General features: G+C 39.0%; 7 protein-coding genes across 7 annotated transcripts; all 7 read right to left on the bottom strand.

Annotated features, from left to right (window-relative positions):
* Window positions 1-7893: 7893 nt before the first annotated feature.
* LOC138907229 (uncharacterized) lies at window positions 7894-8637 on the bottom strand. The gene has a single exon (XM_070197679.1). The coding sequence runs from the start codon at window positions 8635-8637 to the stop codon at window positions 7894-7896; it is 744 nt and encodes a 247-aa protein (XP_070053780.1).
* A 132-nt stretch (window positions 8638-8769) lies between these two features.
* On the bottom strand, window positions 8770-9357 carry LOC138907228 (uncharacterized). The gene has a single exon (XM_070197673.1). It carries the CDS (start codon window positions 9355-9357, stop codon window positions 8770-8772), a length of 588 nt encoding a protein of 195 aa, XP_070053774.1.
* Window positions 9358-19961: 10604 nt separating this feature from the next.
* Window positions 19962-20812, bottom strand: LOC138907227 (uncharacterized). The gene is made up of 2 exons (XM_070197669.1): window positions 20762-20812; window positions 19962-20474 (listed from the first exon to the last, which is right to left on the bottom strand). Exons 1-2 carry the CDS (start codon window positions 20810-20812, stop codon window positions 19962-19964), a joined length of 564 nt encoding a protein of 187 aa, XP_070053770.1.
* A 22709-nt stretch (window positions 20813-43521) lies between these two features.
* On the bottom strand, window positions 43522-44364 carry LOC138907224 (uncharacterized). Its single transcript, XM_070197664.1, has one exon. The coding sequence runs from the start codon at window positions 44362-44364 to the stop codon at window positions 43522-43524; it is 843 nt and encodes a 280-aa protein (XP_070053765.1).
* A 786-nt stretch (window positions 44365-45150) lies between these two features.
* Window positions 45151-45576, bottom strand: LOC138907223 (uncharacterized). Its single transcript, XM_070197661.1, has one exon. It carries the CDS (start codon window positions 45574-45576, stop codon window positions 45151-45153), a length of 426 nt encoding a protein of 141 aa, XP_070053762.1.
* A 4901-nt stretch (window positions 45577-50477) lies between these two features.
* On the bottom strand, window positions 50478-51715 carry LOC104095315 (uncharacterized). Its single transcript, XM_009601415.4, has one exon. The coding sequence runs from the start codon at window positions 51690-51692 to the stop codon at window positions 50868-50870; it is 825 nt and encodes a 274-aa protein (XP_009599710.2). The 5' UTR covers window positions 51693-51715; the 3' UTR covers window positions 50478-50867.
* An 11635-nt stretch (window positions 51716-63350) lies between these two features.
* On the bottom strand, window positions 63351-64747 carry LOC104095314 (uncharacterized). Its single transcript, XM_009601413.3, has 2 exons — window positions 64511-64747; window positions 63351-64094 (listed from the first exon to the last, which is right to left on the bottom strand). Exons 1-2 carry the CDS (start codon window positions 64730-64732, stop codon window positions 63513-63515), a joined length of 804 nt encoding a protein of 267 aa, XP_009599708.1. The 5' UTR covers window positions 64733-64747; the 3' UTR covers window positions 63351-63512.
* Between the last annotated feature and the right edge of the window lie 7342 nt (window positions 64748-72089).

Raw genomic sequence — 72089 nt, 5'->3', positions numbered from 1 at the left:
ATAATCCTCCGAAAGTCAACAATGACTGAATCATAACACATACCATCATCTGGCTAGCTTCGGCCATGACTTCACAGTCCACAACCATGAAACAATCTGCTCCTGAGAACTCCCAGTCTCCAGATCCATACAACACATGAATCACCATATCTGATCCCAACTCCATTGCCGAATGTCTAACACATCTCTAATACACGATCATCCTACGAGGAATACTTCTAAAATCCTCCCTTGCCATATAGCAAAATTTAGATATCAACAGTCGATCAACCAGGGGAGTGCCGCAATATCAATGAAGTATCCATGAATTAAAACACGTTGCCCCTTATGAAATGTATACTCTCATTAGGCCACACCGATTAGTAATATCATTTACCTAGTCATCTAAAATCGTCCATGCTGCCTACGAATTTATGTCCTTCCCTTCAAAACTGAACTGTGACCTTGCACATGCAAATCTCAATCCCACACAATAAACCGCGTCTACTATGCCATCCTGTGAAGACTACAAGAATCTCATATTCACTCCGAGTCACAAGCAGAATACATACCCGATCAATCATAAACCTTCCATTTGATCTCCTCCCGGAGAAAATCCCAATACATAACATATTCCTCATGCCGGCAGAAAATATACTCCTCGAACCGTGGTAAAAAAAACCATTAAGAACTCTTCGAAACCCATTTGCACACCACCAAGCTATTAGAACCGAATCTCTATAACTCAACCCAGCCACACAGGTCGCCAAATCCAAGAGTATTGCCACAAAGCACCTGTAGAAAACCCCCACATCATAAGCACACAAAAGAACCAATCATGTTTATTACCCTAATGATCCAACTTACTACTAAGCTGTCCTATTTCTCCGAGTTCCTTCCGAATTTCTCTTCAGATTGATACTTCTCCTTGCTAAGTCGCCACGATCTTTAGCCACAACTCATTCCACAAACCTTAGCATAGAATCACAATGCCCTACCTCCCCTTAAGCAACTATATTCTTCTTAAACACATCCATAAATACCACAACTGTAACACTCACTCTGAAAATACCTTATGTGAATTCAAAATTGTTCTTCTTACCTTCCTTATGCAACATGTAGAATCCATAGTCATACAGAATTTCCGTAAATCTAGGCACCATCAAATGCAAATCTCAGATTTTATCCATACAGAAGTCCAGAGAAATTATCAATTGCTATATATAAATCTTGAACCCATTAGAATCTTCTAGAGAGTCCTCCACTCTGCTCAAATCTAAATTGCACCACCCGAACGAGCCGAAGACACGCGCTCCCTTAGCTTGACCACACTTAAATAAGTAACCATGCCTTAATGTCACCAATCAAATTCATAATTCGTGCGTACTACATCCAACAATAACAACTCGATCCTCCCATGACTGTCATATACTTATAAAGTGAAATATAACCTATATTCATAAATTTCTTTATTCTAGTCATCCTCGATCTCAACCTCTGCAAGTCATAACTAATCCACAAGTATGCCTCGTACCAAGACTAAAATTCAGCACATAACCATGAAATCAAATTGTCAATAGCAAGTTCCCCCACTTAGCTTTAAGCTGCAATTATATAAAATTAGAACCCGCGAGGATTTCTCCTTCTCAATTACCAAGATCTCGTAGCGTTATCCCGCCAGACTTCTCGAAGTCTTTTGTTAAGCTTTTCATGAACATTCCGAATCACCAGTCACAGTGACACACTCGATCTCTAACCGGGTAGCAAGTAACATTCCTCGCAAAAGCTTCATCAACATCACGCCACCGCTAACTGCTCACAGGAGATAAACCACCTGTGGAATTCCTTACCGACATCTTCCAACGACGCTGCACTGGGTGCAACGACTACGTAATAAGTAAATTTTCCTGAGCTCATGCTCGCTCACCATTTGTATAAGTCTGCGCTTTGCCCATTGACATCAACTGAAAGTTCAACAATACCTTCCGAACTCAAGTCATATTGCGCCTGAAACGATAACCAGATCTTCACATCCCTCTTTATTTCAAACAAACTCCTTTCTGCCATATTCAATCTTTCTTTTTACAGTAACCATCACTCCAAATAAAGTCTGCAGGTCAACTCACATTCTATCACGATTCCAAACCATTCTACACTTTCTCAAGGTGCACGACCACCCTACCATTGAATTCGTATGCCAATCTACCACTCTTACTTTAGTTAAATCATCTCCTTTAAGAAACTTCTCAACCTCTACTTCTTCTACTTGACCTGCTAGTACTTCAACCACCGTGAAACACTTCTCGTCATGTCTTCCCTCATACTTTGCTGCCCAACTATTGCATCAAATCAAAATGCATATCTGTCGCACCTGAACCAATAAAATATTACTGACTATAAGTCTCTTCGAAGATCATCTTTCTCGAGCCATCAACATCAGAAATACCCATTCGCAACCACAATTACTATACAATCACTTACTCTTCTTGAGTCCAAACTCATTGACAAGACATGAGAATTTAATTTGTCCTAAAATTTAACAACGTGAAAGATCCTTCAAAACGTTCACACTCGAGACCGTACGTCACATCAAAATGAAAATCAAGCGCCCAATGGCCTTCCTTTATATTTCAAGAAAACACTTCTCGTCACATTCAAATCGTCTTAACACATCCCGCAATTATATCATACTCATCACAAAGCCATTCCACCGCTCATCGAGCCACAAATTCCACTCGTACGGACATTACCGGACATTTGAGTCCAAATGTACAGGTTACAACTGAAGCTACCGAGCCAAAGATGCAGTCTAAACCTGGCCTCAAGTCCTCCAGAGTGACCCATCACCAAACATATAATACACATCTCGAACCTCGTTCATAAAATCACAAGCCGGCGATGCATAACTGATACCGAGCGCTCATATGTGCATATGAAATGCGTGGAAGGAATTCAAAGAGTTATGTTTCAAGCTGATTCAATTCCACACGATAGAATACAAGAAAATAAAATTTTCCTAAGCATTTTACAACCTCTCAAAGATAAGTACAGACGTCTCCGTACTGATCCGCAAGACTCTACTAACCCGCTCATGACTCGTGAGACCTATGTAACCTAGGCTCTGATACTAGCTTGTCACGACCCTAAACTCAAACCCGTCGTGATGGCGCCTATCGATGGTACTAGACCAGCTGACTCCCACAATACTAGGACAATTCATTCAAAGATATGCCAAAAGACGTCTTGTATAGCAGAAATTCATAAAAGAAACAAAGGTTGAACTCAACAATAGAAATGCGGAATAAAAGCCCCAAACATCGGGGTGTCACTAAGTCATGAGCAACTACTAAACACTGGTCCAACAACAACAAGACTAACATAGTCTGGAAAAAAAATCCAAAATACAACTAAGGGGAAGATAAAAGAGAAGAAAATAGGGCTACGATCGCTGGGTAGCTACCTTGCTAACTCAAATGATCAGCTACAGAAATATCAGCAGCTGCTACCGTGACCAAAATGCCTGGATCTGCACACAAGGTGCAGGGAGTAACGTGAGTACACCAATTCAGTAAGTAATAGAAGTAAATAAAGGCTGAGAAGTAGTGACGAACTAAATGCAATCGTTCATATCACAAAAATTTAGTAAAGTGCGGCATGCTCTGCAACCAGAGTTAAAGTCAAATGAGCTTGTTTAAATCAAGTTCAAGTAAGTCAATTAGAAATATCTTTCAATAGTTCTCAAACAAGGACTCAAAGCAACTATGAGCATGGATGATGAAATCATATACTGCCCCTCGAGCTAACATCACTCAGTCCTCCCAATCACTCCAACCTCATAATCACTCATGCCTCACAATCACTCATGCCTCACATTCACTCAGCACTCGGCACTCGGCACTCGCACTCAGTAGGTACCTGCGCTCACTAGGGGTGTTCATACTCCGGAGGGGCTCCTACAACCCAAGCGCTATAATTTGAACGGACAACTCATGTGTTGCACGGACAACTCACGTTCTATAATACTATATCAGAATCCGCACGGACAACTCACGTGCTGAGGTACAATACCTCAAAAACAGGCCCTTAGCTTCACTCAGTCATAAACCTCTCCAGTCTCTCGAGCTCTCAGAAATCAGCCCAAACAACATTAACATGATGCAACAAATAGAATAACAGAGACTGAGCTATGATGTAAGAATGCATGAACATGACTGAGTACGGGATATCAACTAAAGCAGTGAGCGGACAACAAGAAACGAACTCTAAGGGTCCAAACAATACTGGTATAAAGCCTAGACATGGTATTTAGCATGATTTATAGTAAATCTTCAAAAGCACATAAAGAGCATATAGCTACAATAGGTTGTTCAACTTTACAGTTGCTACGGGACGGACCAAGTCATAATCGCCTAATGATGCACGCCCACACACCCGTCACCTAGCATGTGCGTCACCTTCAAATAGTCACATAACACAAAAATTACCATTAATATATGCTAAAGGAATCAATTCCACAAGAAAACTACTAAATTAGACTCAAAACCCGAAATCGACTCAAACCCGACCCCGGGTCCACGTCTCAAAATCTGAAAAAAGTCACTCACGAGTCTAACCATATAAATTCATCAAAATCCGACATCATTTGGTCCTTCAAATCCTCAAATTACACTCTCCAAAATCCCATGCCCTAACCCCTTATTTCACTTCAAAAATTCTACTAATTAGGTGAGAAATCAACGAGAAAACACCATAGCTAATGATAATAGAGCTCAAGGAACTTACCTCAGTGAATATCCTTGAATACCCTTCAAATATCCCCTCAAAAGCTCCAAAGTCCGAGTTAAACAATGGTGGAAATGAGAAAAAATCACGAAGTCCTCAATTTGTACATTCTGCCCAGCGAAGCCGCACCTGCGGTCCCTTCACCGCATTTGCGGACCAAGCTCTGCTTCTGCGGAAATCACTTAAAACCCCTGGGACCGCTTCTGCACCTCTACACCGCATCTGCGGTCATCGCAGGTACGGAAATGCCAACGCACCTGCGCCTATCGCACCTGTGCCTTCTACCCAGCTCCTCTAATCTCGCATCTGCGACCTCCCGCTCGCTTCTACGGGCTCACACCTACGATGAGATATTCGCAAGTGCGATTATGACAGCTGAGTTCAACTTCAGCAATTCCTCCAATTTCCAAACTTGATCCGTTAATCACCCGAAATTAACCCGAGGCCCTCGGAACCTCAATCAAACATACCAACATATCCCACAATATCATACGAACTTAGACAAATCATCAAATCACTCAAAACAATACCAAAACACCAAATTACCCTCGGATTCAAGCCTAAGAACTTCTAAACTTCCCGAATTCCGCAAACGATGCCGAAACCTACCAAATCACGTCCGAATAACCTCAAATATTACACACACGTCAAAAATGACACCACGAACCTACTCCAACTTCCGAAAATCCATTCCGACCACGATATCAAATTTTCCACTGCCGACTGAAATCGTCGAATTTCCTACCTCCGCCAATTCAAGCCTAATTCCATTACGGACCTCCAAATCATATTCTGGATGCACTCCTAAGTCCAAAATTACCTAACGGATCTAACAAAACCATCAAAATCCAAATCCGAGATCGCTTACACATAAGTTAACATCCGGTTGACTTTTCTAATTTAAGCTTCTACTTTAGAGACTAAGTGTCTCAATTCACTCCGAAACCACTCCTGACCCGAACCAATTACCCCGGCAAGTCACACAACAACTGTAAAGCACAAATTGAGCAGTAAATGGGAAAACGAGATTATAATACTCAAAACGACCGACCGAGTCATTACACTTAGTCTGCAAGAGCGTCGGCCTTGCTGTTCTGTTCTCGAGGTACATGTTGCAAGGTCCATTCCTTAAATCGATGTAGAGTCACCTGTAGTATATCCAAGTACCTCTGCATTCGGTCTTCTCGGACTTCAAAAGTCTCGTTGACTTGGTTTACCATGAGGAGGGAATCACACTTAGCCTCTATGACCTGCGCTCCCAAGCTTCTAGCTAGTTCGAGACCTGCAATCATGGCCTTATACTCGGCCTCATTGTTAGTCAATTTTGTAGTTATGATAGACTGTCTAACTACATTACCTGTGGGCGATTTTAGTACGATGCCTAGTCCGGACCCCTTCGCGTTCGAAGCACCGTCCGTAAAGAGGGTCCAGACTCCCGAAGATGTACCCGATTTTATTAGTAGTTCTTTTTCAACCTGGGTACGAGGGCCGGTGTAAAGTCAATCACGAAGTCCACCATGATTTGAGATTTGATGGGCAGTTCGGGGTTGATACTCAATATCGTACCCACTGATTTCTACGGTCCATTTGGCTAATAGACCCGAAAGCTCGGGTTTGTGCAAAATATTTCGAAGATGATAAGTTGTTACAACACATATTGGATGACCTTGGAAATACGGTTTTAGTTTCCTAGAGGCGCTTATTAAAGCAAGTGCTAATTTTTCTAAGTATGGATATCTAGTTTCGGCCTCACCTAAGGTCCGACTAACATAATAGACAGGGAATTGCGTATCTTGTTCTTCTCGGACCAGGACTCCACTTACCGCTATCTCCGAGACTGCCAAGTACAGGTAATGATGTTCGTCCACTTTCGGGGTGTGAAGCAGCGACGGGCTCGATAAATACTGCTTTAGTTCTTCTAAGGCCTGCTGACATTCCAGAGTCCATGCAAAATTGCTCTTCTTCTTAAGCAACGAGAAGAATCGGTGGCTCCTATCTGAGGATCTCGAAATGAATCATCCTAAGGCGGCTATCCGCCCTGTCAGCATCTGCACGGCCTTTACATTATCCACTACCGATATCCTCGATAGCTTTGATTTTATCGGGGTTGATCTTGATTCCCCGGTTGGACATCATAAAACCAAGAAACTTGCCCGAGCCAACCCCGAATGCACACTTTTCAGGGTTTAGCTTCATATTGTACTTCCTCAGCATGTCGAAAGTCTCCTGCAAATGCTTTAAATGGTCTTCTGCTCACAGGGACTTAATTAAAATGTCATTAATATAAACTCCCATTGATTTTCCTATTTGTTCTTCGAACATTTGGTTTACTAGGCGTTGATAAGTTGCACCAGTATTTTTTAGACCGAATGGCATTACATTATAACAGTAGGTGTCGTACTTAGTGATAAACGAGGTCTTTTACTGATCTTCCGAGTTCATCTGTATCTGGTTGTACCCGGAGTAGGCATCGAGAAAACTGAGAGTCTCGTGGCCGGCCGTTGCATCGATCATACGATCGATATTAGGCAAAGGAAAAGAATCCTTGGGGCATGCTTTATTCAGGTCTTTATAATCTATACACATTCTAAGTTTGTTTCCCTTCTTAGGGACTACCACTACGTTTGCTAACCATTCGGGATACTTTACTTCCTTAATGGATCCTATTTTGAGAAGTTTGGTTACCTCGTCCTTGATGAAGGCATGTTTGACCTCGGACTAGGCCTTCTTTTTAGCTTCACCGGGCGGAATTTAGGGTCCAGTCTTAGTTTGTGAGTGGTAATTTCTGGTGGGATCCCTGTCATATCGGGGTGGGACCAAGCAAAGCAATCCGTGTTAGCTTTAAGGAAATGAATAAGTTTTTTCCTGAGCTCGGAGGTTGGCCCCATGCCCAGGTATACCTTTCGTTCGGGCTGATGCTTGGCCAGTATGACTTGTTCTAGCTCTTCGATCGTTGACTTGGTGGCATCAGAGTCATCGGGAATTATGAAGGATCAAGGGATCCAGTAGTCGTCATCCTCGTCGATCCCTTGCTCCTGCAATTTGGTCGAGGCCAGTATCGATGGTTGCTATTTGGCCTCCTGCTTTCCCTTCGATCCCTTCATTGATGAGAGTGCCGATACCGATATCACTTCATCGACTGAAAATATTTCCTTGGCGGCGGGTTGCTCCCCGTACACTGTTTTGACTCCCTCCGATGTCGGGAATTTCAGAACTTGGTGAGGTTGAGGGTACTGCCCTCATGTTATGGATCCAAGGCCTTCCGAGCAGGGCGTTGTACCTCATGTCACCATCGATCACATGGAACTTTGTTTCTTGGATGGTCCTGGCCACGTTCGCTGGCAAAGTAATTTCACCTTTAGTGGTTTCACTTGCCATGTTGAAGCCGTTAAGTACTCGGGCTATGAGCACAATTTGATCTTGTAGGCCAAGCTGTTCTACGACCCTCGATCTAATAATGTTGGCCGAGCTACCTGGATCAATCAAAACACGTTTAACTTGAATTTTATTCATAAGGACAGATATTACCAGTGCGTCATTGTGGGGTTTTAAGATCCCCTCTACATCCTCATCATTGAAAGACAAGGTCCCTTCCGGTACGTAGTCTCGAGTCCGCTTTTCCCTCATGATCAACACCTTGGTGCGTTTGAATACGAGCCCCTGAGGAATATCGACACCTCTAACAATCATGTGGATCACGTGCTGCGACTCTTCTTGCTCATTCTGTCTGTTTGAATCTCTGTTCTTGAAATAGTTTTTAGCCCGATCGCTTAAGAATTCTCGAAGATGCCCTTCGTTGAACAAACATGCTACCTCATCCCTCAGCTGTCTGCAATCTTCTGTTCTATGACCATGGGTGCCATGATATTTGCACATTTGATTAGGATTTCTCTAGGCAGGATCAGTCTGTAGAGGTCAGGGCCACCTGGTGTCTTTAATGTGCCCAATGGCCGATACAATAACTGATGCATCAATGTTTAAGTTGTATTTTGATAGTCGTAGTGCTTCTTACCCGGCATTTCTGTCGAAACCACTCTTACTCATGAGTCCTCGAGAGCTCTGTCCTCGATCATTTCTTTTATCAATTCGAACGGGGTTGCGTCCAGGCCCGTTATTTCTCCGATCTCCACCGTATGGCTGATATCGATCTCTGTTTGACCGTGGTTCTCGGTCAATATTCCTTTTAACTCTGTCCATAGTCCTGTTTGGATAAACGGACCCGTAAGGAGTCCCCAACTGGTCATCCTCGACCCTAATCGTTGACTGGTACCGATTATACATATCGGCCCAGGTTACAGCTGGATATTCGATAAAGTTCTGCTTCAACTGTTGTGAGGCTACCGAACTTCGTATGTTTAGGCCTTCAGTGAAAGCCTGAATGGCCCAATCGTCAGCGACCGAGGGCAGATCCATACGCTCCATTTGGAACCGAGATACAAACTCTCTGAGCATCTCGTTGTCTTTCTGTTTTACTTTGAAGAGGTCCGACTTTCTAGTCTCAACCTTTATCGCTCCGGCATGCGCTATGATGAAGGAATCCGCGAGCATGGCAAAAGAATCAATGGAGTTAGGTGGTAAATTATGGTACCATATCATCGCCCCCTTTGATAAAGTTTCTCCGAATTTCTTTAGCAGTACGGACTCAATCTCATCGTCCTCTAGATCATTTCCCTTTATTGCGCATGTGTAATAAGTGACATGCTCATTGGGGTCGGTAGTTCCATTATACTTGGGAATTTCTGGCATGCAGAATTTCTTCGGAATGGGCTTAGGAGTCGCGCTCGGGGGGAAGGGCTTTTGTACGAACTTCTTTGAATCCAAACCCTTCAAAATCGGTGGTGCTCCTAGAATTTGATCAACTCGGGAGTTATAGGTTTCTATTTTTTTGTCATTCGCTTCAATCTTCTTCTCCCCCAATTCAATTCGCTTTGTCAGCTCCTCGAACATTTTCAAGATAGCGAGGTCGGTCCCTGACTCATTCACATTTGACCTCCCCGACACTGGTTCGGCCCTGTGCATAATTTTTTGTGATGGCTCGGGTTCGACCCTACTCGGTGCGTGGTTCTGATTTTGAAGTTGTGCTATTACAGCTTGTTGAGCCTGCAACATTTTGAATATTATTCGAAGGCTGATTCCTCCTTCTTCGTCGCCCTGTGCATTCTGACCGGCTGATCGAACGTCTCTGCGGACGCTATTTTCGGGGTCGATGCCCAGATTTGCATTCAGGGCAACATGGGAACTGACGTCGATGGGGTCTGCAACTGGTAGTCCCTCGAGGTCAACTGGAAGCACTTCGTTTCCTGGGGCGGCTATGTTGTCGTTTTCGCCATGAAAACCAAGGTCGTTGTCGATGTGTGTGGGTACTGCTTGAGAGTTCGACATGCTGATCTTGGAATCAAAAACGCTTACAAGAATAAGTGTAAAGCAGTGTGTGTTATGAAAATTAGCACCAGACAATCACTATTATCCTTAGCCCCACGGTGGGCGCCAAACTGTTTACCCTAAAAACGGATAACAATTGAATTTATATGTGGTTTTAAGGACACGTGATTTTACTTGGCACAAACTGAGAAAATATGCAAATTGATATTGAAATTGACTGTAAAGAAAAATAAAAGCAAATCAAATGAGATGTACAGCTTTGGCCCTCGAGTTAAGTTACCCTCGAACCAAATGAAATAGCAAATGAGATATGAGCAGAGTAACAGAGTATTGAGAACCTAAAGAAAAGAATAGTATATTGCTTTGTATTGCGTGAATATCCTCCCTTTACAAATTATTAGACCCCCTTTATATAGTAGGAGAGTTTTACTTATGGTACAATTCTAAATACAGTAAGAAATCCATGATTGGCTAACTAATCTCTCCTTGATTTGTATCGTGATTTCCGCCGAGATTCTCCCCCTAATTGCGGCTATAACGACTTTTTTGTTTCTTGGCTTGATCTTGATCCTGGCCAATCTCGATCTTAGCCGATCTCGAACTCGATCGGTCTCTGAGTCTTCGAGCTCGATCTTGGCCGACCTCGATCTTGATCGGTCTCTGGGTCTCGAGCTCGACATCATATACTTCGCACCATGGCTCGATATTACAATGATGAACCTCGAACCATCATGTTCCAATCTCGATTAATCATACGAAGGGCAAAACTCGATTATGACCGTATACACATTTCTCATTTAAACTGTTTTAACAAGTAATTTTCATATTTTTTATATTTGTTATCTTACTTATTGTGAACGATCAAATTTTAGTATTGGTGATCTTTCCGACAATCAATTAGTGAGAAGTTACGTACACTATCATTCTATAAAAGTTAAATTCTTTCTTTCTTACATATTAGAAAAGTAAGGAGGCCCAATTGAATTTTACGTGGTCAAAAGTCATAAAAACTCAAATTCTCAACATTACCGATTTAGTTATGACGGTGATTTACAATCTTAACATTACCGATTAAATTATGACGGTGATTTACAAACTGAATGCCCCGAGAGCGCCGTGCCCGCTGGAATTTTCAGTGAAATTAAAGCTTCTACGTACCTGCTGCTTTACTTGTAAAAAATGCAAATCCCAGTGCAAGCCACCCATACAAACTGCGTACCTTTCCATATATTAAATATTGGGACGGGCTTTGTTATGTCACACAAATATTGGTAGCGTAGAAGATAAAACACTAGGATTCTAGGAATAGTACGCGATCATCAATATACATGCACAGGCAGATGTAAATACATCATCATATTTATTTGAACTCAGTACTTTTGACACATATAAATTTGTGCGTATAATTTCACTAAAATTATAACATCTAAACTCATATTTTTTTGTAAAAAAAATACAATAATCTAAAACCCTTAAAAGTTGAGTCGATAGAATTTAAACTGTGAATCCGCTTTTACGTGCACTAGCCCATCAGATCCCCACATGCCACACTCATTGCCTTCATATATCCCCATTTCTCCACCAACTTATTGTATTTCTACATTTTGATACACTGAAGTTTAAGTGCCTTCTCAAAATGGGGGCTCCTCCAAATTCTCAATTCATTTTGTGTAGCTTCAATTTGCTTCTCCTCCTTTCACTCAATGTCCAAATTGTTCAAGCTATGTCAACAATCACAGCAATGGCCAAAGACCAAATAGCTTGCAATATGTGCGCCGAATGTGAAAACCCATGTCAGCCTATTTTGTCTCCACCACCACCGTCACCTCCACTTCCATGCCCTCCTCCACCGTCACCCCCGCCTCCAGAACTACCTCCGCCACCTCCACCATCTCCTCCCCCACCCTCACCAGTCAATAATTGTCCACCGCCTCCCTTACCACCCCGTTCTTGCCCGGGAGACTGCTCTCTGCAGCCTCTAACACCACCTTATAATAATCCTTCCATATACCCGTATTTCACACCACCTTCAGCTAACTCTAGTAAATCCGTTCAATTCAAGAATCACCCCGTCGTTACTTGTCTCATTCTTGCCATTGCGTGCCTTTTCCTTTTTCCCCACATAGACCTTTAAACTATCAGGCTAATTTAGCCTAAAGCAGTATTCAATACTATTATTCGTTTTAGCGAAATCGGCACAATGTTTCCTTAAAATGTTTTCACATCGTTAGGAAAATCCTTATGTTATATGTAACGTGTTTTTCTTATTGAAGTTTGAGTGGGACTTTGTTCGTACCCAAATTTTAGAATTAACTGTTGTGTAACATCTGTGTTTGTTTACTTCATTGTTTTATCCAAATAAAAAATATATACGTTTCAGGTTTAGACAATGTGCAGGCTGCACGAAGAAATTAAGGCAAATTATTAGAGATAGAGAGGAGCAACAAGAAGCGGTGGACAAATAATTAAGATGTTGTGTCAAATTGCCATACACAAAGAATGTGGATTCGGAGGACATCTCATATGCTTCTAAAAGGACAGTAGGAATAGTCTTCTTTTGCATTTTAGGTAGTGGAATAAAGTGGCTCAAGTACCATTGAAGAATCACATGCTTAGTTCTAGCTACATTATTGCTGATGTTACTAAATTTTTCTTATTAAATACATGTACGCATCCTATTCTATAGTGAAACCTCGAATTAGTTTCTGTGCACCAATTTTATTGCTTAGAGATTATTGATCATTCACGATGTTCCTGTTTTGAAAGGTTTAATTATCAATATATCGGTTCTTTACAACATTTTTTTGCACAATGAGAAAGGTTGCAGATTGTGCTTCCAATAGTGTCCACACATGTTTGCTTTTCGGGTCATCTCGGAACAAAGATCATTTTTGAAAGTGCAACGACATTTTAGGGCTAGCAGAATAAGAAAAAACTGACAAATGAATATATGATAATAAGAGAGGGTTGCTCAAGTAGCAAGCACCCTTCACCACCTACAAACTTGAAGGTCAGAGGCGGATCCATGTGTATGGGTGAGGGGTCACCGGACCCCGTAAACTTTGGCCGAAATCCTGTATATATATACGTATATACCTTGAAAATGGTTAATTTAAAACAGTTGGCACCCTGAACATTAAAAGCATTTAGGGGGCACTGGTTGAGCAGAATAATGTGCTTCCGTCCCGTAAAAATTCTGGGTCCGCCTCTGTTGAAGGTTACAGGTTCGAGTCACCAAGAAAGCAAAGTGGGGGAACTCGTAGGGAGGAGTATAAGAAATAAATAAAAGATAATATGATATAAATGATGTTACCACATTTTTTTTGTTTTTCACTTTTTCTTCTTCTCTTAATTCCCCTTTTCAATTAAATAAACTTAATTGGACGTTGTTTTTACTAGAATAAAAATTCGAATAGATTATCGAATTTGATAATAATAATTATTAAAATTTGAAAAGATAAAATTGTTAGTAATTGATACGAGTAGAAGCAAACTTGAAATAACATGGGATACTATTAATTTTTGATTATTTTGAAATGTTGGAGAAAGAAAATGTCAACTGAAAAGATCTTAATCACTTGAGTAAAATTATGAGGAAAACTAAGAGATCTTAATCACTACACAGACCACATGAGTGCAGGACAAAAGAATTCCATTTACAATTATTGATTAAACCTTCACCCTTTCATTGAAGGTATGAAGAAATATTGTTTAGTTTTATTAAATGGGAAAAAGAGGAGTATATTTCTTTTTGCAAAAGAGAAAGAAAAACGACGGAAACCATATTCCAGTTGTCTCTTTATTCTTATTCGCTATTCGTGGCAGTCAGCCTGAGAATCTTGATAAAAAGGTGAAACAACTTACTTTTTATGAATTAGTGCACACAATTTTTTTTTCTTTCTCATAAACAGATCGCCAGTAATGCTATTGTCTTTCTTAATCCATTCTTATACATTTCTCTTTATGATCCGTTGTAATTCAACGAGCCGTCGTTAATTAGATGGATGGTGGATGAGGACTTCTTCAGTACTCTGTTTATTTGACACTATTCAGCTGACCTTAATTAGGCTGATGTATTGCATAAGTAGTTGGAGAAGCAGTATCAGAATAATAGTTGAAAAGTTTGTATAGTAGATAAAATATGACCGGCATTGAAATCTAAAATCTGAACGATGAAATGAATTTGATTACTCAAAAAGTAGTCAAAAGATAATATTATTAGTGAAATATTGTTATGCTTTGAGTCCTTTGTACTTAAATATTTTCCTTTCTGTAAGTTCCATAAATATATGGATTAAGGCCAGCATAGCTCGACATACATTTTTCTGCAATTATAGCTATGAACACAAAAGACGCTCTGAGTATTATACAAGATATATTTACATGCATGTTATTCAACTTTATTACTATTAGTTAGAGTATAACCGGTTTATAGACATACAAGCTGCTGCGGTATCGTGAGTTGTATCGAATTAAATCACATGCTCACCACCATTTGTGCAGCCCTATCAATTTCTTTGAGTTTCAGTCATGCCACTGCATTCTCCAGACAAAATATTTCACACTTTAGTTGGATCCTTGGCTAAAATTGAACGCTCTTCGTTTATGCATGGATTTACTTCTGGGATACTAGTCATGTTCATTTCCTATCTCATCATTGGACAAACATCGAATTTTGGTAGATTCTAAGACACGTTAAACGTTCAACATTTCCTAAAGATCCTTCAGAAATCCAATTTTAAGGGTCATAATTTGACATTCCTTAAGATGGAAGAATACCATATATCTGGTAGACCAATTTACGAAGCTATCTTCTCTTGCCATGTTATATCCCTTCTTCTTGCTAAGTTATTCCTTAGAGAATGTTTTGTTGTCAGGATCCCTTGTGTTTTGATAAGTGGCAGTAGTACCTATTTTACCTTCCATTCGGGCCGATGTTGAGAAATGAAAGTTTGAAGTTTTTTGGCCCAAAAAAAGAGGGAGATGGTGGTGTCTGCAAATTAAGCCCTATTTATGTGCCCATCCCCCAATCCAGTATACATGGATATATGAGTCATATGACAATGTGGAGGTAAACATTTATGGTCATATTGTTTAACCAAAAAATAAAATTCTCGGTCAAAGTCTATTTTTAGAAGAACTCGGGTTACTGATAACCAAGAAATTCCGTACTTTCTCAATTATATAAAAGGAAATAAACGTGACAAGAAATATAGAAATAATTGATTGAAAACAAAAGAAAGTAATTGTATTCCAGTAAGAATCAGAACGTGCCTTTACAAGTGATATTCTCTTCCCTTATATAGGGGTTTACAAATATAACGTTTTATTCCTTTTATGTCTGAGTCATTGTGAGCATTAATGACATTAAATGAACCGTTATAATTGGCGATCGTAACTGTCCATGAAGATTCTGTAATGATTCTGATTCTTCGTCCTCATTAATTGGAGGTTCGTGAATCTTTTCTTTTTATTGTCTTGATTCATTTCATCCGTGTCTCTTCATTGAATAATTTAGGATCGAGCAATTGCGTCCTTTCATCTCGTGAGTGATTTGTTCGTACCTCTTGTAACTCGTGCATCTTTTAATTATTACACTCCATTTGTCATCTTCTTAGTGATCCACGTATCATGCCCTGTCATCCACATATAATTTCACGTGTATTATTTATTTTCTACCAATACAGATAGTCCCCACTTGCTGAATATTTTGCAATTGAATATTTGGGAAGTACGTATTTATGGAGGGAATATTTTGCCATCGTTTCCCATGTATCATCGCGTCTTCTTCAGAACTAACGCGTCGCATGTCACTTTCATTTAATGTATGTGCCACATGGCCTTCGTTGATTGGGTCTGGGACTCTTCAGCAGTTTTTAGGGCTTTCTTGCAGTTGCGTCAGTCACGAAGTGACTATTTTTTTATGACGTTTCCATCATGACTTACTTTACATGACAATTGCTTTTTCTTATAAATACCTCATTTGCGTTTAGTTTCATGAAACCTTCAATCTATAGTGTTCTTCTTCTTTAATCGTTCTTGTTCTTCAGCACGCATTATTTTCTTGTATAACCATGTCTTCATCAAAACCCGATCCTCGCAGAGTAGTAATTGTAGATGAACTTCCCCCTTCAACTACTCCTGTTAGGAGTAGAAGAGGTGGTAGATTACGTAGTTTAGGATCTGTATCTATTCGTGGTTCTACTTTCCAAACCAACATTGTTACTCCTTCTTCTTCTAGGACTAGGGATTCTTCAACCCACAGATCTTCTGCCAGAAATAGGGAATCAAGTGAACCCATTCGAGAACCAACGGTTGATGAAATAGTTCCTCAAGAATTTTCTTTCTCTACTGATTGTGAATCGATTAGGAACCAAGTTACTTCTATGACTTCCCATGATCGTGCCGATGTCTATCCTTCCCAGATTACTAATGGCTTGATTTCTCTTGTGCGAAGAGAATGCCACTAGAAATCTGATTTTCCAATTTTAGTTCCTGGCTCAAACCAAAGGATAACTTCGTACCAGGATGGTTATTCTTTTGTTTACACATATCCTTTTACCTTAGGTTTCAGACCACCTATTGACTCAGCGATCATAGAATTTTGTCGTTTCTTTAACGTTTTCTTAGGACAGATTGGTCTTATTGTATGGAGAGCTGTTGCATGTCTACGATACCTATCTAATTTGGCTTTCTTACCATTTACCTTTCAACATTTGCTTCATCTTTATTCCCCTAAGTTGTTTCGTTCAGTGGTCTTTACTCTCGTGGCCAGAAGCAAAAGAGTTTTGGTTAGTCCTGAAGATGATAGAAATCGTGGCTAGTATGCCCGTTTCGTTGCTGCTCCCACAAGTGATTTGGTGGGTGAGGAGAACATGCCTTTTTCAGAAAAGTAGAATTTTGCACGTAAGTTTTTTTTTTAAAGTATCTCTCTTCTTCTTTTATGAGGGAAGAAGAAACTTACGATCTCGCGGCTTTTTTTCTTTTTTTTTTTTTAAGCAACCATGGAAGTTTTTGAAGAAATACCAAACTTTCGTGCTTGGGTAGAGAAATTGTTGTTGGTTGCTCCTATGGAAGGAAGGTCTTGGAAATATCTTTCTCATAGGTTTGGTTGGAAAGTCAAGACTCATAGTATCATTCTCTTTAATTTTTCTCTTTTCTTTTGTATTTACTTGGAGGTTACTAATTGTTTCCTCTGCTAGGGTTTCCCATTCGAGGTGTCACTGCCGCATCTATTACTTCATCAAGACTCTCTTTGTCCCTTGCTCAAGAGATGATTTTAAATTCTTCATCAAAGAGAAAAGCAGATGGAGCTCGTGGCTCGGAGGGTGAAGAGGAACAAGAAGAGGGTCCTTTAGTGTGCAAGCCTCGGGCTAGGAGGCGCGTTATTTCGGATGATGAAACCACCCCTCCTCCAAGTTCAGTTCCTGTGAATGAGCCTGAAAGTACTACTTTAGTGAGTTCTGATGAAGAGATGAATGTTGCCCCTCGTGACTTTATCGATCAATTGTTTTCCCGTGGTTTTGATAGTGAAAATTTTGGTCCTGTTTCCGAAGAAGTACCCCTTGCCTCTTTTCCAGTGTCAGTTCCTATTGATTCTCAGATTTTCGCTCCTGTTGTTGCTGCTACTGCTCCTCCCGTGGTTGTTTTCACTTCCTCAACTGTCCCTATTGCTACCACTTTTCATGTTGAAGTTGGTACTTCTAGTAGAAATAGGATGATGAAAATGGTTACCATAGAAGTCCCCGAGGATGGTAATCTTTTTAAAAAATCTGGTCAAGCCAACGTATGGCTAAAACCTATACTTGGCCCAGTTGAGAAGTCGAAGTTCGAAAGCCACAGTTCCTTGATGTGGATGAATGATATTGTTCATTCATCTTTGAAGGTACAAGTCTTAGCTCTTTCCTTTATTTTCCTCATGATTTTTTATCTTTGTTTGATAATCACTTCTTCTTTTTCTTTTGTAGATCAACTTGATAGGCACAGAGCTTATGAAGAGAATTGCCTACACTGGACAACTATTCAATGATTATCGTACGGAGGCGGACAACTAGAAGGAACAATACGAGGGTCTTCAGTTTGAGAAAGAAGTTTTAGATGAGGAGAAGTGTGCTTTGGAACAACAAGTAAGAGTGATGGCGGCATAATTGGCAATTGAAAAAGCCTCTTCCAGTCAAGTTGGCAAAGATAAAGACATCCTTGAGTCTTCATTTGCAGAGCAGCTTTCCGAAGCTACTGAAGAGATTCGGGGTTTGAAAGAACTGCTTAATCAAAAGGAGACCTATGCCGGGGAGCTTGTTCAAACACTCACTCAGGCTCAAGAAGACCTTTGTGCCTCTACTGATAAGGTCTAGTACTTGGAGAGATCCCTTGCCCCTTTGAAGGCTTTTTATGATGCCTCTTTGACTGAAAGAGAAGAGTTGAAGGCTGAAATTGAGCAATGGGAGAAAGACTAGGAGGCTCTCGAAGATAAATCAACTCTTGACGTAAGCTGGGCTTTTCTGAACACGCGCCTCGAGACTTTGATGGAGGCTAGCCAGGAAGGTTTTGACTTGAATGCTGAGATTGCAAAAGCTAAGGAAACTATTGAAAAAACTCAGCAAAGTCAGAACTTTTCCTAACCTGAGGTCGGAGTTCCCGAAGGTGATGAACTTACTCCTAGTGAAGTTGGTGTTCCAGCCTCTTCTGCTCAAGTCGAATCTTCTCCCGCTGCTGATGATGCCATATTAGATTCTGCCCCATAGTGTTCTTAGTTTGTTTCTTGAACTTTTGATGGGAAGTTTGTTTTGTTTGTTTTTGTTTTTTTATTTTTGGAATGATTGGCTAGTTTTTACCCCTGGTCCGTTTTGGGGTTTGTAATCAAACTAATACCTTGGGTTTAACTAAGTTTATACTTAGTTTTAGCCAGGTTTATTATATAATATTTCGTTTGAGTTTATGTTTTACTCTTTGACTTGCATTTTAAAAATGCTTTAGTATTTCGTGATTTTGGTAGACATGAATTTTATAAAAGAGGGCCCTTTTATAAATGACACTAATAAAGAAGACGTCTCAACTTCATATTGGTGTAAGTATATGAAAGAAGTAGGAAAATACATGTTTCGAAGAGATTTCTTGAATAATTTGAGGAAGTTCATATTTTGAACTTTCAAATTATATAACACTTTACATGTATTCAAGTAACTTTTTGTACAACATCTACAATACTTTCATAACTGTATTCCTTATAACATATTTCATAAAATTCTAGGGTATATTTTGCAACCCATGACTAATCATTTCCCTTAACCTAAGTACTCGTATGATCTTGTAATTTACATCCGCGAATTTACACTTTATCAAAACTTATTACAAAGGTTTTTGAATCAGGCTTGTTTTTTGGCTCTTGATTAGCTCTTGAATTTTGATTTTTGGGTTGATCCAGGCTTGACTTGAATTCTGACTCTTTTAGTCTTCTTTAGTCTTTTTTGACTTTCAGTCTTCTTTGCCTTCCATAGTCCCCCAAGTGTTAGAGCTTTAAAGTATAAAATCTCGAGCACTTTATTATTCCTTCCATATGGTCCATTTTCTGAAAAGGAAAATACATACGGGACTCAGAGGTATATTTTTAGATGATGACTGCTTAACCCTTTTTATTTCCATCAGAAAGGTTGTAACCCAGACCGGAAATAATTTTGTATCCCGCGTGTCTTTCAGGTCTAATATCATCATTTGGTGTGGGCTAGCTTTTTGCCTATCATCTAAAATTGTTAGTATAATTTAACTAAACAAAACAAAATCGTAGTTAAGTGATACCTGACTGTGGGTATATCCCTTGCTTAGAAATAAAATATCTTCAAATGAACAGCATTCCAATTCGAAGGTAACACCTTGCCATCCATGGTTTCTAATTCATAAGCACCTTTTCCAGCGATACCTCGAACTTTATAAGGACCTTCCCAATTTGGGTTCAACTTTCCTGCTCCAACTGTTTTTGTTGATTGAAAAACCTTTTTGAGAACGAAGTCCCCAATCTTGAAGTATCTGAGATGAGCCTTCCTGTTGTAGTATCGTTCAATGATTTTCTTCTGTGATGCCATCCTTATTAGAGCTGCTTCTCTTCTTTGCTCGAGTAAATCCAAGTTCATTCTTAACTCTTCATCATTTGATTCTTCTGTTGCTTGTGTGAATCTCGTACTTGGCTCTCCTATTTCAACTGGGATTAAGGCTTCTGAACCATAAACAAGTGAAAATAGTATTTCTCCCGTGCCTGTCTTTGCTGTTATTCGATAAGCCCATAATACTCCTGGTAACACCTCGGGCCAATTGCCTTTTGATTCTTCTAATCTTTTCTTCAAATTATTAATAATAATCTTGTTTGTTGACTCAGCTTGTCCATTTGCCCCGGGATGATAAGGTGAGGAAGTTATTCATTTGATTTGCAAACTTTGAAAACATTTTGTGACTTTCGAGCCTATAAACTATGGGCCATTATCACATTCGATTTCTTTTGGCACTCCGAATCGGCATATAATATTCCGCCAAATAAAATCCATTACTTCCTTTTCTCACACCTGTTGAAAGCTCATGCCTCTACCTATTTGGAAAAATAATCCGTTAATACTAATAAAAATCGTACCTTTCCTTTAGCTTGTGGCAAAGGACCCACTATATCTATTCCCCACTTCATGAATGGCCACGGGGAGATAACCGTGTGTAATAATTCTACTGGGCGATGCATATTATTGTCATATCATTGGCATCTATCACACTTTGCTACAACACTTTCTGCATCTTCCTCCATTTTAGGCCAGTAGTATCCTGCTCTAATTAGAGTTTTTACCAAAGATCTACCTCCTGCGTGATTTCCACAATGCCCCTCATGCATTTCTTTCATCACATATTCTGTTTGAGTAGGTCCAAGGCATCTTGCTAAAGGTCCACCGAATATTTTTCGATATAGATTTCCTCGAATTAAACAGTAACGAGCAACTTTTCGTCGAAGCGACTGAGACTCCTTTTTGCCTTCAGGTACGGTTCCATACTGCAAAAATTAACAAGCTCGTTTCTCTAATCCCAAGTCAGATTATTGAAACTTACCTCGTTTTTATCCTGGTCCAGTGCTGAATGAAATAAATGTATTACGATAGCATTTTCTGCACGTGTTATTTCCACAATTAATGCAAGATTAGCTAGTGCATCTGCTTCTGCATTTTCTTCCCTGGGTATTTGCACAATCTTCGATGATTGGAAATGCCTTATCAATTCTCATGCCTTTTCCAAATATTGTTGCATCCGTTCCTCTCTAGCTATGTAAGTCCCCTGTATCTGATTGACTACTAGCTGACCCTGCAATTACAGCTTCGTACTCTGCTTCATTGTTAGTAATAGGGTAACATTTAATTGATTGTCTTATACTTTCTCCCGAAGGTGGAATTAAAATAATACCCAAACCTACTCCTTTAATATTTGAGGAGTCATCAGCAAATAGATTCCATGTACCTGGATTAGATCCGGTGAATATTTGTAATTCCTTTTCTACTTCAGGAACTATTTTTGTGCTAAAATCTGCTACAAAATCTGCTAAAACTTGTGATTTTATTGCAGTTCTAGGTTGGTACATGATATCATACTCACTGAGTTCTATTGCCCACTTGGCTAATCTACCTGACAATTCTTGTTTATGCAAAATATTCCTTAAAGGATAAGCAGTTATTACGAAAATAGGGTGACATTGAAAGTAAGGTCTCAACTTTCTAGATTCCGTAACTAATGCTAAAGAAAGTTTTTCTAAATGAGGATATCTAGTCTCAGCATCCAATAATGATTTACTGACATAATAAATTGAAGATTTTTTACCTTTGTCTTCTCGTATCAAAACTGCACTTACAGCTATTTCTGAAACTGCGAGATAAACGAACAACCTCTCACCATATTTTGGTTTAGCCAACAAAGGAGGATTTGATAAGTATGCCTTCAAATTTTTGAGGGCTTGTTGGCATTCTTCAGTCCACTCGAACTGATTTTGCTTTTTTAGCACTGAAAAGAATTTGAAACTTTTCTCTGAAGACTTAGAAATAAATCTTCCGAGAGCTGCTATCCTTCATGTCAATTTTTGTACCTCTTTCTTGCTCGTGAGTATATCAGAAATTTCTTCAATAGCTTTGATCTGTGCAGGGTTTACTTCAATACCTCTATTAGATACAAGAAATCCTAAGTACTTACCTGAAGCTACGCCGAAGGCACACTTTTCTGGGTTCAATTTCATATTATAGCTGCGGAGGATCTCGAAGGTATTTGAAAGATTTTGAAAATGATCTTCCGCTCGTGCAGATTTGACTAACATATCATCAATATATACTTCCATAGTCTTTCCCAGGTGTTCTTGAAACATCTTGGTCACCAACCTTTGATATGTGGCTCCAGCATTTTTCAAACCAAAATGCATGACTTTATAACAATAAGTCCCCCTATCCGTAATAAATGAAGTATTTTCTTCATCCAAAGGGTCCATTTTTATTTGATTATAACCTGAATACGCATCTAAAAAACTCAATAGCTCATTGTCATGACCCAAAATCTAACTAGCCGTGATGGCACCTAACCCAACCTGTTAGGTAAGCCAATTTACAAATATCTGATTTAAATAATATTTAACTGACCCTATTAAACTCCCCAAGGACTGGTAATACAAATCATGAGCTTCTAAGATTAGAATTTACAAAACTGGTATGAAATAATACATCATATGTTCGAAGTGTACATAAACAGATTCTTATAAATCTAAGGCTGCCATGAACAAGAGGCAGCTATGACCGGAACACATGTACATCTTCAAATCCAGCTCCCGTCGATCGCAGCAACATCAACATCCAATATCTTCACGCAAGGTACAGAAGTGTGGTATGAGTACAACCGACCACATGTACTCAAAATGTAACAAACCTAACCTTAGGTTGAAAGTAGTGACGAGCTGGAACACAAGTCGGGGTCCAACACCAATAGCCAACAACATTTCATAACAATATAATTTAAAGCAGCACAAGTAATAATTCAACAATAACATGCTCAACTTAATCATGATTTCTGAAAATTGCTTTGCCTTTCAAGTGTATCAGTGAAAACTCAAGTCTTTTACCGAAGTTGCCAAAAATATGAGTAAGTTTGAAACAGTAATTTTTCCAAAATTTCTTTCAACAATAAATAAGATGTTTCATTTTCTTTCCACATAGCCAGTGGAAAATGCATCAATATGCCCATATGCCAATATGTGTGAGAAGTCATGAATGACGTGATACCATACAACATGAGGAAAATGCATCTCTATGCATGTATGTCAAGTGTGCATGTCAATGCGTTGCACCTAAATTATAAAACTATATGCATACTCTCAAAGTATCATTTCACTCAGTCCTCCCAGTCACTCAATGCTCTCAGCCATTCAGTCGTCCCAGTAACTGAATCCTCACAGTCACTCAGTCCTCCCAGTCACTCAATCCTCACAGTCACTCATGCCTCACAGTCACTCAATCCTCCCAAGTCACTGGGCACTCGCGCTTGACACTCGCACTCGGCACTCGCGTTCAGTAGGTACTTGCACTCACTGGGGTATGTACAGACTCCGGAGGGGCTCCTTCAGCTCAAGCGCTATAATTTGCACGGACAACGCACGTGATATAGTATCAATATCTGTATCCGCACGAAAATCTCACGTGCTATAATAAGCCAATCTGGCCTGCTGCGGCGTGCAACCCGATCCCATAATAATAAAGTATATAAAGCCAATATGGCCTGCTGCGGCGTGTAGCCCGATCCCATAATTATCCTCACAATCAGGCCCTCGGCCTCACTCAGTCATCAATCTCTCCAGTCTCTCGGGCTCACAATGTCATAAAACTAGCCCAAATGATGATCTGATGAATCAATAAATAGCAACATAGACTGAGAGATAATATGAAATAAATGAACATGACTGAGTTTTAAAATTTCAATTTAAACAAATTCAACAACAATATGACCTCTGTGGGTCTCAATAATACTAGCATATAGCCTCAACTTGATTCTCAGCTCAATAGCTCTAGTACGTAGAGATTTCCATGATTTCAGATAAATTCAGGGAACTACACAGTTCCACAGGAATAAGGGAATCACAGTTCACACGGTGCACGCCCACACGCCCGTCACCTAGCATGTGCGTCACCTCAACACCAAACACATAACACGTATAATTCAGGGTTTATACCCTCAGCTCCAAGATTAGAAGAGTTACTTACCTCGAACAAGTTAAATCCAATACCGAGCAAGCTGTACAATACTCCGAAAATTCCATTCCGCGTGTATCAACCTCCATACGCCTTCCTATCTCCTCAATTCAAGCCAAACGACTCGTATCTATTCAAACAACGTGCAATTTAATCACAACTTACTCTAATGGTTACAATTTAATAATTTACAAAAATTCCCAACTTCGCTCGAAAAATCGATAGTGGGGCCCACATCTCAGAATCTGACAAAACTTACAAAATCCAAACACCCATTCTGAAACGAGTCCAACCATACAAAAATTATTAAATTCCGACATCGGATTGACCTTCAAATCTTTATTTTATATTTTTGAAGGATTTTATAAAAATCTAATTTTTCTTTCATAAATTCACGGATTGATAATGTAAATGAATATGGAATCATGAAATATAATCAATATAGGATAAGGAACACTTATTCCAATGTTTTTGTAACGACCCGGCCGGTTGTTTTGACTATTGCAATCCCATTCCCCCATTTACTGCTCAAATTATGAATTACAGTTGTTATTTGGCTTGCCGGGTAATTAGTTTGGGTTCGGTGAGGCTTTGAAATGATTTAGAGCGCTTAGTTCCAAGGTTAAGAATTTAAGTTGAAAAGGTTGACCGGATGCTAACTTATGTGTAATGACCTCGGAGAAATTTTGCTAAGGAAATTATGTTTTGGTAGAAAAGGTAGAGCGCTTAGTGCCGGATGCTAACTTATGTGTAATCCCTATGGGTTGAACAATGCACCGAAGTGTAAAGGAAAATTTTATCGAAAAATGGTCATTTCTGCGACCACTATGCGGTCGCAGAATCACTATGCGGACCGCATAATGGTCGCAAAGTGGTTCAGGAGAGGGGCGAGATTTGAGAAAACTCTGCGGTGCACTATGCGACCGCAGACCTATTTTGCGGTGCATTATGCGACCACAAAACAAGTATGCGGACCGCATAATGACCGCAGACCGGGTCAGTAACGCCCAGCTTTGTAGGCCAAATTATGCGGCCGGTATACAGACCGCATACCTGTTATGCGATCGCATATGCAACCGCATAACTGCGTCAGAGCTTCCATTCTTTCTAATTTTTGACCCGACCCAACTTCGATTTATAGCCCTTGAAGCTCATTTTTGAGCCAAAATCTGATATTTTAGAGAGAGGTGAGAGAAGTTTAGAGAGAGAAAGTGAAGACTTAGTCATTTATCCATCAATTCTTGTTCAAGGTTTGAAGATTTCACAAGGATCTTGCTAGGGCTTCAAAGAGGTAAGAATTTCTCTCCTCAATCCTTCAATTTCGGGTTGGAATAAAAATGGGTGATTTATAGTATGATTCTTGGGTGTAAGAGTATTATGTATACATACCAATAAGGTTGTGAAAGGATTGTTAAGTTCAAATGGGTAAGGATTGGGTTGAAAATGGTAGAAATCTTCATAGACTTTAATTGAATATTTGAGGGTCGAGTTGATGTCGGATTTTGGTGAAATTTATATGGTTAGACTCATGGTTGGATAGGCGTTCATATTCTGTAACTTTTGTCGGGTTCCGAGACATGGGCCCTACGGGCGATTTTTGAGTTAATTTCGGATTTTATTGGGAAAATTAGTATTTCCTTATGGAATTAATTACAATAATTTGTATTGACTGATTCGAATTAATTGTGGCTAGATATGAGGCTTTCGGAGACCAATTCTCGTGGTAAGGGCATAGCGGAATAAATAATTACACGGGTTCAGGTAACTAACAGTTATAAATCTGGTCCTGAGGGTATGAAACCCCGGATTTTATGTCATGTGATTATTTTGGAGGTGACTCACATGCTAGGTGACGGCCGTGTGGGCGTGCACCGAAGGGATTGTGACTTGGTCCATCCTGTGAAACTGTAAAGTTGAAAACTTGTTGTTAGCTATAAGCTCTCTTTGTGTTGAAGAAATTTGACTGTAAATCATGATTAAAATCATGCTTAGGCTATGTGATAGTACTGTTGGGACCCACAGAGGTCGCGTACTTATTGAATTATTTGTTAGTTGTTGTCTTGTACTCAGTCATGATTTTTCTTGCGTATTATACCTCAGTCTTTCTGGATATTTGTTGATATACTATGTTATCTTTGTTTGGGCTGATCTTTGTGATTTCTGAGAGCCCGAGAGACTTGAGAGGTTGAGGACTGAGTAAGGCCGAGGGCCTATCGCTGAGGTAAGGATATTATGTCACGTGAGTTTTCCGTGCAACACGTGAGTTGTCCGTGCAGATTATGGCGCATGGGCTGTAGGAGCCCCTCCGGAGTCTGTACACACCCCCAGTGAGTACGGGTACCCATTGAGTGTGAGTGCTGAGGGTTGAGAGCCGAGTGGTTGAGCTGTTGTGATGAGCTGAGTAACTGTTGCCTGAGAGGCTGTACTTGCTTTGCATTTGTTGTTGCACTTGGTTGATATCTGTCATTGTTGTGAAATCTCTGAAATAATTTATGTCCGGATTACTTGAAATTGAACTGTATAAAATTGATTTGACTTAAACTGCCGGATTTGAAAGTATGTTTATTCTTTGCTAGAACTACTGAAAGTGAACTATGACTGTGTAGCTTGTCATTATCTTCATTTCCTTAGTTATTATTGTTATTTGCTGAGTTGGTTGTACTCATACTACACCCTGCACTTCGTGTGCAGATCCAGGTGTTCCTGAACATAGCGGGTGCTGATCATTTCGCGCAGTTGATTTTTAGGAGATTTTGAGGTAGCTGTTGTGTTCCGCAGACCTTGTCTCTCCTTCTCTATCTCCTTGTTTACTGTATTTGGTCTCAGACTATTATAGACCGTATTTTCCAGACTTGTACTCTTATTAGATGCTCATTTACTCAGTGACACCAGGTTTTGGGAGTGTTGTATCAGAAATTTCTAGATCTTTGGTATTGTATTAAACGTTACGTTTTTAAATTTAAAGGAAATCGTGGGTTATTGATGTTGTCGGTTTGCCCAGTACTGAGATAGGCGCCATCATGACAGGTTAGGATTTTGGGTCGTGACAGTTTTCCCGTGAAAATCACCAAAAACTCGCCTTCACCGAGCTCCCCAAACTCAAAAATGAGTAAAAATGGCAAAACTCCCCGTTTTATGAGGTTTTTACGTCTGTGGCGCCACAAGTGGCGTGGGGTGCTGCCTGTGGTGCCCTTTCCAGTACTTCCAGTAGTCCCAGCGCCAGGGATAGTGCCCCACACTACCCTGGGCACTGACGACGACAAAATATCGTTTTCGACACGGAAATAGGCATAACTCTCTCATACGATATCCGAATTTGATGATTCTTTTTGCTATGGCTCCGTAATTTCAATAAGGATTTAATGCCTTAATCAAAACTAAATTTGGAGCTCATTTTCTTAATGTGATACCATGTATTCTTAAAGAATCGATATCGAAACATAGCAAATCAAGTCCGATTGACTTCATATTTTGCGCATAACTCATAAATGACATAATGGACCTATTCCAATTTCCAGAATCGGATTCCAACCCCGATATCAAAAAGGTCAACTCCTCGGTCAAACTTCCAAACTTAAACTTCTATTTTAGCCATTTCAAGCCTAATTTAACTACGAATTTCCAAATAATTATTCGGACACTCTCCTAAGTCTAAAATCACCATACGGAGCTATTGGAACCATCAAAACTCTATTATGGAGTCGTTTGCACAATATTCAAACTCTGGTCAACCCTTTTCATTTAAGCTTCCAACATGAAATTTATTCTTCCGAACTAATCCTGAAACACCTGAAAATCAAAACCAACGATTCACACACGTCATAATACATCATATGAAGCTATTCAAGACTTCAAATAGTACAAAGGAGATGAATTACTCAAAACGACAAGTCGGGTCATTACATGCTCCCCCACTTAAACATACGTTCGTCCTCGAACGTGCCAAGAGTTGTTTCCAAGCCATCAAATCACTGCTCCACCTTACCACGCACATACCCGGGGTGATCCCACGCCATCCTATTCCATATAGGCCTGACATCACAATATAACTGAAAATAACTAATTTAGCCTTAGCCCATTAACCTTGGAATCCAATTTCCAACATCCAAACATTTCGTTTCAAGGTACGAATCTCACATCTACACATTGTATGAGTCTTAATAAGTTGTATTAGGCCTTAGCCATAGCTCCAGATGTAATCACATGATATACCACACAACTTGCATACTCGTAATAAGTTTTAATCACTGTAGTTGATTAAAACAAACTCGATACCGGTATTAAACCACATATCAAACAACAGCTCATTCCAAAACCTTCGCATACAGCCGATAATAAAAGAAACACGTGGAATCTCATAACCCCTTATCAGATCAACAAGTTATGGAGCTCTCTCGCCCAACCAGAACCATAATCACTTTCTAAGCCGACTTTCAATATTATCCTCCCGAATATACCGTAAACAAACCTGATAGTACCCATTCTAGGTCTAATGACCTTATATTATTAAACACAACAATCCCACAGACATGCCACACCAATATAACTCAAGCCACAACTGCGCAATCCGTGTACCCAAAAATGGGAAATGTCTCAAAGAAGAGAACCGTATCGCAAGTTCAACAAGCACCACCACAATCGCAATGCTATGAGCTCATCATATATAGTAGAACCAAGACACACGAATCTAATAACGGTAACCAGCTCTCCTAGATCTCACATTAACATCAACTACACGGATAACTCACGTGCTATAGTATCAATATATGGATCCACACGGACAACTCACGTGCTATAGTGTCAATATATGGATCCGCACGGATAACTGACGTGCCAATAACATAATCCGCTTGGCATGGTCACATGCCTCCAGTCGAAGCATATAATACATGAGCAATCAATTAAGTACACATGTATATGATACATGAAATAAGATTCTCTTGCTCCTGGACTGGTATAATTAACACGCCATGGAGTAGGCATGTGCAAAGTGTGCTATCATAACTCAAATCGGCAATTTAACGCAGAAATAGTAACTACCCAGTTTACTCAGGGAATTAGCCCCTTTGTAACCTCAAGTATAGCCGAGATAGCTCTCCACAAAGGTACGAATACGAGAAATGTTATAACTTTATGCTTAACAGTCAAATCTAGGCATATCATAGCCTAAGCATTCTTCCGAGTATGAATACTTGCCCCGATTCTCGCACATGGGCTCAAACCTCACATATATGCATACTCATAGCGTGAAGCTATCACAAATAATTAACGCAACTAGTGCCTCCACTGAGTTTAAATAAAATACTCACCTCAAGCAGGTCACAACCCTAAAACAATATGCTTCTGAGAACTCCCTGTCCCCAAATTCATAGGACGCATGCATCATCATAAATGATCCCAACTCTAGCATTCGAATGACCAACACGTCTTTCATGCACCATCATCCCACGAGGAATACTTCCATAATTCTTCAGTTCCACATAGCAATAACTAGAATTTCAATAGTCTATCAATCAGTGAGTACCGCAATACCGATGAACATCTGTAAGTCAAAACACTATGCGCCTTCTGAAATGCGCACCCTTCTCAGGGATTACCGAGAAGTTATAACATTCACCTACATATCTGAAACTGACGCTGTCCAAAATTCTTGACCTTCCCTTCAAGACTGAATTGCCAACATGTACATGTAAATCTTAACCCCGTACAATGAACTATATAGTTTTATAGGAATAACGGAATCACAGTTCACACGGTGCATGCCCACACGCCCGTTACCTAGCATGTGCGTCACCTCAACACTAAATGCATAACACGTATAATTCAGGATTTATACCCTCAGCTCCAAGATTAGAAGAGTTACTTACCTCGAACAAGATAAATCCAATACCGAGCAAGCTGTACAATACTCCGAAAATTTTATTCTGCATGTATCAACCTTCATACGCCTTCCTATCTCCTCAATTCAAGCCAAACGACTCGTATCTAATTCAAACAATGTGCAATTTAATCACAACTTACTCTAATGCTTACAATTTAACAATTTATAAAAATTCCCGACTCCGCTCGAAAAATCGACAGTGGGGCCCACATCTTGGAATCCGACAAAACTCACAAAATCCGAATACCCGTTCTGATACGAGTCCAATCATACAAAAATTATCAAATTCCGACATCGGATTGACCTTCAAATCTTCATTTTACTTTTTTGGAAGATTTTATAAAAATCTAATTTTTATTCCATAAATTCATGAATTCATGATGTTAATGAATATGGAATCATGAAATATAATCAATATAGGATAAGGAATACTTACCCCCAATGTTTTCCCGTGAAAAGCGCCCAAAAATCGCCTTCACCAAGCTCCCCAAACTCAAAAATGAGTAAACATGGCAAAACTCCCCGTTTTATGGGGTTTTTACGTCTGTGGCGCCACATGTGGAGTGGGGCAATGCCTGTGGCGCCCTTTCCAGTACTTCCAGCAGTCCCAGCGCCAGGGATAGCGCCCCACGCTACCCTTGGCACTGACGGCGACAAATAATCGTTCTTGACACGGAAATGAGCATAACTCTCTCATACGATGTCCGAATTCGACGATTCATTTTGCTATGACTCCGTAATTTTAATACGGATCTAATGCCTTTATCAAAACTGAATTTGGAGCTCATTTGCTTAATGTGATACCACGTATTCTCAAAGAATCGATATCGAAACATAGCAAATCAAGTCCGATTGACTTCACATTTTGCACATAAGTCATAAATGACATAATGGACCTATTACAATTTCCAGAATTGGATTCCAACCCCGATATCAAAAAGGTCAACTCCCTGATCAAACTTTCAAACTTAAACTTCCATTTTAGCCATTTCAAGCCGAATTTAACTAACGGACTTCCAAATAATTATCCGAACACACTCCTAAATCCAAAATCACCATACGGAGCTATTGGAACCATCAAAACTCCATTCCTGAGTCGTTTGCACAAAATTCAAACTCCGGACAACCCTTTTCATTTAAGCTTCTAACATGAAATTTATTCTTCCGAACTAATCCCAAAACATCTAAAAATCAAAACCGACAATTCACACACGTCATAATACATCATATGAAGCTATTCACCCACATCTCGGAACCCGACGAAAGTCACAAAATCCGACAACCAATCCAATTACAAGTTCAACCATACTAATTTCACTCAATTCCGACTCCAAATCGATGTTCAAAACTCAAAAATTCGTTTTATGAAATTATAGGAATTTCCTTCGATTTATCTTGAAGATTCGATAATCTTACACCAAAAATAAAGATTAATTCATGAAATATAATCACAAGGGAGTCAAGAACACTTACCCCAAGTTGTGTGGAAATATTCCTCTCCAAAATCGCCAAAACCGAGCTCCAAAATCCGAAAATGGGTGAAAATATCGAACCCTCGAACTTAAAGAGTTCTACCCAGGCTTTTCGCACCTGCGGAGCATGGGCTCGCACCTGTGCACCCGCTTCTGCGGGAAAATGTCGCACATGCGCTGCCCGGCTTCCTCACCATTTTCTGCTTCTGCGAATCCCTGCCCGCATCTGTGCAATCGCATGTGTGGAAATCCCATTGCACCTGCGACCTCTGCTGACACCCTCTAACTCCGCAGGTGCGATCACACCAGAAGGTCTATAGCTTCAACAACCTCACAACTTTAATTTTTGATCCGTTAATCATCCGAAACTCGCCCGGGGCCCCCAGGACCTCAACCAAATACACCAACAAGTCCCAAAATATACATGGACCTACTCGATGCCTCAAATCACATTAAACAACATCAAAATGATGAATCATACCCCAATTCAAAATCTATGAACTTTGAACTTTCAAATTCTATATCTTGTGCCGAGACATATCAAATCAATCCGGAATGACTTCAAATTTTTTACATAAGTCATAAATGACATAACGAAGCTATTCCCATTTCCAGAATCGGATTCCGGCCCTGATATCAAAATGTCAACCCCCCCCCCCTTGAACTTCCCAAAAATTCAACTTTCGCCATTTCAAGCCTAATTCCACTACGGACCTCCAAATAATTTTCTGGACACACTCCTACGTCCAAAATCACCATACGGAGCTATTGGAATAATTAGAATTTAAATCCGAGGTCGTTTACACATAAGCCAACATCCGGTTAACTTTTTCAACTTAAGCTTTCCATTTTGAGACTAAGTGTCTCAATTCATTCCGAAATCCTTCCGGACCCGAACTAACTAATCTGATAGGTCATAATATACTAATAAAGCACAAATAGAGCAATGAATGGGGGAACGGGACAGTAATACTCAAAACGACCGGCCGGGTCGTTACATTCTCCCCCACTTAAATATACATTTGTCCTGCGAACGTGCCAAGAGTTGTTTCCAAGCCATCAAATCACTATTCCATATTACCACGCACGTACCCGGGGGTGATCCCACGTCACCCTATTCCACATAGGCATGACAACACAATACAACTGAAAATCCTTAATTTAACCTTAGCCCAAAAACCTTGGAATTCAATTCCCAACCTTCAAAATTTCATACAAGACCCGAATCTCACAGTTACACACTGTATAAGTCTGAACAAGCTGCATCGAGCCATGACCATAACCCTAGAAATAATCGCATAACATACTACATAACTCACATGCTCGCAACACCATTCCCGATCATAGTAACTACTCCAGCTAACCCGGTACTGGTATTAAACCCCATATCAAACAAAACCTCGTTCCAAAACCTTCGTACACTACTGATAATGAAAGAAACACGCAGAAATCTCAGGACCCCTTATCAGATAAACAAGTCATGGAGCTCTTTGCCCTAACCAGAACCATAATACTTTCTAAGCCGAATTTCAATATTATCCTCCCGAATATACCATTTCAAACCTAATAGTACTCATTCTAGGTCCAATGACCTTATATTATTAAACCCAACTATCCCATAGACATGCCACACCAATATAACTCAGAGCCACAAACCGTGCCATCCGTGCGCCAATACACAACAATTCAAATGTACTAAGTCATGAAAAATGACTCAAATGAGAGAACTGCCCCACAAGATTAACAAGTACTACCATAAAGAAATGCTGGAAATCCATCATATACCATAGAACCATCACACGATTCTAACACAAGGTACATACCTTTACATAACTCCGCTACAATGCGTGACCCCATCCAAACGCCGGTCCATATTATATACTTCGAGTCACCCTGCTTAGAATCAATAACCACAGAGAGGAAAATGACAGAATGTATCACAAAACCTGAAAGAACATAACCAATATGCAATTGATCATGCAATACCCAAATACTCATCTCGCTCGTATTCCGCCATGAGGCCCCCAATAGAACCGCACCATGTGTGCATAAACACTGAATCACAACTCCTCGTAGCATAAAAGAGTAACTCACAGATCATTTCAGAATACGAATAAGCTCAACATCAACCGAATGGCACATCCCTCAACAATAGCAGTATGGAGCCAACCAATCTGACTCGGTGTAGAATACACATCCTAATTGGGCCTACCATAGACCCCCAAATCAACTCTGGTTACCCATAAATAGATAAATAACCCTCCAAAAATCCACAATAACTAAAATCATAATACATACTATCATCTGGCTGGCTTCGGCCGCTACTTCACAGTCCACAACTATGAAACAATATGCTCCTAAAAACTCCCAGTCTTCAAATCCCTAGAATACAAGAATCACCATTTCTGATTTAATCTCCAACGCCCGAATGACTATCATATCCGTAATGCACGATCATCCCACTCGGAATATTTTCATAATTTTTCCGTACCACATAGAAATAATTTAAATATCAGTAGTCTATCAACCAAGTGAGTACCGCAATACCAATGACATCAAAACACAATGCGCTTTTTGAAATACGCACCCTTCTCAGGGATTACCGAGAAGTAATAACATTCGTCTAAATATCTGAAGTTGACAATGTTGTCCAAAATTTGGGACCTTCCCTTCTAGACTGAACTGCCACCTCGTATATGTAGATTTTAATCCCGCACAACACACCGCATTAATCATGCCATCATGTGACAAGCACAAGAATCTCATTATCAACTTTGAGTCACCAACAATTTACATACCCTATTAGTTAGAAACTTTTCTCTTGCTTCTTTCCAGGAGGAAATCACAATGCACAACACGTTCCCCACACCAAAAAATATCCGTTTCAAACCATGGTAGAAACCATCAAGAATACTCTGCAATCCATTTGCACCTAACCAAGCTATTAGAACTGAATTCTTCTAACTCGACATGGCCACGCATGTCACCAAACACAAGAATATTGCCACCAAAACATCTGTAAAGTCTTACCACATCGTAATTACTCAAAGGACCGATCCTACCATTACCATACTGGTCCAGTCTACTATCCAGTTGTCCTATTTCTCCGAGTCCCTTTCGAATTTGTCTTCAGATTGATACTTCTCCTTGCTAAAACACCACGATCTTTAATCACAACTCACCCCACAAACCTTAGCATAGAACCACAATGCCCTATGGCCCATAAGCAACTATATTCTTCTTAATCACCTCCATAAATACCACAACTGTAACACTCATTCTGAAAATACCTTATGTGAATTTAAAATTGTTCTTCTTACCTTCCTTATACTAAAATGTAGAATCCATAGTCATATAGAATTTCCGCAAGTCCAGGCGCCATCAAATGCAAATGTCAGATTTTATCCATACACAAGTCCGGAGAAATTCTCAATTGCTATATATAAACCTCGAACCTATTGGAACTTTCTCGATATTCACCCATTTTGTTCAAATTCAAATTACACCGCCTAAATGAGCTGAAAGACACGTGCCCCATTAGCACAACATCACTCAAAGAGGTAATCCTGCCTTAAGACCACCGATCAAATTCATACTCTGTGGGCACTACATCATTCACAAATAATAAATCACTCATCCCATGATTTTCATATACTCATAAAGCGCAATATAACCCGTATCCAGTATTTTCCTTACTCGAGTCATTCTCGAACTCCACCCCTGCAAGTCATCACTGATTCCCAAGTATGCCTCAGGCCAAAATAAAATATTAACACATAACCATGAATTGAATTGTCAATAGCAGACTCCCCCACTTGGCTCAAAGCCATAAATTTAAACACTCGATAACTCACAATATCCATACTCTATTACTATCATAATACCGTAGTCAGTACAACGAAAATTCTCCTCAAGCTCAAGCAATGCCAACCATAAAAAAAAACCTAATCATCCGCTAAACTCGCATTCATTCTCTTAACACTCAAGTCAACTTTCTCAACAAGATTCAAATTCAAATATCAACACATACGCCCCACTGGCAGAAAAGAAACTGTCCACTCACATTATAAGGAACATACCTACGTAGATTACTCCACAGGAGATAATCCACCTGCTTAGCCTCAAATCGGTACCTTGTTATACCCTTTCGCAATTACAATTACTATGAAATCACTTAATCTTTCTGAGTCCAAACTTATTAACCAGTCATGAGAATTTAAGTTATTCCAAAATTTAACAACGTGAAAGATCCTTCAAAATATTCACACTTGAGAATGTACGTCACATCAAAACGAAAATAAAACACCCAATGGCCTTCCTTTACATTTCAAGGAAACACTTCTTGTCACATTCAAATCGTCTTAACACATCCCGCAGTTACATCAAACTCATCACAAAGCCATTCCACCGCTCATCGAGCCACAAATTCTACTCGTAGGGACATTATCGGACATATGAGTCTAAATGTATAGGTTACAACTGAAGCTACCGAGCCTAAGTTACGGTCTAAACCTGGCCTCAAGTCCTCCAGACTGGCCCATCACCAGAACACGGAATACACATCTCAAACATCGTTCATGGAATCACAAGCCAGCAATGCACAGTTGAAATCGAGCGCTCATGTGTGCATACGGACGTGGAAGGAATTCAAAGAGTTATGTCTCAAGCTGAATCAATTCCGCACGATAAGGAAAGAAAGATGGGAAGTATATATCCTAAATGACCTGTAGCCTCTCAAAGATAGGTATGGACGTCATCATACCGATCCACAAGACTCTACTAGACACTTTCTCATGACTTGTATAACCTATGAACCTAGAGCTCTGATACCACCTTATCACGACCCAAAATCCAACTAGTCGTGATGACACCTAACCCAACCCGCTAGGTAAGCCAATTACCAACTATCCAATTCAGATAAAATTAATAAGGCAATTAATTAAAATAAAATATTTAAAACCAATATATTTCCCCGAGAACTGGTAGTACAAATCATGAGCTTCTAAGAATAGACTATACAAAGTTGGTATGAAGTAATACATCATCTGTTGAAAAGTACATAAACATAGTTTTTATGAATCTAAGGCTACCATGAACAAGAGGCAGCAACAACCGGAACGCAGGTACATCTTCAGATCCAACTCGCAACGAACACAACAACATCTGCACGCAAGATGCAGAAGTGTAGTATGACTACAACCGACCCTATGTATTCAATAAGAAACAAACCTAACCTTAGGTTGAAAGTAGTGACGAGCTTGTACCAAGGTCAAGTCCCAACTTCAATAACCAACAATAGTTCATAACAACATAAAACAAGTAATACCAGAAGTAACTCAACAATCAAATGCTCAACAAAAATATGATTTCTAAAAATAGTTCTGCCTTCTACGTACATCAATGAAAACCAAATCGTTTACCGGAGTTGCCAAAAATATGAATAAATTTGAGAACAATAATTTTCCCAAAATCCTTTCAATAATAAATAAGATGTTCCATTTTCTTTCCAGATAACCAGTGTAAAATAAATGCATCATTATGCCTATCTGTCAACATTACTTAAATTCAATTAAAATTACTTAAATTCAAAAATGTAGATAACTAAACTTGAAATGCTAGGATAAGAGGGTTTGATTTTGGGTGGCGGAAGAGGCAGTGCTAGCGGAGGAGGCAGTGGTGGCGTCAGCTTTGATGAGGCCTGCGGAACAGTGGCAGGGGAGGGGAGGGAGACTTCAAAATGCTTTGTTTTTGGGTAAGGAGGGAGATAGGAGTTGATTTTGGGTGGGGATTTGATGGGATCTCGACAGGGGGTGGAGAAGAAGAGAGATAGAAGAGATATAGAGAAAAGAGAAAAATGGGGGAAAACCCATCTAGGCTAGCCTTATTTTAAAATTTCCGACCGATTTTGGTCAGAAATTTCGGTCGGAATGTTTAAGTGGGCTTTGACCCGTTTAAAATAAAAATATATATTTAATTTTAATACCGACCGAAGTCGGCCGATATTTTAATTTTATATTTAAAAAATAAATTATTTAATTATAGATACTATATAATATATAATTAATTGTGTATGTATATATATGTATATATTCACACACACACATAAATATACGTGTGTGTGTGTGTGTGTATATATATATATATATATATATATATATATATATATATATATATATATATATATATATATATATATATATATATATATATAAACACATGTAATCTTGAATGTTTTATTCTCGATCACCTTATTAGTACTTTGCTCGGATACTTCATCAGTGGATCAATTGGAAATTCAATTATATTCGATTAAAACTTACTATAACACATTTAAAAACAGAGTGTATAGTTCTATAATATGTAGTCCTATGTTAATACTTAAGTTTTAGCAACAACAACATATGTATACTTATATTAATATTGCATATATTAATATAGCATTAATATACATTAATATAGCATTAATATGCATACTTATAGTAATATCTACATATATCTAATAATACACACACTCATATATATATATATATATATATATATATATATATATATATATATATATATATATATATATATATATATATATATATATGTATTGTAATACCCCGAAAAATTTTGAAGTAATTAAGCGCTATTAAGAAAATTGATGTGCGCTAATTGTATTATTTTGAGTGTATACAAGGACTATTATATGAATGATATCAATTGATCATGATAATATACGTATGAGGCGCATTAAGAATGGTTTATGGTCTAAGAAGAGCCCTACGTCCAAGTCAAGTTGAAAATTTCATGATAGACTAAAGTTTCGAATGGGTACGTACAAGACTCAACTTTGAACGAGATTATCTACATATATATATGGGGTTATGTGACTATATACCTATCAAATGAAATATCTTTGAGTCTAGTTTCTAACTCTTCAAACCGTTCGTCATTTGGACATTCCAACAAGAAGTTATGACCAAATTACCAAAGGCTGGAAAAATGCGATTCAGCGACCAATTCTGCGATCGCAGAACCATTATGCGATCGCAGAAGTAGTTATGCGACCGCAAAATGGTCGCAGACCTGTCCAGTAAAGCCCATTTCTGGGCATCGATTTTGCAGTGCATTTTACGACCCGCATACCCATTCTGCGATTCATTATGCTGTTACACCCCATGCTTTCGTACGTGAAAGTACGCCATAAGTAAATTGATATATGCTCGAAAATGAGATATTACATCCCGCATTTTCGTACGTTAAAGTTTCGTCGTAAGTAAATCGACGTAAGTTCGGGGATGAGATTATTTTGGGATTATAAGTATTAAGTAAATTCGTGAAGGTGAGAGGGTAAGCAAATCGAAGAAAATAAATTTCGTCGAAGTTTGACATTTTGGGATAAAATACGGCCAGAGCTAAAATACCCGGTATTTATGGACTAGTACCATACAAGGTACCACATGTCCATGATAGTAAGGTGTATAAGGCGTGTTAAAAGTGAGTAATAATTTAAGTAAGTTGAGATAATTCTTAATTATGTGGATGATTGGGTAATTAATAATTTTTAGTGGGAGATTAGCTAATTAATTACAACATTTGGATAAGTCTACCCCCCCTCCCCCCCCAAACGTGGCTGCCCAAAGGAACCTTGATGATGAGTAATAACTCACACAAAAAAGGTGGCAAATTTTAGAGGGGTTCTTTGCTAAGTCATCACCAAGTGGGGCCCACACCCACTAAGGTAAGACTTCTTAAATTCAACTAATTTCATACAAGAATATGATTATTTCACAAAGAAAGATTACGGTGCAATTTCATACAAGAATGATCAATTCACAATTTTCAAGTCTAATTCACAAAAAACGTGAATTAAAACTAAGGAAAGTGACGGATTTTGGGTAAATTTTCATACAAAGTTACACTGCGTAATAGCAACGGGATTTGCAATTCTAAGAGAGCACGGTACAATCTTTCCCAAGATTAATATATGGATTTTTTCCCTACTCCAGGTATATTAAGGCTAAGCTCTTCCTTCATTTTGCATGATCTCGTAATTACACAAGTTTGATAATGAGGTATAAAGAAAAAATTCATGTTCCGGAATTTACGTATATTTTTCCTAGTCTTGTAAGTACAATATTCAATTGAGTATTTCCTCCTTCTAGTCAAGAGAGAAGAGAGTCTATATATACAGTATTACAGTATTTTCATTACTATCGAGCTATAATCGATAGGCAGGCCCCTATTGGGCAACCTTTGATCAGATGGTAAGCTATATACCGAGCCTACCGTAGCCGAGCACTTATGAGCGAGCTCAGTTGGCCGAGATACAGAGCCTAGTATGGCCAAGTGCCTATGAGCGAGCCTACTACGACAGAGCAGTTATATATGTATATACCGAGCCTTATAGGGCCGGACAACTATTTTACTTACTATATTGAGAGAGTTGAGTCAGTATCAGCAGGTGAGCATATCTTCAAATTATCTTTGACTCCCAGTTACTTCTAGTTATTATATTATCAGTTCAGTTTCAGCTTTCAATATATTTTCTTACATACTCGGTACATTATTTTATACTGACGTCCCTTTTTCTGGGGGCGCTGCATTTCACTTGTGCAGGTTCAGAAAGACAGGCAAGTAGATCTCTTTATTAAATGTTGCCCGAGTTCAGCTTGATCGGTAAGCTCCATGCCTTTCGGAGTTACCGGGTCTAGAGCTTTATGTACGTCTTGTGTATATATGTATATATGTTATGAGTAGGTCGGGAAGTTGTTCCGATCATAGTATATCCATCAGTAGAGGCTTGTAGACATATCCTGTTAGTTAGTGCAGTACGTTAGGCTTGCGAACCTTGTATGTATATTTGGTTGGTTTGTCAGCTGCAATAATTATGATGGCCTTGTTGGCCCAGCTTTATATTGATATTTAGTCAGCATTCGCAGTTGTCTTGCAATGTGGCCCATGGCCAAAGTATGATATCATATGTTCAGAGTCTCTTAGTCACAGGTTGGTACGTAAGGATAGGTGAGGCACCGGGTGCCGGTCTCCCCCCCCCCCCCAGGCTCGGGGCGTGACATATGCGACCGCAGACCTGATTTCGGAGGGTTAATTTTTTTTATTTTTATAACCCGACCCCATTTTGATAAATAGGCTTTGGGGCTTATTTTGGGGCAATTATCTGATGATTTTAGAGAAAAGTGAGAGTGTTCTAGAGAGAGGAAGTAGATGAAGCATCTTGTTCATCAAATTCTTGTCCAAGCCTTAAAATCCAACAAGAAATCCCTCAAGTTCTTCATCAAAGAGGTAAGGTTCCATACCCTAGTTTTTAATTTTGGGATTTGGATTAAAAGTAGGTCATAAGAAGTATGATTCTTGGGTGTGAGAGTATTATGTATACATGTATGGATTTATTATGGAAATATGAGTATGAATCAAGTATTGGAACTCATGGTATAGTGATTGGAAGCCATAAATTCTCAATTTAAATAAATACCCATTGTAGAAATTGAAAAGTGATTATTTGATGGAATTTTGTTGGTTGGGTGAGAATGGTTGGTCACACATGTGATGTTAGGATTATAAGTTGTTAAAGAATGATGGTGGGATGAATTCTTGGTAAATGATGGTAATTGAAAGAACTAATTCTATGGTTAAGAAATGTATAAATGTATGCCCACTAGGTGTTTGGTAAATTGTCTAAATGGCCTAAACTATGGAATTGGTTACTAATATTGGTTACGTTGGATGTTGATATTGTAGATTCAAGTTGCTTAGTATAGTAGATCATTGTAGTATCATTAAGGGGTAAATTTCAGTTTCGGATCGTTGGCATTGAATTGAGGAGACAAGAAGGCATTCAGAGGTGGATACGCGCGGAATGGAATTTCATGAGTATTGATTAGCTTGCTCGACGTTGGGTTCGTCTTGTTAGTTAAGTAACATTTCTAAACTTGGAGATAAGGGTATGAACCCTTAATATACGTGTTATGTGATTTGGTTGGAGGTGACGCATATGCTGGTGACAGGCGTGTGGGCGTGCACCGTTGAAATTATGACGTAATTGATTTCGTGGAATTTTATAGTAAAATAATCTTGGAATTTTCCTTGTATTGTCATATGTTAAAGGAATTTTAGTTGAGAATCATGTTAAAATCATGTTGAAGCTATATGCCAGTATTATTGAGACCCACAAATGTCATATTGTTGTTGAATTTGTTTAAATTGAAATTTGAAACTCAGTCATGTTCATTCATTTATATCATATCTCAGTCTCTGTTGTTACTTATTGATACATCATATCATCATTTTCGGGCTGGTTTTTATGACATTTTCGAGCCCGGGAGACTGAAGAGATTGATGACTGAGTGAGGCCGAGGGCCTGATGGTGAGGATGTTTATGGGATCGGGTTGCACGCCGCAGCATATTTTATTGATTTATGCTATGATTGGCTTGTTATAGCACTTAGGCTGAAGGAGCGCATCCGGAGTCTGTACACACCCCCAGTGAGTGCAGGTACCTACTGAGTGCAAGTGCCGAGTGCGAGTACCGAGTGATCTGGGAGGATTGAGTGACTGTGAGGCATGAGTGACTGTGAGGATTGAGTGATTGGGAGGACTGAGTGACTGAGAGGGTTGAGTGACTGGGAGGACTGAGTGAATTGATACTCTGAGAGTATGCATATGATTTTATCACTATGTTGTATAGCATTGGTATGCACATTGATATGTAGGCATAGATATGTACTTTTCTCATGCCATTTGAAAATGAAATTTCCTATTGTGGAAGAAAGTTTTTGGAAAAAATCACAGTTTTCAGACTAACTGATATTTTGGTGATTTCAGTGAAAAGAATTGAGTTTTATTATTATACTTGAAAAGAAAATGTTTATTTTTCCGGAACTGTGAACGAGTTGAGCATTTTATTATTGAATTATTCTTTGTGTTGCCTCAATTTTATTGTTATGAGATGTTAGTGGATATGGGTGTGGACTCTGACCTTGGTACAAGCTCATCACTACTTTCAACCTAAGGTTAGGTTTATTACTTATTGAGTACATGTGGTCAGTTGTACTCATACTACACTTCTACACCTTGCGTACAGATTTTGGATGCTGATGTTGTTGTGCATGGCGGGAGCTAGCATTGAAGATGTACCTGTGATCCAGTCACAACTGCCTTTTGTTTTTGGTAGCTTTAGAATTATTAATATGTTCATGTATATTTCAAACATATGATGTATTTTATTTCACACCAACTTTATAAATTTAAATCTTAGAAGCTCATGATTTGTACTACCAGTCCTTGTAGAGTGTATTAGAGTCAGTTAAATATTAATTGAATCATATTATTATTATTTGGCTTACCTAGCGGGTGAGGTTAGGTTCCATCACTTTGTTAGTACTTTGCTCGGATACTTTATCAGTGGATCAATTGAAAATTCAATTATGTTCGATTAAAACTTACTATAACACATTTAAAAATAAAATGTATTGTACTTAAGTTTTAGCAACAACAACATATGTATACTTTTATTAATATTGCATTTGTTAATATAGCATTAATATATAGCATTAATATGTATACTTATAATAATATTAAGATTGATTAAGATTAGTACTTAATATATATTAAGATTGATTAATATATATTAATGCTACATTGGTAAGTATATTTTTTATTTCACAAACCAAATATAACATTACAACACTTATTGTACTAGGAACTTGGACATCATGCCCCAAGTCCTATACTCATCAGACTCTATCATTGAGTACAAGAATCAAAACAACTAAGGCTATCCTCAATCTCTAGGGTACCACTTCATAGCTTGCAACTTCCTAGTTAGCTTCTTATACTGATTCCCTCGATTATGGACTTCCTGTGCTATCAATCGTAAGATGATCTCCTTTGTCCTGGACTTGCCTTGAAATATCCTCAAGTTCCTTTCCATCCATATATGGTAGACACACGCTGCCATGCATAGTCTATACATATTAGCCATTGCTGACTGTCCTTTTGCATGAATCTCTGCCCATTGAACTTCTTCAGACCATCCTTGAGCTCTCTTTTTGATTCCCTGCCATTCTAATAATCTCTCCCACATTTGCGATGTCATTTCACATTTAAAGAATAGATGCTCAGTTGTTTGTGGTTCTCTAGCACACAGTGGGCATGTCAAGTCTTCAATCTGACTCCATTTAGCTATTCTATCTATTATTTGTAATCTCTCTTGTAAGTTTAGATACAGTATAAACACCCATCTAGGAGCCCCATAGTTGTTACATATCAGTCTTCTCCGAGAGCATTTAGGGAACTCACCTCGAAGCTTCCTGTACATTCTTTGAATAGAAAAGGTCCTTATCAGTATGAATTCTTTCTCTTGTAGTCCCACTTCTTTCAGGTATTTTGCTGCTTTTAAGATCGTCTGTACAATCCAAGATGCTTGCTTAGTTTGACTCATCCACAGTGTGGTTCTTCTCCCATAGTAGCAATGTATCCACTTCACCCATAGCTTATCCTTTTTGGTACAAACATTCCACAGTAGTTTGCATATAGCAGCCTTGTTCCAAGCGTGAATATCCATGATATTTAGTCCCCCTGCAACTTTTGGAATACAGACTTTATCCCACGCAATTAGTGCCATTTTTGAATTATCTACTCCTCCTATCCATAAGAATCTTTTGCATACACTTTCGACCAATTGAATCAGCTTCTTTGGTAGGGTAAAAATTTGAGACCAGAATGTTTGGATGGAGAAGATAACACTCTTGATTAGCTGAAGTCTCCCTGCATAAGAGAGTAGCTTTGATGTCCAGCTTATGACCCTGCCTATTATCTTATCAATTAGGGGCTTACATTGAGCCAAGGACTATATTTTTGTGCTAAGAGGTACCCCTAAGTATCTTATAGGAAGTTCTCCTTTTAAGAAACTAAGGTGGTCAAGTATGTCAAGCGGTAATTGCTGATTATCTCCACCGAAACCTTGTGCTCAATTATTGCTATCAACACTACTTTATTTCTCTTTGTTTATAGACTTTATTCAAGCCTCTCACATTTTATGATACTATATTCATTTTGGTATAAAAGGATCATCTGTCTCCTGCATCAATTCCCACCTATTCATGCTGCTAGGCCCCAAGCTTACTTGTGCAGGCACTTGAGAACTTGATGGATCAAGGGTATTGAAACCATTGGATGTGCTCACCCCTATGTTCTTTTCCACATTTCTTGAGCCCTTTGACACATACTTGTTCTTAACAGTCTTCCAACCTTCATCATCTGCATTCATTCCTGGACTTTGTGAAGAGTTCTGTGGCCGTACATTTTCAATTCCCTTCTGTTTTTCATCATGTACTTGAGTTTGTGGAATAGCATCCTTTTGTACGCCTTGATCCCTTTGTGTACCCCCTTCCTCATGCCCTATTCTCCTCTAGAATTGTTGAGGCTTCTGATTTTTCCCATTTATTTGTTTTGGCATAGCTTCTTTCTGTAGTTCCTGGCACACATGCCCTAGTTGCAAGCATTTATTACAATACATAGGCATCCAATCATACCAAACTTCCTGTTCGAATTCCTTTCCGTTTGGATCTTCCACCATGATCTGTCTTGGGAGAGGTCTAGTAACATCCATCTCAACCAAAATTCTGGCATATGATATACGTTCAACCTTAGTGGTGCAAGCATCAGCATATATAGGAACACCCAATGTACTACCAGTTCTACTTAGCGAGTCATCCTCCCAGCAATTCAATGGCAGCTTAGGAAGTTGAATCCATAGTGGGATGGTCTTCAGTACTTCATTTGAAAAATCAAAAGCAGCATTCCACATTTTAACCACAATTGGTTTGCTATTCATCGTATAAGGTCCGGAATACAACACATCATCTCTATCCTCTATAATAGCAAATTTTACCACAAAATACCCATCATTATGAAGGTATATTGAGGGTTTAGCAATAAAATTTCATTGGAATGTGACAAATCATTCAAATACATCTATAGTAGGCGTTTCACCCACTACATACACTATTACAGCCATTTTCCATCACTCAGTAGCTCTCTCAACCACCTCTTTGTCTAATTTGGCCACTTTAACTCCATTCTTAATCGTAGGAGCAATGTAATGTAGATTCATACCTCTAGTAGCCATCTTGTTCTCAGCAAATAGATTCTTTCATTTTGTCGCTGCAACTGGCTGAGCAGGTAGCTCCAATTTCCTCTGAGCTCCAGGCTCTCCCGTTCCCTTGTCACCTCCTGTTTGCTTAGGTCCTTCAATTATGATAATTGCACTTTTACTCTGCACAGATTGTACTGAATTTGAACTTCCAGCTATTATCGGCGGGGTCTTAAGCCCTTTTGTTAGGGCTAGCCACTGTTCCATTGGTTTTTCCTCAGCTATAACCGTAATTGCCTCATCTAATTTCTCTACTGACTTCGTGATTGAACCCTTCGATGGTAACTCCTTCAATTCCACACTTATTGCATGTCTCCGAGGTCGACCTCGCGGCATTTTCCGGTGAAGGTGGCGCACAATAGCACTAGCACTCTATCATACACCGAGAGCAATAAATACCCAAACTATTGTACAAGTGTTATATTAATGCTATATTAGCGTATGCAATATTAATATAAGTGTACATATGTTGTTGTTTCTAAAACTTAAGTATTAACATAGCACTACATCGTATAGAACTATACACTTTGTTTTTAAATGTGTTATAATGAGTTTTAATCGAATACAATTGAATTTTCAATTGATCCACTGATGAAGTATCCGAGCAAAGTACTAATAAGGTGATCGAGAATAAAACATTAAAGATTATGTATGTATATATATATATGTCACGACCAAAATCCAACTAGCCGTGATGGCACCTAACTCAACCTGTTAGGTAAGCTAATTTACAAATATCTGATTCAAATAATATTTAACTGACTCTATTAAACTCCCCAAGGACTGGTAGTATAAATCATGAGCTTCTAAGGTTAGAATTTACAAAACTGGTATGATATAAATACATCATCTGTTCGAAATGTATATAAACAGATTTTTATAAATCTAAGGCTACCATGAACAAGAGGCAGCTATGACCGGAACACAGGTACATCTTCAAATTTAGCTCCCGTCGATCACAACAACATCAACATCCAATATCTGCACGCAAGGTGCAGAAGTGTAGTATGAGTACAACCGACCCCATGTACTCAATAAGTAACAAACCTAACCTTAGGTTGAAAGTAGTAACGAGCTGGAGCATAAGTCGGGGTCCAACACCAATAGCCAACAACATTTCATAACAATATGATTAGGAATAATTCAACAATAACATGCTCAACTTAATTATGATTTCTGAAAATAGCTCTACCTTTCAAGTGTATCAGTGAAAACTCAAGTCTTTTACTGAAGTTGCCAAAAATATGAGTAAGTTTGAAACAGTAATTTTTCCAAAATTCCTTTCAACAATAAATAAGATGTTTCATTTTCTTTTCACATAGCCAGTGGAAAATGCATCAATATGCCCATATGCCAATATGTATGAGAAGTCATGAATGACGTAATACCGTACAACATAAGGAAAATGCATCCCTATGCATGTATGTCAAGTGTGCATGTCAATGCGATGCACCTCAGTGATAAAACCATATGCATACTCTCCGAGTATCATTTCACGCAGTCCTCCCAGTCACTCAATCCTCACAGTCGCTCAGTCCTCCCAGTCACTCAATCCTCACAGTCACTCAGTCCTCCCAGCCACTCAATTCGCACAGCCACTCATGCCTCCCAGTCACTCAATCCTCCCAAATCACTCAATCCTCCCAAGTCACTCGGCACATGCACTCATTAGGTATCTGCGCTCACTGGGGTGTGTACAGACTCCGGAGGGGATCCTTCAGCCCAAGCGCTATAATCTGCATGGACAACTCACATGCTGCACGGACAACTCACGTGCTATAGTATCAATATTTGTATCTGCATGGACAACTCGCATGCTATAATAAGCCAATATGTCCTGTTGCGGCGTGCAGCCCGGTCCCATAATAATAAAGTATATAAAGCCAATATGGCCTGCTGCGGCGTGCAGCCCGATCCCATAATTATCCTCACAATCAGGCCCTCGGCCTCACCCAGTCATCAATCTCTCCAGTCTCTCGGGCTCACAATGTCATGAAACTAGCCCAAAATGATGATATGATGAATCAATAAATAGCAATAGAGACTGAGAGATGATATGAAATAAATGAACATGACTGAGTTTTAAAATTTCAATTTAAACAAATTCAACAATAATATGACCTATGTGGGTCTCAATAATACTGGCATATAGCCTCAATATGATTTTAACATGATTCTCAGCTCAATAGCTCTAGTACGTAGAGATTTCCATGATTTCAGATAAGTTCAGGTAACTACACAGTTCCACAAGAATAACGGAATCACAGTTCATACGGTGCACGCCCACACACCCGTCACCTAGCATGTGCGTCACCTTAACACCAAACACATAACACATATAATTCAGGGTTTATACCCTCAGCTCCAAGATTAGAAGAGCTACTTACCTCGAACAAGCCAAATCTAATACCGAGCAAGTTGTACAATACTCCAAAAATTCTATTCCCCGCATATCAACCTCCATACGCCTTCCTATCTCCTCAATTCAAGCTAAACAACTCGTATCTATTCAAACAACGTGCAAATTAATCACAACTTACTCTAATGCTTACAATTTAACAATTTACAAAAATTCCCAACTCCGCTCGAAAATATCGGCAGTGGGGACCACATCTCGGAATCCGACGAAACTGATAAAATACGAACACCCGTTCCGATACGAGTCCAACCATATAAAAATTATTAAATTCCAACATCGGATTGACCTTCAAATCTTCATTTTACATTTTTGAAAGATTTTATAAAAATCTGATTTTTCTTCCATAAATTCACGGATTCATGATATAAATGAATATAGAATCATGAAATATAATCAATATAGGATAAGGAACATTTACCCCAATGTTTTCCCATGAAAATAGCCCAAGAATTGCCTTCACCGAGCTTCCCAAACTCAAAAATGAGTAAAAATGGCAAAACTCCTCGTTTTATGGGATTTTTACGTCTGTGGCGCCACAGGTGGCGTGGGGCGCTGCCTGTGGCGCCCTTTCCAGTACCTCCAGCAGTCCCAGCGCCAGGGATAGTACCCCACGCTACCCTGGGCACTGACGGCGACAGAAAATTATTCTCGACACATAAATGGGCATAACTCTCTCATACGATGTCCGAATTAGACGATTCTTTTTGCTATGGCTCCGTAATTTCAATACGGATCTAATGCTTCAATCAAAACTAAATTTGGAGTTAATTTTCTTATTCTTATTGTAATACCACATATTCTTGAAAAATTGACATCGAACATTCTAGGAATATCCAACTTAAATTCTGTTAACCATCCGAAATCCACCCGAGGCCCTCGGGACCTCAACCAAATATACCAACAAGTCCTAAAACATCATACAAACTTAGTCGATGCCTCAAATCACATCAAATAATAATTAAACCACTAATCATACCCCAATTCAAGCTTATTGAACTTTAAATCTTTCAACTTTCAAACCTCGCGCCGAAACATATCAAATCAATCCGGAATGAACTCAAATTTTGCGTACAAGTCATAAATGACATATGTTGTTGTTGCTAAAAGTTAAGTATTAACATAGCACTACATCTTATAGAAATATACACTTTGTTTTTAAATATATTATAGTAAGTTTTAATCGAATATAATTAAATTTTTAATTGATCCACTGATGAAATATCCGAGCAAAGTACTAATAAGGTGATCGAGAATAAAATATTCAAGATTATGTGTTTATATATATATATATATATATATATATATATATATATATATATATATATATATATATGAGTGTGTGTATTGTTAAATATATGTAGATATTGTAAATAACATATAATCTAACAATATATAATACCGACCGAAATCGGTCGGTAATTATATATATATAATTTTTGTTATATTTAAAAACCGAGCGGGGAAAAATAATATCAACTTTCCGACCGATTTCGGTCGGTATAATTGAAAATTTTTAATTAAAACTTATTTTGGTAGATATTATGCAAGTATGACCAGGTCTTGGTCAATGATTGACCACTTTCCGTCTCTTATTTTTTGTTGTGGGACCACTATTTCCGACCGAAGGTGGTCGGTATATTTGTGAGAAATATTTTCGTTGACTTTTGCGACCAATTTACCTCCTTTCCCACAGCCATCGGTTAGTTTATTTTCTGATCGATTTCGATCGGAAAGGTGTGGATGGGTTTCAACAGTTTTCTAGTTGTGAATCTTCTAGTACTTCGTTTCCTCACAATGAGCAAAATTCGCGCGCCAATTAACAAATCAGGTCGATTGACAACTGCACGCAGGCCTTTAGTTCGACTTGAGCTATATACAGTCAAACCTCTCTATAACAGCCTCGTTTGTTTCAGATATTTTTGGATGTTATCGTGAATTGCTATTATAGAAAACATATATTATAACAGAACATGAAATTTGGTTTCGGAAAAAATTGACTTTTATAGTGAAGTGCTATTATATAAGAATGTTGTTATGGAGAGGTCTAACGGTATATGCATACTTAGACCATATATACTCACCAACTCTAAATGATAAATTTGCCTATGGTGACAAAGCAAAAGGAAATGATATATTTGTCATTGAACAATTTGAAACATGAATATTAAGATAATCAAACATTTTCATATAGGATGAGTACATGCATGCATGCAACAAGAATTCTTTTTTGGTCCTATATGTAAATTAAATGTAGTAAGAATGTGACTCATGGGTAAGAATACTTAGAGCTATAATATTCTACTTCCACGTGTGCAAAAGAAGACTAGGATGTCCTCCAATAAACACTCTTTTTTCCATGGCAATTTGGTGGCCCGGTTTGTTTGTCCACCATTTCTTGTTCCTCCTCTCTATCCCCTGGCCTTTCTTCATTCTGTGGCATTCTGAAGATTACCTAAACCTGAAATATATATTCAAATTGGATATATAGAAGGAATAAAGTAAACACAGCTGTTAAAAAAACAGTTAATTCTAATGTTTTGCTCTTGTTTTAAGGTCAAAGAAGCAAGAAAATGGCCATGGCATGGATGAGACAAGTGATAAAAGGATGGTTTTGAAATTGAGCAGAGTCGGAGATAAGTGTACTAGGTGGAGGAGGGTTGTAATAATAGAAAGGGAAGTACGGTACGATGGGGTTTGGAGGTGGAGGAGTTGGATATATAGAAGGGTTGGTCGGAGGATAGAAGTAGTCACCATCACCGACACCGCCACCGACACCTCCGCCATTATAAGGCGGTGATAAAGGCTGAGAGCAGTTTCCCGGGCAAGAACTGGACGGTGAAGGAGGCGGTGGACTATTATAGACTGATGAGGGTGGGGGCAGAGGTGGTGGCAGCTGCGGTGACGGTGGAGGCGGGCATGGAAGCGGAGGTGATGGTGGTGGTGGAGAGAAGATTGGCTGACATGGGTTGTCACAGGAGGAGCACATTGTGCAGGCTATTTGGTCTTTGGCCATTGCTGTAATTGTTGACATGGCATAAGTTAATTGGATTTTGAACGAAAGCAGAACTAAACTGAGGCTGCAGATAAATAGTAGTAATTGAGAATGCAGGGGAGCTCCCATGTTGAGGAGGCTCTGAATTTGCAACAATCCAGAGAAGAGATGAAGCAAGGCAAAAAGAGGAGTTTTGAATGTACAAATACAAGAAGTAAGGGCAAAGTTGTTTACGGCACTACAGAAAAGGAGTGTTTGGGTGGAAAAGTGAGAAGAGAGACTGGAAAGAGATACTGCAGCAGTGAAGGGATAAAAGAGGGCGAGATAATAAAGACAATTGGTGTGGGGTTTGACGGAGGAGTGCCTGTGTATTGATGACCGCACCATTCCTAGAGTTTTATCTTCTAAGCTAAGCCACCATTCTCTCTGTGACACATAATAATGCCCATACAATTCAATTAAGAGTTTTAACTTTAGTATTCTGATCGGTGTACAAGAATTTTATACTATTAGATTATCTTAAAAATAATTAGCTCCAGTACTAACTATGAATAGATACCTGAAACATAAAGCAAACAAACTATTACGATCGAGTAAATTACAGTAATAGTATAAAAGAATTTATTTAATACAGGTCTAAGATAAGAAGTTTTGTCTGGTAGGCTTGCACCGGTACTTGCAAATCTTATATACACTCCATCCATCTGTTCCAATTTATGTGAATCTGTTTGACTGGGCACAAATTTAAAAAATATAAAAATTTTTAAAATTTGTGGTCCTAAACAAGTCAAAAAGAGGTTTAGAGTATTTGTGTTGTTATAAAAAAAATTTATTAAGGGTAAAATTAAAAATTTAAATTAAACTGTTTTCAAATTTAAAAATGAATCATTTTTTTTTAACCGATAAAAAAAAATAAGTTTATATAAACAAGTCACCAACTTTGAAATCACAATATGAACCACAGAGGCCAAGTTTGAATATTAAATATATAAATTATCCTTAATTATGGACCAAATTCCTATTATATATTTTTTACGGACAAAAATTTTCTTACACACTCGGCCTTTACAGAACACATCTTTGTTTGCGTAGCAGGTGCGTGTTTTACAAACAAAATAAGGTGTATGAATTGTAAAAAAACTGTATATCTGATGCTTTATTTGAAGGGTCTAGATTTAATGAAACTTATCCAACGGTTAAATAGATTTTCTTTTTGTCCTTTTCTAATATCTTCCTTTTTTTTTAGTTTTCTAAAGTAATCTGGTTCAAATGTAAGATAATGTTTACTATCCATTTTCTCTACTTTCAATGAAAAAATTTGTTCAAATTGTAACAGATGAAAAAATCAATTATGGAAGAAATTATAAACAATGTAGAAGAATCTGTAATGAAATCTTCAAGTGAGATTAGAAGAACAATGTAGAAGAATCTTCTCTTTTTTTTCCCTTTTCAATGGGGGAGCCATAAAGAAAACCCACTTATTATATCTCAAAAGTTTTCGAAAAAAAAAATACAGGGCTTCTATTTTTTTTTTTTGTTGAATTGTAAGGTAGAGGTTTGGGTTTTTTGGATGCTCGACGGCAATGAAGATAATGAGAAAGCTGTGGAAGGTGAGTAATGATGGTGGGACGATAAAAACTGGGTTATATTTTTAGTCTATCCATGATTGTTTCTTGAATATGCGTATGTTAATGGATGAAGGATGAAAGATGATTGTTGACGGAGGAGTAGTGGTGGCGGGACTGTGAAGGCACACCGAAGGAGATGGGTTCCTTTTCATTTTTTTTTTTTCTTTTTTCTTTTTTTTTTTAAGCCAATGACACGTGTCGCTGTATGACTGGTGCGTGATATTACACATGTTTTGAAAAACTAGTCAAGAAAAAAGTAGCATCTCTTGGGGGCACTCGTGCAAAATAATTTTTGTCCATAAAAAATATATAACAGAGATTTGATCCATAATTTAGGGGTAGTCTATGTATTTTGCCTATTTAACTATTAGTTCGGCGTTCTTTAGTTACATATTAACCATACATGAAGCTTCCATGTCTTATACTACGCTTAAAGAAGTACATTGCCTATTCAAACTTCTACAAATAGGAGCTCATGTGTCAGTTACATCCATTATACTTCATAAAATACATGCATTCATCGTTAATCAGTTGATCAACGTTATCTCGCCCTTAGAACTATCATAACGTTAATAATTTTGTTCGGAGAAAAGGTACACCTACAACCGGACTTACGATTAGGGCAACAGCATCAATGTTTATCTTCTAGGATTGATTCTCAAAATAGTAAAAATTAAGTATGCCAAATTGTTCGAGCAGAGATTGTACTCCCTTTCAATTTCAGAATTGTTATCCTCTGGCACTTCATGAGGTATTTCAGAGAAACTGAATATAAATTGATGGATAATTCAGTGACAACATTCATCCTCTAGTAGAATGTACCATTAAACCTAAATAGGGATATTTAGAACACATTACGGTAGAATTGCTTATGAATTAATGTATATGCGCTGGACCTTTAATGGGAACATAAACTCACAACCATCTGTCTGTGGGAGAGCAATATTTATTTTGTGACAAACATAACTGTATATGGGTGAAATCGATGAAATCGAGCTCAGGGTGCATCCCGGCCTCCGACAAAATAAGCCAGGCTCGAGACATGGTGGCAAGGGACCGAAATCGGGTCAAAGTCCCACCGAACTCGGGGGCATGACGCCTGCCCTCGAGAATATCGAGGCCATGATCCCGGAATTGGTCTTGACCTCGATCGACTTCGAAGAACATTGTCAGACAATCCGACATAGCCAACAGAAGGCCGAAATATCCGTGACCGGCCGAATATTACGGCGGGGATCTCGGCACGTATCGATAAAGAACCGGCAATTAGTGAATCAAAAGATATTTTACCTTTTATAAAGTTGTACCTAAAATAGGACTCCCCTACTATATAAAGGGGGTCTGATAATTCATGAAACATATTGTAACACGCATTCAAAAGTAATATATTATTATTCTCTCTATCTTTAGCTCTTGTTCTTTTTCAATAATTTACCGGTCGTGGCGAGCCCGGCTCGAGAGTGGCTATTTCACTAAGGATGAAACTATCCAACGCATGTGGTTTGAATTTATTTTATCTTTATTTATTCAATAGTAACTTAATTTATTGATTGTATCAAGTCAATCCGTGTATCCTTAAAACCACTTACAAATTTAATTGTTATCTGATTTTGAGGGTAAACAGTTTGGCACCCACCGTGGGCTAAGGATAATAGCGGCAATTTGATACAAATTCCCGTAACACACCCTATTTTACACTTGTTCTTTGAAGTGTCTTCGATTCTAGGTTAAAATCGAAATGTCAAACCCCAGTCTGCCCCTCTAAACATGGATGTGGAGTCCACCCACCATGGCGAGAACAATAATGTAGCACCCAATAACGAAGGTGCCCCTATTCAATCTCGGCGGAGTTCAGGTCGCGGACCCTATCGACGCCAGTACCCATGTGGCCATCAACACAAATTTTCCTACCGGTCCCGACAACAGCGTGCGCAGGGAAGTCCGATCAATTGTCCAGAATACGCACAGTGGTGAAAACGATGGGATCAATTTGCAGGTGATATTCGAAATATTACAGGCTCAACGAGAAACGATAGCCCAGTTGCATAACCAAAGCCGAGCGCCAAGCAGGGTTGAGCCCGAGCCATCCCGGGAAGTCACCCGCAGAAATGAACCGATCGCGGAAAGGTCGAATGAAAATGAATCGGGGACTAACCCCGAGATCATAAAAATGCTCGGGAAATTGACAAAATAGATAGAATCGGGGGAGAAGAAAATCAAAGCCAATGACAAAAAGGTGGAAACCTACAATTCCAGGGTCGACCAAATCCTAGGAGCACCTCCGATATTGAAGGGCCTGGATTCCAAGAAGTTTGTTCAAAAACCTTTTCCTCCGAGCGCAGCGCCGAAGCCGATCCCAAAGAAGTTCCGCATGCCCAAGATTCTGAAGTACAACGCAACGACCGACCCAAATGAGCATGTGACTTCCTACACATGCGCCATCAAAGGGAACGACTTGGAGGATGACGAGATCGAGTTTGTCCTTCTGAAAAAGTTTGGGAAAACTCTGTCCAAGGGAGCTACGATATGGTATCACAACCTACCTCCTAATTCTATTGACTCGTTTGCTATGCTTGCAAATTCCTTCGTAAAAGCACACGCCAGGGCTATCAAGGTCGAGACCAGGAAGTCAGACCTTTTCAAAGTGAAGCTGAGGGATAATGAGATGCTTAGGGAATTCGTGTCCCGATTTCAAATGGAACGGATGGACTTGCCTCCGGTCGCGGACGATTGCGCCGTTCAAGCCTTCACCCATGGACTCAATGCTCGAAGCTCGTTGGCTTCACAACAGTTGAAACAAAATCTGGTGGAGTACCCGACTGTCACTTGGGCCGACGTGCATAATCGATATCAATCAAAAATCAGGGTCGAAGACTATCAACTCGGGGCCCCTTCCGGGTCTGTTTATCCCGTCAGAACAGTCGGCAGATCCAGAAAAGATGTTGATCGTGAACCAAGGTTGAACATGGATCGATATCAACCATACAATGGAAACCGAAGATGTAGTGGATTTGGGCAAAACCCCGTGAAAAGTGAAAGAATAAGTGATCGAGGTAAAACAACAGGGGGCTCATGAGCAAAAATAGTTTCGACAGGCCCATCGGGCCGAAGGAAGAGCCAAGGCTATTGGAGTACAACTTTAACGTCGTCACCGCCGCCATCGTATCAGCCATTGGGCGTATCAAAGACACCAAATGGCCTCGACCTCTACAATCCGATTCAAACCAAATGGATCCTAACTTAATGTGCAAATATCATGGTACTCACGGTCACAGGACAGAAGATTGCCGACAATTAAGAGAGGAAGTAGCCCGGCTATTCAATAACGGGCATCTCCGAGAGCTCCTAAGCTATCGAGCCAAGAACCACTTTAGGAATAGAGATTCTGGTAAACAGATCGAACAGGAGGAACCTCAGCATGTCATTAACATGATCATCGGTGGGGTCGATGCTAAAGCGCACCAAAGTATCTATCACAAGGGAAAAACGGACTCGGGATTATGTGCCGGAGGGAACCTTGTCCTTCAACGACGAAGAAGCTGACGGGATCGTGCAGACCCACAACGATGCATTGGTAATATTAGTACTTATAAATAAATCTCGAGTTAAGCGTGTGTTAATTGATCCAGGTAGCTCGGCCAACATCATCAGATCGAGGGTCGTGGAACAGCTCGGCCTACAAGATCAGATCGTGCCTGCGGTTCGAGTCCTAAACAGGTTCAATATAGCATGTGAGACCATTAAAAGGGAGATAACATTACCAGTGAACATCGCCGGGACCGTTCATGAAACAAAGTTCTATGTGATCGAAGGGGACATGAGGGCAGTACCCTCGACTCTGCACCAGGTGTTGAAGTTCCCAACGCCGGAAGGAATAAAAACAGTTTACGGAGAACAACCGGCCACAAAAGAGATGTTTGCGGTCGACGAGGTGGTCCCGATATCCACACTTTCGACATCGAAGGAGCTGGGTCCGGTCACCAAAGGAGAAACCAAATAGCAACTACTGACACCGACTCCGTCCCAACCAGAGAAGTAGGAGATGGGTGAGGACAACGACTATGGGGTTCCCAGGTCTTTCATAGCTCCCGATGATTACGATGCTACCAAATCAACGGTCGAGGAACTGGAGCAAGTCGTACTGACCGAACGCTTGCCCGATCGAAAGGTATACCTGGGCATGGGGTTGAATCCCGAGCTCAAGAAAAAACTCATTCAATTTCTTATAGCTAATAAAGATTGTTTCGTTGGGTCCCACCTTGATATGACAGGGATCCCGCCGAAAATAATCACTCACAAGCTAAGTATGGACCCGAAGTTCCACCCAGTCAAGCATAAGAGGAGACCCCAGTCCGAGGTCAAACATGCTTTCATCAAGGACGAGATATCTAAACTCCTTAAAATAGGGTCCATCCGGGATGTTTAATACCCGGACTAGTTAGCAAACGTAGTAGTAGTCCCAAAAAAGGGGAACAAATTAAGAATGTGTGTGGACTATAAAGACTTGAATAAAGCGTGTCCCAAGGACTCTTTCCCTTTGCCTAACATCGATTGCATGATCGATGCAACGGCCGGCCACGAGATCCTCAAATTTCTCGACGCTTATTCCGGGTACAACCAAATTCGGATGGACCCGGGTGATCAGGAAAAAACTTCCTTCATCACTAAGTACGGCACCTACTGCTATAACGTGATGCCGTTCGGACTAAAAAACGCCGGTGCCACTTACCAACGCCTAGTAAATCGAATGTTCGAAGAACAAATAGGAAAATTAATGGAGGTTTACATTGACAATATGTTGGTTAAGTCCCTGTGAGCAGAGGACCATTTGAAACATTTGCAGGAAACCTTCAGCATATTGAAGAAATACAATATGAAGCTGAATTCGAAGAAATGTGCATTCGGAGTCGGGTCTGGTAAATTCCTTGGAATTCATGGTATCCAACCGGGGAATCGAGATCAACCCCGATAAGGCCATCGAAGATATCACTGTTGTGGACAATGTGAAGGTCGTACAAAGGTTAACCGGACACATAGCCACTTTGGGACGATTTATTTTGAGGTCCTCTGACAAAAGCCACCAGTTCTTCTCACTATTGAAGAAAAAGGGTAACTTCTCATGGACCCCGGATTGCCAACAAGCCTTGGAGGAGCTCAAGCGATATCTATCGAGCCCACCGCTGCTTCACACACTGAAGACAGACGAACAACTATACTTATACTTGGCAGTATCAGAGATAGCGGTAAGTGGATTCCTAGTCCGGGAAGAGAAAGGTACGTAATTTCCAATTTACTATGTTAGCAGGACTTTAGGTGAGACCGAAACTAGACACCTTCACCAAGAAAAATTGGCGCTCGCTTTGCTAAGCGCCTCTAGGAAGCTGAAATGGTACTTTCAATGTCACCCCATATGTGTCGTAACCACTTACCCGTTAAGGAATGTAATGCATAAATCCGAACTCTCAAGACGGTTAGCCAAATAGGCCGTAGAGATTAGCGGGTACGATATCGAATATCGGCCTCGGACCGCCATTAAATCTCAAATTTTAGCAGACTTTGTAGATGACTTTACGCCGACCCTAATACCCGAGGTCGAGAAAGATTTGTTGTTAAGCTCGGGGACTTCTTCGGGAATCTGGACCCTCTTTGACAGACGACGCCTCGAACGCAAAAGGGTCCGGACTCGGCATTGTATTGAAGCCACAAATAGGTAATATAGTTAGACAATATATTAGGACTGTAAAATTAACTAACAATGAGGTCGAGTACGAGTACATGATTGCAGGTCTCAAACTGGCCAAAAGCTTGGGCGAAGAGGTAATCGAAGCTAAGTGCAACTCCCTCCTTGTGGTGAACCAAGTTAATGGGACGTTCGAAGTCATAGAGGAACGAATACAAAGATACCTGGATAAACTACAGGTAATGTTACATTGGTTCAAGGAGTGGACTCTACAACATGTGCCTCGGGATCAAAACAGCGAGGCCGATGCCTTTGCTAACTTGGAGTCGTCGGTCGACGACGATGAGTTCAACACGGGGGCGGTCGTACAACTCATGAGATCGGTAGTGGAAGAAGGTCATGCCGAGATAAACTCAACAAGACTAACTTGGGACTGGATAAATAAATATATAGAATATCTGAAGACCGGAAAACTGCCCTCGGACCCTAAGGAATCGACGACTCTATGTACAAAGACGGCCCGGTTCAGCTTGTCCGAAGACGGTACACTGTTCCGGAGAATGTTCGATAGCCCACTCGCAATATGTCTAGGACCAAGAGACACCGAGTATGTTCTGAGGAAAATTCACGAAGGCACCTGGGGAAATCATTCGGGCGCCGAATCATTAGTTCAGAAAATAATCAGAGTCGGCTACTATTGGATTAACATGGAAAAGGACGCGAAGGAGTTCGTACAAAAATGCGATGGATGTCAAAGGCATGCTCCGATGATTCATCAGCTCGGGGAGCTGCTACATTCGGTCTTGTCACCCTGGCCGTTCATGAAATATGGGATGGACATCGTCGGCCCCCTTTCATGGGCACCCGGTAAGGCTCAATTTATATTGTTTATGACTGACTATTTTTCTAAATGGGTGGAAGACTAGGCGTTTGAGAAAGTCAGGGAGAATGACGTCATTAATTTCATCTGGGACCACATAATATGTCGGTTTGGTATGCCGGTTGAGATCGTGTGTGACAATGGGAAGCAGTTCGTCGGCAGCATAGTAAGCAAGTTTATCGAAGGTCATAAGATCAAAAGAATCTTGTAAACACCCTATCACTAGTGGGAACAGGCAAGCGGAGTCCACGAACAAAACCATACTCCAAAACATCAGAAAGAGATTGACCGACGCCAAAGGAAAATGGAAATATATCTTTCTCGAAGTCCTATGGGCATACCGTACGACCTCGAAGTCCAGTACCGAGGACACCCCATTTTCGTTGGTTTACGACGCCGAATCTCTAATACCGATCGAAGTCAGAGAACTGAGTCTCAGGTTCTGATATACAATCGAAGAATCAAACAACGAGACGATAAATACGAGCCTCGAACTGTTAGATGAAAGGCGCGAAGCCTCCCTCGTCCGGATGGCCGCCCAAAAATAACGGATCGGGAGGTATTACAATCGAAGATCCAACCTTCGACACTTCAATGTCGGGGACTTAGTGTTGAGAAAGGTCACATTAAACACCAGGAACCCGAACGAAGGGAAGCTGGGGCTGAACTAGGGAGGTCCGTATCAAATTATCGAGATCATCGAAAAAGGGTCGTACAAACTTGAAGCAATGAATGGTGAGCGATTACCAAACAACTGGAACATAACTCACTTGAAACGATATTACTGCTAAGGTACGACCCCGTTTACTTCTTTTATTTATTTACATTTTGGACTAACGCTTGCAGGTAATCGTCAAAAGAACGATACAAATTTTTAGGCCTAAAAGTACGCGTTGCACTCTTTTTCCCTTGAACCGGTTTTGTCCCAAATGGATTTTCCGACAAGGTTTTTAACGAGGCAACACTGGATAGTGCTAACTTAGAATCGAAGACCGGTTGTCAACAGTATCCGAGGCTTCTCTATGATCGACCTCGAACACTGGGGGGCATCACCCTCGGATAATGATTTTGGCAAGGAAAGAAACTTTGTGCTCGAATAATCTAGGCTCAATCGATAGGATTTACTGTAAGGGCCAAACGGTCGAATGAACCGTGCCCACATAGACCGCCCGAGCCCGGACACAAAGCTTGAACACATGTAACTTTGTATATTACGCACAAAATTGAAAGGAAGTTTCTACCTTGCGGATAAATATTTTGCCCCTTGAAAATTTTTCTTTCTTACATTCGATCCCCTAAAGACATCGAGCCCAAGGGCCACCTCACTCGGGGACCTCCGCCCAAGACGGGTTCGGACAACCCGAGATAATGAAGCCCGGGGGCACAAAATTTATTTGGCAGTGCCCGAACTTTAAAGGCTACGGCCACCTCCATTTAGGGACGGTTATCTCGGTTAAGCCTGGATGACTCGGGGTAACAATCCCACTAGGCAACACCCGAACTAGAAAGGCTACGGCCGTCTTAAAACGGCTCGGAGACGTCCGAGACCTGTAACCAAAAACAATTAAGGCCTTCAAAATTTCTAAACTGGTTCAAAAGGCTACCCTTGGCAAATTGTAATCTAAAAGGTTCTAAGTACTTTGGAGAAAACTTCCAGTCATACCGAGCCCCCCACGAGTCTTAAACAAATAATATCGAGAGCAAGGCTTGTTCGAACCTCCGAACAAGACCTAATTATTACGTGCTAAGGCATTCTTCACAATCATAAAGAAAAAAGCGAAAAGAAACAAGCTTAAAAAATATCGAAGGGAAAAAGAGCCTTATATATATATATATATAAAGATCTTTATAAAGGCCAAACGGCCTCGACAAAAAGATACAAAAGTACAAAAACAAGGAGAAAACTACAAGGCATTTAAATGGCTTGGTCTCCACCGGAGCCCGCCTCATCACCCAGACCATCGGAGTCTTCTCCATCCCCGAATCCGCCCGAACCCTCAGAGTCTTCTTCGTCCTCGAGATACGCCAACTTCTTGGCCTCGGCCTCGATCCTCTTAGAACTTTCGACCTCGGCCGACAAATCAAAACCCCGAGGGTTCGGGCTTTATACTAGGTCACCATCTCATCGGTATTGGTTACTTCTACCACCGACTTGGCCGCTTTAAGCTCCTTGGAAAGAGTCTCTCGATCGGCAACAGCCGAGCTTAGCTGAGACAGTAGCTCCTCAATTTTTTGGGACCGTGCCTCAGCCTTTTCCCTCGTCGCTCGAAGTTGGGCCTCCGCCGAGGTCAACTGCGCCCGGGCAGTCTCCTTTTCCGAGGCCAGGCGGTCCATCCTGCCTTTCCACTCTTCGACCTCGACCTTGACTGCATCCATCTCGGCTCAGCCACCTCGGCATTTGCGGCCGGATGGACAACCTGTTGAGGCACTGACTTGGAAATTTTAGCCATCGTGATCTGGGAAACTATGAAGATTTGAAGGAAAGTATGAAGATTCGAAGGAAAAGTATGAAGGTTTGAAGAAAAGAGTATGAAGGTTTGAATGCGGAATGAAGATATGAAGATCTGAATTAGAAATCGTAGAACAAATATGAAGATTTGAAGATTAGAGATGAAGATATGAATATTTGAAAAAGTTGAAGCCGCTTGAAAATTCAAAGGTAAAAGCTAGGATCGGAAAGTGAAAGAAGTATAAAAGGTCAAAGCTTTTATAGGGAAAAATGCAATCAATACGCGACGTTACGCGTTCGAAGACAACCAGCCGATCACCGACACGTGTTCGAAGTCGGAACGACGCGACTGATGGGACATTTCGGCTTACTTGTCACCTCGGTTATAACGTATGAAGGAAGGAACCGAGGTTCATCTATCGTTTTTCATCATCTCGGCAAAACCTACTCTCTGAGAAACGAGGGAACTATTTGTATACGTGTGAAATCGGGGTTAACGCACACCCCAATTTTTGGTGGATCAAACAATGTAAGAGAATGAATATATGAGATTGAAATCGAAGCTAGGAACTCTTTGTATTAAGTCCCGAATGGAGTGCTCGCCATCGGACCTGATAAGACGACGTACCCCAGACTCAGGACAAACTCTGATACTTCGGGAAGCGCAATGAACGATGGTATGCGACAGATATAGGGCCGTGATATCCCGAACCAACCGGATATCACAGCACGGATCTCGCTCGATGGCAGTTACGGATCAGTAATTAACGAGAGATGAGAATTTTTATCTTTTTTAGACTTGTACTAGGGATGAAATTCTCCTACTATATAAAGATGACGTTTTTCTTTGATAAGATACATGGTAGCATGCATATTAAGACAATACAAACTCATTTTTCTACTTCATAGCTATTGCATAGTTCTTACTTTACTGTTGTTCTTTATTCTCAATCTTACTTTACTTATGTTCTTTATTCTCAATTGGCTCCGAACCAAGAATTCAATCGAGAGCAGTATTGCATAGTTCTTACTTTACTGTTGTTCTTTATTCTCAATCTTACTTTACTTATGTTCTTTATTCTCAATTGGCTCCGAACCAAGAATTCAATCGAGAGCAGAAACTATTGCCCAATCCAAGTTCAAAAGTTCAAACTGGACCATAACATTATAACTGATTTGATTATTCATTTTATCTTTAATTCGTTTATTTAGTATTCTTTATTATTTGTGTTGAATCTATCCACATATCATTAAAACTGCATACAAATTTAATTGTTATCCGTTTTAATGATAAACATGTTACATGCTAAACCAATACATGATAGCATTTGTATCTTCTATTCGCGTACTGTCCAAAACAGATTTTTTTTCTTAAAGCTGATAAATCCCAATCTGCAACCCTCTGATCTAAATGAACAGAAACCATTTCTTCAAATCCAAACTAATTAAGTTTCCATTTCCTTTTCCATTTACACTTGCACACAGGCATGACAGCCAAAAACCTGGGACTAACTAAAGACCTGGTATTGGCTACTAATTAGCTGCTTTACTAGGTGAACTAGTCATCAGATCACCAGTTCTCACCACGAAGTTGTCTTAGAATCCTACCATGTGGTGAATCAGGGTCACCTCTCATAGCGTTCTGTTTCCATATCTCCATCGCTCTCATCAGAGACTCTTCAGCAGTCTCCAATTGCTCCGGCCTCCAAACCATTACCCCGCCGTCAGGCGCCGGATAAAAAGCGACACCAGCACCCGCTGGTGCATCAGTGGCCTGTGTAATAGGCTTCCTCGTATCAGCCATCTCCATCTCTGCCAAAGGCGAGGGCTTATGATGCTTGAAGTATTCTCTGTCATCTTCTAATTGCGCTCCTCTGTCTTTCGCTTCGTCAGGCCACGGTGTACCGTCTAATCCCACGCAGCTAACATCTTCTAATGATAGCGCTCCATTAGAGCGGCTAACATTAGATTTATGTCGCTTTTGTTGTGTCAAAGGGTCTATAGGTTTGTTTACCCCTGTACTCTCTATCTTCTGGGATGACCCGGTTGGTGATTTTGGTGGCACAAATGCCTCGTTATCTTTACCGGGCTTTATATTTGGTTGTTTCCTTTCGTTTTCTGCTGCTTTTACTGATTCTTCTAAGTCATCTCCCTGCAAATTAATACAACGTACTAGTTCATTGACCCCAACAAACTTTCAAAACAGGTTAAGCTAGTGAATCAAAATGTAATTGCAACCTAAACTTACGTCCTTGGATATATAAAATCATGTAAATTTGAACGTCTAAGCTAACATTTTTATAAAAATTAGACTTACCTATACTTTTACTAAACCACAAATAATAAAGGGGATACGATCCTGTTACACAGGATAACTTGTTAGTTGAGCTAGCCATTTCTAATTTTCTATTTTGAACCAAGTAACTTTTAACATATTGAATCATGATCCATTTATTAATTTCACCTGTTTTTATATCGTCCAAGTTTGACTCAGCCCCCAATTTACGTTCATCATTATCACAAATTCAGACATTGAAATGGTTGAGATTTAGTTTGTAGATGACTTACTTCAAGAGGTCCAGAATGGACGGCGGGATCAGCTGTTCGACCAACAGTAGAAGAGCAAAATCTGTTTGGAAGGTATTCAACACTCTTCTGAGATTGTGCCAATAAGAGTCGATGAAGTTTTGTAGCTGAAGAAATTGCCAATCTTGTTTGCATCTTGGAGCTTTTGTATTTGTATATATATGCAATAAATACTACTACTTTTATAATGGTTTCCGTCTGCATCGAATCTGTATATTGAGGAGATTATATAAGCAACTAAAAACTTCTGATCACTGTATTGGTGTGTATTAGCTGGCGTGTCAACTTCTCTAGACGTGGCTAGAGCTTCTAGTGACTCCTGGACTCTTCTGCTTCGTGTCAATTTCTCCACTTTTCTCTTCCAGAATTGCCTAGAAAACATGAAACCATTTTCTTACAAAATTTTGAGAAGTCTCTTTTTTAAGTTAAAACTATTTCCCTTTAAGTAAAATTGAAATTGCCCAAGGGCAAATTACACCAATTCGCCTCAAACATTTTGGTTTACAGTACAATTGAACATTTGATCGTCTCTTGACCCTCTCTACTTTTGTGTTAGAATCGGAGGATTCAGACATTTAATTTGCCAGTGTAGGTCGCATATATGAGAACATATATGCCCTTTATTAGATTGGAGTTGGAAATGTGTCGAGATTGAAAAACATATGGATCAACTAATAAATTAACTTCTTCTTAAGATATCAGATTATTGGCCACTATAGTCCAATATATACACATCCACATCCTAGTTTAATTTTACCCAACGAGCATACATATCCAGAACCCAATTTTACCCCTTTTATGGTTTTTGATGTATAATTCTTTACCTGTTTGTTTCTACTTAGACTTTAATCTAATTACTAATTAGACCTTAATTCCCCCAGTGCATTTATTTTTTCTACAACTAATTAGGTTTTCTATGATATCTTTATATGATCCGAAGTATCGACTTTTCAGTAGTATAGTCCATACGGCCATACCACATGTATATTTGTACACGACATTAAAATTGAATTGTTTATTCAGATTTTTTTATGAAATCTTCATATCATCCGAACTATCGACTTTAATTTTAGTTGTATAGTCCCCACTGCGTGAATATTGAACACGACATTAAAATTTTTTTTTTTGTTTTACTGTCCACCTTTTACTGCAGAGGAAGAAAAAGGAGGGTTGCAACTTGCAAGATTATCCTTGATTTTCCTTGTTTTTAGCATAGAGATAGGGAAAGAGTATCCCATCCAGTCTTCTATATTTTATTTTATTTTCACTGCAATCTTTTTTTATTTTCAGATAGTCCTAGTTATCAGATTATGATTTCATTGCTTTTATTATTTTTAACTAAGATAAATAAGAATCTAAAAACTAAGCACGCATTCAATATAGAATTATTGAAAACCTATGTCCTCCTTCCCACACCTCGCCTTCTTAGGATCTATTTACACTTTGTCTATCTGAATATGAAACATTCAATTGTTCGCCTATTATATTAAGTATTTTCTTTATAAGTATATATTAGCTTTTAATAGATCTGTTTACCCTCAAAAATGGATAACAATTGAATTTATACGCGATTTTAAGGATACGTGATATAACTTGACACAAATTAAGAAGACAGATTAATATTGAAATTGACAATAGAAGAATAAATGCAAACCACACATATCGAATTGCCTTGGCCCTCGAGTTTGACCACCTTCGAACTAAAGATGTTTCAACTGAAGTATTAACAGGCTAATAGAGTAACAAGATAATAAAAGCTAGAAAGTGTCAGTATATTGCTTTATGTTGCGTTGATATGATGTGTTTTATAAATGATCTGACCCCTTTATATAGTAGGGGTGTCCTACTTTTGGTACAATTCTATATAAGGTATATTCAAGGATATTTATTTGAGAAAAATTATATTTGAAAGAGAATTATTTGGTAGAATTATATGTGAAGGACATTTATTTAAAGAATTTAATTTAATTGGGTGTACTTGTATTTATTATTTGTTGAGCGATATTAAATGGTGTTTTGTTATCTTGCTATGTGTCACACCTCCTTTTTCCCGGGGGATAGGGGATAGGGGATAGGGAGTTTTTCCAATTTAAATGACATTATTCGAAATGGGATTCTTTATTTATTCAGAGTCGCCACTTGAAATAATTTATGGTGTCCCAAGTCACCGATTTATTTTAGAATCCCAAATCGAGGGAAATTGACTCTTATTTATGGTCTGCGAACACAAAGACCGGGTAAGAAATTTTGTTAACCCGAGAGAAGGTGTGAGGCACTCTCGAGTTCTGTGGTTTTAGCACGATTGTTCAACTATTAATAATTGGCCTAGTTATCTGATTTAATAGATGTTTAAACCTATATGTGCATTTTTATTCCTTTTACCGCTTTCATTACATTACTCAATTTTAAACTTTTATGGATTTAATATGAGACGAGTTACGTTGTCGTACACTCGTTGTTTATACACATCGCAAATCACGTCACGTGAAACGCACCCGCAATCTACAATGTGTTTAATTTTTTTATTATTATTTGAAGTTGTGGTCGAGTCACGTGAAACGCACACTCGAATTGGAAATTACGTATCGTGACCATGCCACGAGAACCGTACCCACAGTCACGATGATTGATTATTAATCGCGCCTAAAGCAAGCTACGATATTCGAATATTATTCAATTACTAATTTTGAGATTATTGTAAGGTCATGAGGTATGGAATTATTTGTGGAAGAAGTGAATTTATTATTTATAGAAAAGTGGACTAGTTTAGAGAAAGATGGGTCAGCTATGTTATTTATTACTTTGGGCCTGATAAGACTAAATCTTTTGGCCCAAAATCTTTTCTTCTCCAACAGCCCAAAAACCAATTTCCTTAGAAACAAATCATGGTCCAAGCAAATTATCCAACCCAATATCACATATTCTGTACTTTTCTTAAACAAAACTAATGACACCACAATCTCAGGAACAAAATTAGTAAACAAGCCAAATTACAGTGATTCAATAGACCCTTTATCCAGTTAAATCAACTCAAAATAAAACTTTGCAACTCTAAAATTAACATCATAGTCCAATAAACATATGAACAAGGAAACAATCATATTCAAATTATTCAAATATCAATAGAGTGAACTACTACTTCATGCTACCCAATAATCACACCAATAGACAAGAAGGTAAATGGACAATTATAATCAGTGAAGAAAGAGAAATAACGGACCTTTGATATAAATTAATAGAGTTGAAGTTACAAGAGCGCTAAACAATTCGACGAGTGTTGACTGGAGCTTTCATCGGCCACGAAACCTCGAACAAAAAATTGTGACTTGCAACCCCGATCGACCTTGCAAGACAGGTGATTTAGTGGCTTGTTTTTGCTGGGTTTAAATCTATTTTTTGGGGGGGTGATTTTGCTGGATTTTTCGAAAGAAAGACGAAGAAAGAATGACACGAGTAGAAATTTCCTTATCCTAGAAGAAGAAAATAAATTTCTCTCAATTCCTTCCTCCCTATTTTTTTTTCTCTTCTCCCTTTTTTTCCCTCACATTTCTCTTCTATTTATAGAAAAAATTTCGGAATTTTCAGATTTTTTTTTTTTTTTATTTTTATTTTTTAATTTTTAATTAAAAAGAATTTCCACTTCCTATTTTTCTTATTTTGTTTTTTTAAAAATAATTCCTCACTTTTCTTTACTTTTATTTTTTAATTTCTCACTTTTTTTTACTTTTAATATATTTAAAATCCCACTTTTTTTACTTTTCTTTTTTTATTTCCCACTTATTTTACTTTTCTTTTTTTAAATTTTCACTTACTTTTACTTTTTTTTTTAAAAAAAATCAGATACCCTTACTTTTATTTTTTAATTCCAACTTTATTTTATTTTTTATTTTTTTAAATTTTTACATTCTTTTACTTTTATTTTTTTAATTTTCCACTTTCTCTTTACTTTTTTTTATTAAATAATTTCTACCTTCTTTTACTTTTACCTTTTAATTTTATATTTCTACTTTTACTATTTTTTAATTCCCATCCAAATTTTTATTTTTGTTGAAAAAAATAATTAATTTTTATTTTATTTTTGGTTTTTTAATTCATTTTATTTAAAATAAAGATAAAAATAAAAATAATACTAATAGTAATAATTGACTTTTTAAATTATTATTAATTTTTACCCTAAAAAATGTAACAAAGCTAAAAATATATATATTAAATTTCTAAAAATATTTACATAGTAGAAGATGATAAAAATTCAAATATAATCAAAAATTAGGTGCTCACACTGTGCATATCACTGGTTGTTTTATGATGTACTTATTATTATCTGTTTCCTACTATCTTGTATATTATATTGCACAGGCTATTAGACTAGTGAGTATCTTGACTATACCTCGTCTCTACTCCACTGAGGTTAGTCTTGATACTTACTGGGTACCGACCGTGGTGTACTCATACTATACTTCTGCACATTATTTTGCAGAGCCAGATATTGGAGATATCGGACTTGAGCAGAGTTAAAGAGGGATCGTAAAGATTCAAGGTAGAGCTGCTTGGTCATCGCAGTCCCTTGGAGTCTTTTCATTTCATTGTACTGTTAATTTTTAATCAAATAGTATTGTATATTTGGTCCTCGTGATCATCCCATGTATTCAGTTAGAGTTCGTGACTCAGTACTACCAGTCTTGAGAGGTTATATATTCATATTTGTTCCGCTATTAGTTTTGATTACTTATTTAATTTTTTTTTTTAAAAAGCTTCAAAATGTAATTGAAATCGGCTTACCTAGTCTTAGATACTAGGTGCAATCACAACGCCTATGGTGGGATTTTGGGTCGTGACAATCATATTCCAGTCTCGATTGGTCACATAAGGGGCGAGCCCGATTTTGACCGTATACAAAATTTAAATCATTTGGATCTTATATAAACTCTTAAAATCACTTAAAAATTCTTATAAACATAACCTTTTGCCAATATTCTATTTATTAAATATCAACCACAACTACTTTCACGACCTGCTAGCCATCTTCACAACCTATTGTCATCATCCACTTTCATAACCCGCCACCAGTATCAACCATATATCTCTATTGCCCACCTCCAAGCACAATCACTACCATCAACCCCCACAACCAAATCACCACCACCTAGACAATCAATCGCCACCAGCTTTCATTCACGACCATTATTGCCAATCGATAATATATACCACATTCACCACTATCAATCACTTCTACCACAAGCTTCTACCGCACTACCACCACCACGTTGTCGTCGTCACCAACCACCTCTATCACTAGCTTCGATAGTACCTGCTAGAATATACTATAAACCATGCATATTATTATAGTATTCTTTATGGAACAATCTTTTATTTATTTATTCAATTCAATAAAATTTTATTTTAAATAGATCATGTATTTGTTTGTGTATCCTTTGCTTATATAGTAGATTATTTAGTGTATAGAGTTTAGCTTATACACGAAAGATTAAATTATCGGTTCTTATAAGTCATAAAGTTTATGTTCACAATCTAATGATAGAATTGGACAAACCATCGGAATGGTTGTAGCATAAGATTAAATGTAATTTATCTTGATTATGAAAATGGTTTAATTCCGACTTCTTGAGCTAGTACATTTTGTATGTATTGAACGGATCAAGTAGAGATAAGTATTTTATACTGACTTAATAAAATAATTTCTCTAGTCTATTCAATATACTTGTACTCTTAATCTTGATATAATTATTATTAGTTGTGTGTGTCAAATATTAATTTACACGTGAATATGATATTGAGATTGTTTGTGCTGCGAAATATAATCCAACAGTACCAACCATTGCATCAACCACTATCGCATGTCCATTATTTTTGGTCACCATAGCATAGCCACCTGGCACCAGTTACTATTTTACAACCATCATTGCCAATTTCCTTCAAACAACTAACATCACCATCTGCCACCATTTTACAACTATCGTCGAATCACCACTAGTGTTGTATGTAACTGCCTCTAGCTTTTAGAATGTGGTAAAAGAAGCAATTTATACAATACCATATAAATTGATATTTTTCTGTATGGATATAATATTTGTTATAATGTTTTTTGAATTTTATACTTATTAATTTTGTAGAAAAATATACACACTCAGATGCGGAGAAAATAAACTATTCTAAGGGTGTGTTTGGTATGAAGAAAAATATTTTTCGAAAAATATTTTTCAATTTTTTCATGTTTTGTTGGCTTAAATATTTTGGAAAATATTTTCTTCATTAACTCATTTTCTTCCAATAGGAGAAAAATATTTTTCTTATCCAAAACTCTTTTTTCAACCTTCTCCACCCAATTCTCCATCCCCACCAACCCACCCCAAACCCCTACCCTCCCACAATCACACCCCACCCACCCTAACCTCGCCCACCACCAACAACAATAATATACCCAGTATTATCCCACACCATGGAGTTTGGGGAGAATAATGTGTACACAGACCTTACCCCTACCTTGTAAGGATAGAGAGGTTGTTTCCAATAGACCCTCGGCTCAGGAAAGTGTAAGCACAACATTAATGAAATATAGACAAGAAGGGACAATACCAAAAGTTATATAAAAGCAGAATAAAAACAACAAGATAGTAAGGTGATCAACAATGAAAGGAAACAACGGCTAGTCATAAAAACCCTACTACTAACAGAAAGCGAGACTGCGTGCCAATACTACTATTATAAACACTCTAGACTACCTACTCTACTATCCTAATCCTCGACCTTCATACCTTCCTATCAAGGGTCATGTCCTTGGTCAGCTGAAGTTCCGTCATGTCTTGCCTAATCACCTTTCCCCATCTCTTCTTTGGCCTACCTTTACCTCTCCGTAGGCCCTCTAATGTCAACCTCTCACACCTCCTCACCGGGGCATCTGTGCTCCTCCTTCACACATGACCAAACCACCTAAGCCACGCTTCCCGCATCTTATCTTCAATAGGGGCCACACTCACCTTATTGCAAATAACCTCATTTCTAATCATGTCTAACCTGGTGTGCCCGCACATCCATCTCAACATCCTCATCTCTGCTGCCTTCATCTTCTGGACATGAGCGATCTTGACTGGCAAATACTCAGCCCCATACAACATCGTTGGCCTGACCACCACTCTGTAGAACTTACCCTTAAGTTTCAGTGGCGCCTTCTTGTCACACAAAATACCGAAAGCGAGTCTCCATGTCATCCATCCTGCCCCAATACGATATGTGACATCTTCATCAATCTCCCCATCCCCCTAAATAATAGACCCAAGGTACTTAAAACTTCCTCTCCTAGGGATGACCTGCGAGTCCAGCCTCACCTCCCCTTCCCCGCCTTGAGTCTCGCCACTGAACTTACACTCCAAGTATTCTGTCTTGCTCCTGCTCAACTTGAAACCTTTAGACTCCAGGGTCTGCTTCCACACCTCTAATTGTGCGTTCATACCGTCTCGCGTATCGTCAATCAATACAACATCATCTGCAAACATCATGTACCACGGTACCTCTCCTTGGATGTGGCGCATCAGTACGTCCATCG

The sequence above is a fragment of the Nicotiana tomentosiformis genome, chromosome 1 (assembly GCF_000390325.3).
Source record: "Nicotiana tomentosiformis chromosome 1, ASM39032v3, whole genome shotgun sequence".
NCBI classification, from domain to species: Eukaryota; Viridiplantae; Streptophyta; class Magnoliopsida; order Solanales; family Solanaceae; genus Nicotiana; species Nicotiana tomentosiformis.
The sequence above is the reverse complement of the archived record's forward strand: the minus strand, read 5'-3'. Positions and strand labels throughout refer to the sequence as shown.

Coding starts and splice junctions, on each gene's coding strand:
- LOC138907227 (XM_070197669.1), bottom strand. CDS start 20,812: ATGAAGTGGGGAATAGATATAGTGGGTCCTTTGCCACAAGCTAAAGGA. Junction 20,475..20,761: donor TGCCACAAGCTAAAGGAAAG/GTACGATTTTTA, acceptor AATAATTTGAAG/AAAAGATTAGAAGAATCAAA.
- LOC138907223 (XM_070197661.1), bottom strand. CDS start 45,576: ATGAATAGCAAACCAATTGTGGTTAAAATGTGGAATGCTGCTTTTGAT.
- LOC138907224 (XM_070197664.1), bottom strand. CDS start 44,364: ATGGCACTAATTGCGTGGGATAAAGTCTGTATTCCAAAAGTTGCAGGG.
- LOC138907229 (XM_070197679.1), bottom strand. CDS start 8,637: ATGTGCAAATATCATGGCACCCATGGTCATAGAACAGAAGATTGCAGA.
- LOC138907228 (XM_070197673.1), bottom strand. CDS start 9,357: ATGATATGGTACCATAATTTACCACCTAACTCCATTGATTCTTTTGCC.
- LOC104095314 (XM_009601413.3), bottom strand. CDS start 64,732: ATGCAGACGGAAACCATTATAAAAGTAGTAGTATTTATTGCATATATA. Junction 64,095..64,510: donor TCCATTCTGGACCTCTTGAA/GTAAGTCATCTA, acceptor ATTAATTTGCAG/GGAGATGACTTAGAAGAATC.
- LOC104095315 (XM_009601415.4), bottom strand. CDS start 51,692: ATGGTGCGGTCATCAATACACAGGCACTCCTCCGTCAAACCCCACACC.